The following is a 72,089-nucleotide window of genomic DNA, read 5'->3' on the forward strand; positions in this document are numbered from 1 at the left end:
ATACACAGAGGAAACACTGCAAACATGATACAAAATACCCAGTTGAATGTGAAACATCTGCTACAGCAATCGGTCTATTGTTAAAAAGTAAATGCACAATGTTTCCATGTGTATAATTCACAATAAAAATAAAATAATGACCAAATAATGAAAAAGAAAGCGAAAACATAACCACATGTCTTAGTTTAAAAATTGGCGAAGCTATGGCTCATGTAGGGTCATGTAAGATTAACTTACTTATTACCTAACCCCTGGCTAAATAAATTCACAGACAAAAATTCATGTTAAGGCTGTGTACTAGTATAACAGAGAACAATGTATCATCTATAGTGTTTTGTTTTATCACATGATGCAGGCCCTGCTAACTTTGATTGCATAAGTTTATCTGCAATAAAGTGCATATTCACAAACATAATTCAAAATCCTACCAAATACTCGTTTCCCACTACAATATAATTAATGGCTGACAAGGTAGGTGAAGTCACTTTCATTTACCCTAGGTGTGAACATGGATGTATTATAACTGGATGGGTTATGGGGCAATGGCCACCCATTGTTGTTTCCAATGAAATTTGCTCGCCCCAGTGAGAGTGATTTTAGGACATGTTTGCTGCTCTTATGAAGTAATTAAATTAAAGGTGTAACAGACTAGGTAAAGCATTTTAAATATTTAGATTGATATGTTCATGACAAGTCTCACTTGTCATACATTTAGTGCATTAATATACATCATACATCACTGATTGATTTAGATGTTTAAGACGCAGCTTTTACTATTATGTTTCACTCACTTCACTTCCACACCATTCTGATCTACTTTTAATGTAATTATTGCAATGTATCAGAACAGAACAATGCTATGGCTTTATTTGCTACAGTATGTGTGAGGAGTGGACCAATTGCTTGGTGGAAACCTTCATGTCTACTACACCAAGTGTATCTATATAGGGTATTTCCATTTAAAGGGACTTTATACATGCTCGGCCACATTTAGGGAAAATACGCAACCTTTATGAACCTAGCATTTACTTTCAAAGATTTTCACTTTTAAACTGTAAGAGGAATTAATCAAAGGTAGCACACCTAGACCAGTACCGTCCTAAATGCTTTAACTATGGTTAAATAATTTAATGCTCCGAAACATTGAAATTGTAGAGTGGGGAGTGATAAACTTCAAATACCATTTACCGTTGGTAAAGAACAATTCCAATACAGTTGTATTTAAATATGTTTTGGCACTAACTTGCTATGTTTTCATTGGGAATAGGATGTGTTTCTTTACCTAAATTGTATTTCTAGTTTCTACATTGTATGAGCAGGGCCTGGCTGTAAACAAGTTCTTGAGTTTATAGTCCAGTTACCCTGGGTAAATATAGTAACTTTGCTTTGCTTTGCTTTGCTTACCATGCACCTGCTAGATACACTCGTATTGATGGGATGTGCATCATGTTTTGAAAACTTGACTGGACTAACAATATATAAAATAGCAAACCCTCACAAAGAACCAGCTACAACTTAAAGGGAAACTTCAGTGATTTTTAACCTAAATTCCATTGTTCTGATGTGAGTTGCAGTGGAGACCATATACTGTATGTAGCGAGGGGACAATACCCTGTCGTCAGTGTATTTCTGCCACAAAATGCGGAGATGTACCCGCTGAGGTCGTTTCACATCATCGGTCATATGGAATGTACGCCTAATGATGCGAATCGGTCATGGCCGGGCGTACGCCTCGAATTATAACAATGGGATTGAAGTTAAAGGACCACTTCACCACTTTTCAACCTATCTTCATATAATAGGTCCTCACTAATAATCATGAAAAAAATGACGGTGGGGTGTGAAGTACAGTTTAGCACAGTGTACGGCTGAGTTGAGGTGAATGTGTGAGGTGGCTGGTCTCTTCCTGGGGTGTGAAGTACAGTTTAGCACAGTGTACGGCTGAGTTGAGGTGAATGTGTTAGGTGGCTGGTCTCTTAAGTGCTGTGAGAGGGTGGTTTATCTGTGACAACACATAAGCCATTCTTCATCTGTCTGTCACAATAGGATATATTGACATTTAAAACAGAACAGACCTCTGACATTGCTTACAGTAATCATGAATCCAATAACTCATACTACTGTATGTCTCTTTGTTAATTGTCTCCACCAGGCCGAGGCATTGGGAGAGTGTGTTTTGCACTCCGTCCGTGTGCGAGTCCGTCCATCCGTCCGTGTGTGTGTGTGTGTGTGTGTGTCCGTCGTTGCCAAATCTTGCACGCACACTCCCTGGATGCCAACGATGAATCTCTGCCCCAAATTTTCCAGATCTTTTTTTATATATTACTCCTCCAAATTCTGTCCAAAAATCCCGCAAATCATTACACACTATCTCTATAGTCATGTGTTCAAGATGGATCCGTCCAATATTTCATATTTCATCCTAATTGGCTAACATTGGCTTTCAAAGTTTGCAGGATTGGTCCATTTTGAACAAAAAGCCTCAAATCATGAACGCAGCATGCAATTTATGTGAAATCTTTCACAGACTTTCCTACTAGGCTGCGGAATATATCCCACCCTTTTCACATTGGCCTATTATAGCACCACCAACAGGTGGATTTTTGCAAAACAAATTTTTTGAACACGTTTCAGTTTACATGTTTCAGTTTACATAAGAATACATAAGAATTTACATAAGAATATCTTAAAGATAAAGATAAAGATGATTGTAACATTAAACTCTATTTCAGATTGTGTTACGCTTTTACCAAGTTTTACCTTCTCTTTTGTCCTTCCCATCATATGGGCCAAATGACAAAGAAAAGAGTCAGTGTAGAAAACAAGGTCACGGTCACTGAACAGGTGGTGGAGGGTGAAGGGACAAGAGCAGAAACCCACAGGGACTGTTGTGGTCCATAGAAATGGCTCTGGTCTGGGCAATGGCAATGATTGGACAGGCAAAAAAGTGCTGGTGGGCGGAATCCCTATAAGTAATTACAGGGTAAAAATAAAACAAAACAAAATGTTTAAAAATAATGAAAATGATGAGCCCGAAATGAGAGAGATCATATTTGTATGTGTACATGTGTACACATGTAGAGCCCTGTGTACTTGTATTATGTCATATGAATATATATATATATATATATATATGAATCACCAAATTCCTCTCAAGTTTATTTTGCCTGTTAATACTCCAAAAGTATTACATATAGCCTACTGTATGACAATATATGCCCAGGCAGCCATGAGGGTATCATGGCTTACCTTCATAGTCTCACTTCAGATGTGTGTCTCCACGTCAGTGTAGCCAGGCAGCATGTCTCCGTTAGAGCAGCTCTTGGGCTCCTCTGCTGGCTGGGCAGAGGGCAGCATGTGGGTGGTCGGCGCTGGATCCTCTTGTGACACTCCGGCCTGAGCCTGGCGCCGCTGGAGCCTGCGGTGCACGAGGGGCACAAAGAACAGAACCACTCCCCCAACCATGGGAGGCACTCCGGCCAGGGAGAAGGCTACCGTGTAGTTCCCACAGATGTCACGAAGAAGACCTACATGTTTGGCAGAGAAGAGGAGATATTGGTGTGTGTGACACACTAGTCCATTCCCATGTCAGCCTCAAATCCTGAGGCACAAGTATCAAGTCAAGTCCCGAGTCCAAGTCAAAGTCGAGTCTCAAAAACACACAAAAACAGGTGAGGCTGAAATGGTATGGACATGGAGGGATTAGGATGGTATGGACATGGAGGGATTAGGGGTACATGGTATGGACATGAAGGGATTAGGATGGTACATGGTATGGACATGGAGGGATTAGGATGGTATGGACATGGAGGGATTAGGATGGTATGGACATGAAGGGATTAGGATGGTACATGGTATGGACATGGAGGGATTAGGATGGTATGGACATGGAGGGATTAGGGGTACATGGTGTGGACATGGAGGGATTAGGGGTACATGGTGTGGACATGGAGGGATTAGGACGGTATGGACATGGAGGGATTAGGACGGTATGGACATGGAGGGATTAGGACGGTATGGACATGGAGGGATTAGGACGGTATGGACATGGAGGGATTAGGATGGTATGGACATGGAGGGATTAGGATGGTATGGACATGGAGGGATTAGGATGGTATGGACATGAAGGGATTAGGATGGTACATGGTATGGACATGGAGGGATTAGGATGGTATGGACATGGAGGGATTAGGGGTACATGGTGTGGACATGGAGGGATTAGGGGTACATGGTGTGGACATGGAGGGATTAGGACGGTATGGACATGGAGGGATTAGGACGGTATGGACATGGAGGGATTAGGATGGTATGGACATGAAGGGATTAGGATGGTACATGGTATGGACATGGAGGGATTAGGATGGTATGGACATGGAGGGATTAGGATGGTATGGACATGAAGGGATTAGGATGGTACATGGTATGGACATGGAGGGATTAGGACGGTATGGACATGGAGGGATTAGGGGTACATGGTGTGGACATGGAGGGATTAGGACGGTATGGACATGGAGGGATTAGGATGGTATGGACATGGAGGGATTAGGATGGTATGGACATGGAGGGATTAGGATGGTACATGGTGTGGACATGGAGGGATTAGGATGGTATGGACATGGAGGGATTAGGATGGTATGGACATGGAAGGATTAGGATGGTATGGACATGGAGGGATTAGGATGGTATGGACATGGAAGGATTAGGGGTACATGGTGTGGACATGGAGGGATTAGGACGGTATGGACATGGAGGGATTAGGGGTACATGGTGTGGACATGGAGGGATTAGGACGGTATGGACATGGAGGGATTAGGGGTACATGGTGTGGACATGGAGGGATTAGGACGGTATGGACATGGAGGGATTAGGGGTACATGGTGTGGACATGGAGGGATTAGGACGGTATGGACATGGAGGGATTAGGGGTACATGGTGTGGACATGGAGGGATTAGGACGGTATGGACATGGAGGGATTAGGACGGTATGGACATGGAGGGATTAGGATGGTATGGACATGAAGGGATTAGGATGGTACATGGTACGGACATGGAGGGATTAGGACGGTATGGACATGGAGGGATTAGGAATGGATGGTACATGGTGTGGACATGGAGGGATTAGGACGGTATGGACATGGAGGGATTAGGGGTACATGGTGTGGACATGGAGGGATTAGGACGGTATGGACATGGAGGGATTAGGAATGGATGGTACATGGTACGGACATGGAGGCATTAGGGGTACATCGAGAGAAGGAAGCTGAATCTGCCAGGCAAGACGTTTCTGGATGCGGTGAGAGAAGACCAATGAAGACGCAGAGAACAGAACCAGATGGAAACAGATGATCCGCTGTGGAAATCCCGATTGGAATTAACCGAGAGAAGAGGTGTTTGATTAACACAAGATCTGAGGGAGACTCTGGGGTAAATGAGATAGACTGGCATCCTGTCTTTATGGTTGGTATTGTTAGTTAACAAACATAAATAACATCAGGCAATAAAACGTTTGTCCCGATCAGCATTGCACCGTCCAGGGCAATCCATACGCTTAGCCAAGCTATTCGGTCCACTGGCAGCAGCATGTTATACTGTAGAGTGTAGACCTTAGCTCTGGGCACTGCAGGTCATCTGTCATTCATTACAGACAGAGCAGTATCAATTCCATGGAGATGTAAAGGTATATGTCTTGTTGGTCCTGATTCAATATGGCCCACAGCATGACATAGGGAGGACCTCCAACTTACCTAGTACAACAGGGAAGGACATAAGGTACTTAAACTAAATGTGTGCGGGTGCGTGTGTGCGTGGGCGCGCGTGTTGGGGAGAGAGGACATAGGGTTTTATAAGAAATGCCCAGCAGGTATACTTGTCCGAGAGGATTTGGTCAGAAAGCCCTTGGAGATCAAGTTAACATTCAGCTCCCGGTGCCTGGGCTCTGCTCCTGCTGCTGGGGAGGGATTGCAGTGCAGGAGATGAAAAAGGGAGACGAGGAGAGGGACAGGTGGAGGAGGGCAGGGGAACTTTAAACTGCATGTAAGTAGACATAAAGGAGTTAAGAAATGTCATCTGGGAGAGCAGTGGGACACCATGTACGACCGTTCCTGCATCCAGTATCAACAGGTTCATGCTAAACTTTGTACTTGGCCTGAGTATGCTGCCTGTGTTTGTGTCTGCGTGTGTGTGTGTGTGTGTGTGTGTGTGTGTGTGTGTGTGTGTGTGTGTGTGTGTGTGTGTGTACTCCTGTAGATAAATTGGCAGAGACAGTCTGTCCCTGGCCATGGTCCCAGAGCCTAAATTCTAAACAAGTGTACAGCTTATCCCACCTCACATGTCTTCGCCATGTTCCTACTATTCTATCTTTGGTCAACCATAGCATTTATACTCATTTATACTCTGAGTTTCGTTACCTGAAAGAGTACTAGTTAGAGGTGCAAAAAACACTGCTCATTCTGCTGAAAAAACTTAAGTAAAGTGCTGGAGTCAGTGAAGGTCAGCATAGACCGAAAGCTTGCAAAAAAATACATATATTGATTGTGCACAGATCTGAGTGTGCGGAGCTTCCCTTCATTCTTTTGTTCAAATAAGAGTTAATCAATGGCTCTATATTCTGATAGCAATACTTGCTATAGACGAGTGTTTGTTCAGTTAGGGGCCTCCCAGCTCTTTAGTAAGTCGGGATACTAATTTTATCCAATCAGAAGATAGAATTTACAGGATACAGGATAATAAACAAGTGAAATTGCGAGTGACACAAAGAAGTGGGCAGACAAAATTGGAAGTGGAACCATCAAATTGAAGGGCTTTAATGATCATTTGTGGGGTTCTTCTCTCTCCCGATTGGCTGAAATTGGCAACCCACCTCAACGTTTCTGTTTTTTAAAGAGCTGGACAGATTGGGAGACCGTTGTTATTGAACATACTCTCAAATACACTACAGCAGGGGTGCCCAGAAGGTAGATCACGATCTACCAGTAGATCACAAAGGCTGTGCAGGTAGATCACATGACATGCCCCTAAAGAATATTTAATTTAAATATATATATATATATTGGCATCTGCCACTTGAATTAAGTTGACTTGATTGATTGACAGACATAAAAAAGGGCCTGTCAGCTCAAACCCATAATGCAATACTTTGTTTCCAAGAGTGTTGCTGTGCACAAAATCCACAAATGTCAGTAGATTACAAATGAAATACAACAAAAAAAACTCTAGGCCTACATAGCCTATTCCATTTCTCCCCTTTCCCATTCCTAAGTGCATTTGTATTAAATGTAATGCCAGCGCCGCTATTCCAAAGCCATTTTTAGCAATGATATTATAACGTTTCCGGTGGGTATAGATCTTGTTGAGCTGGTCATTTTGAAAGTAGCTCTCAAGTCAAAAAGTGTGGGCACCCCTCACTACCTTTAAAAATGGAAAAAGGAACAAGCTTCTTACCAGCAATGGGTGGCCCAGCAGTCATAGGAACAGCCATGAGGCCGAGAAGGTAGCCTATAGCCTGTGAAGCTTGCAGGGGCCCGACCAGCTCAAAGGCGATGGGAGCCATGATGGTAAGGAAGCATCCGTCACACAGCCCCAGGATCACACACACCACGATGAGGGCCTCAAACACAGTGCACTGCGGAATCAACATGGACATCAAGCCCAGTACTATGAAGGACACCACCTGGAATTGAAGGGGAGGATCGCATTATGACATAAGTGAGCTTTTATCAACATATTGCACATCACATTGTGCCAAGGAAATGCATAATTATGTCTATATCTCTCCATCTATCTAATATACTGTACATTGTTGAAAATTCAAATTAGTGTGGTTAAGAGTCGCGCAGTTAATTATCTAATTAGCTGTTTTCAAACACCAAAATTATCAAGCAATACTATTGCATTGCACTGAGCCCAGAATTCATGAACTGTGACCAAGGATTTTGTGCTTAAACCATGAGCTAAAGGGGACTGCTTTCAATCCCATTAACAATCAAACCATTGTATAAATGAATAAATTCAAGGATTAGCCAACTCTGGGTTAAATATTGAATTTCAGTATCAAAGCCTTCAATAAACAAGGCCGTGCATCACAGATCTCTTTCCAACCGGTATGTTTCTTTATTGAAACAGCAGGGTGTGGTTACATAATTGTAGTCTATTTTACAATCAGGCCTTACAGTCTTTCCCTCCATAATGCTCTCACTGAATGTACAACTCCAGCAAAGGCCAGCACAAGGATAATCACATTTACAGGAGCTACTTAAACCTAGGTACTCAATTCAAAGGCTTACAACACATGTTTACAACACAGGATTTTACTCTGTAACAATGTCACTCATGTCTACCTGTCTAGAATACTCTAGAACAGGGGTCAGTTACTGAACCCTGGCTGAGAGGCAGGTGAAGCAGGGACCCCCACTACATAAACTGTTTCATATATTATTTAGTTCTAGACTTGTTTGACTGTTGGATTCATGTTAAAGTGTATTTTCAGACATTTAACCACTTAAAACTGTCAATACTGAGTAAACCTTTAACGTTTCACACAGTACTTGGTCTGCCCTTTTTTCCTTTTACACCAAACCTCTTTGCCGAAAATAGCCAATCTACAAGCTCACGCCTTGTGCTGAGCTTGTAGATCGTCTATTTTTGGCTACGGTTCTCCTCAGAATAGGGATGCTAATAGGGTTCAAGTGGTTAAATCACACAGCCCTCTTGTAGTAACTCCCTGTTGAAGACCATCATAAAACAAGTATTCAGGTATTCCCTCACCTGCATGTAGATCTTGTTTAGCCCTGGGATGAGGTCCCCAATCTTGCCAAAGGTGAGTCGGCCCACACCTGATGAAAAACCTATACACACCAGCAGCACCCATTCCCTCTGTGTGTCTTCAAACTGTTCCTTGACAAAGTTGATCTAAGAAACAGACAGAAAGAGAAAAACAGCTGAATGGACCTTGGCTGCTGTGGACGTTGCTGTAGCTGTGCTTGGAGAAACTCACTCAAAAGGTGGAACCAATATACTATAAGGATCAGCTGACACGTTTTGTCAAAACAATGTGTGTGTGTGTGTGTGTGTGTGTGTGTGTGTGTGTGTGTGTGTGTGTGTGTGTGTGTGTGTGTGCGCATGCGTGCATTCTTTGAGAAAGTGCAAAGAATTTCACTCAATCCACAGCCACAAACTGGGGTAAGACCACAGTTTTTGGATAATTTAAACTTGAATCAAGCATTTTCTTTTCCCACCCTACTTGTTTATACATTATTATGTAGATACCAAGGGCAGAGAGATGAGACTTGTGCGATTCTAAATCAGGTCCTTGTGGCTAACAAGGATCACAAAGCCTGTGCACTAACTGGCTGAGCTACGACACACCCCGAAGTCTTTATACTATATTATAATTATACTATACTAACAGCGGGACAGGAAGACCCAATACATAGGCTATAGAATAGATCGTACATTCTCACCGCCCAACACCTGAATTAGATCCAAAACATGAAACCACCTTCTGAAGCTTTTCCTGACCAGAAAATGCTGGTTCGTGTGAACTATTTGCACAGCTTTGAAGGGCGCTACATGCCAGGGTCTGACATCAAGGCCCATAGGATAGGCATGTTTAGGAACACAGAGAGGCCATACAGGAGAGGTTTCCTGAAGTGGTTGAGCCAATACAAAGGCCGGGGTGTTGTTTACATCTGGGCCTGGGCCTGAAACAACAGGCCTGACAGGAGGAGGCCAGAGAAGAAACATCCGACATCTGGATGGAGAGCGAGAGACCCAAATCCATAGTTTTGCACTGCATTTAGTATTCCATCCTTCTCCTTCTCATTAATTTGCTCAATAACTCTCCCTTTCCATCGCCCTTCCTTAACACCGAAATTAGAGCAGAGTGGAGAGGGGTCCTCTGCACCTGAGTCTACATTTGGGTGCTGATCGTTATATCGGGATATGATAATGCCGTTATTGGAAAAAGTACACTGAGCTCTGCAGTTACAGCTCTACTCAGTGATTGACATTCACGTCAGTAGAGCTTGCAAAATCCTGTTACTTATTTTGTAACAGGTTGTCGTCACCAGCTCATTTTCCCTGCCATGGAGCATCCCGTTGCTCTCTGCATGTCCCCCACATTACATGAATGTCATGGTGTTATAGCAAGGGTCCTGACATACGCCTACTCTCTCATCAGCTTCTCTCTTGCAGCCACTGTCCCTTTTAATTCTTTCAGCCAGACTCCCACCTCCTGCTCTCCCATTCGACTGGAAATGTCCCTATTTTAACAGTGTGGCTCCTCAGAGGCAAGCTGTCTAGAGGGTCTGTTTATATGTCTGCATGTGTGTCACTCTGGGCCTAGAGTCGCAAACCGTTGGACGGATGACAGACCGCACCCATCTTCGAACTCAGCCTTCAGTGAGATCTCAACTATACATGTTGCATCTTGCATGGTTGTGATTGACAAAATCTGTCCACAAAATCTGACACATAAAGACCTGGTAATGTACTAAAAACTACATTTTGCTATGATAAAAAACATACACACACACACACACACACACACACACACACACACACACACACACACACACACACACACACACACACGGTGAAAACAATACATGTACCAGTGACGCTGTCATGGTTGGTATTATGTGCAACATGTAAACAAAACAACATCAGACAATAGGTGCACATTCAGCTCACACAGGAGCTGAATGTGAGTCAGAAATAGCTTATTCTGACTGAAAAAGGAAAAGAAATGTCTGCAACTTTAACATACAGTGCCATTTCACTCAACGTTACAACCACACATTCAACATGAATACGGGCTCTTACTAGATGGATATACGGCACAAAGTAGCCGAGCACGGCTGTGGCGACTCCAAACGCCCACAATCTGTAAGTGACGATGTGAAACACTCGCAGGTTGAAGTACCTCCTGACCCGAGCCAGGGCCTTGCTCCAGCGACTCGACCCCTGAGCAGTGGCCCCTGACTGAGTGTGAGTGTCCGCGGCAGGGCCCGGAGCCATACCCGGGGGTCCCATCCCACCTCCGGCTGGGAGCAGAGGTTTGAAAGTCAGCGCCAGCAGGGCCTGGACGAGCATGAAGAGACTGAGGATCTGGAAGGTGGTGCTGAGGCCCAGAGGTTCCACCACCTTCTTCAGGAGCACGGGGATGCCCATGGAGAAGACACTGGCGCCCGCCGTCACCACCCCGTTGGCCCAGCCCAGCCGCCGGCGAAAGTAGTGGCCCAGGATGACCAGCGAGGGCTGGAATGCGAAGGACGAGCCAACGCCGAATAATATTCCGTAGGTAAAATAGCGAAGGCTCAGTGTCCTGGGAAACAACAAGGAAAGATGTTGATAATATGGGGATCGGGAAGAAAAAGAGGAGGAATGTTGGAAACGGAGCATGAAATCAACATGGTGGTGTATATATAGGATTTGAAAAACAATTTGCATAGTTCTTTTCTACTGCATAGTTGCAGTGGGTTACTGAGTATAGAGATGCAGAATAGCTTATACACAAGTTATACCTAATGATTACTTCGTTAGGTATAACGTGTTGTAATCAGAAGATACTGTACATACAGTATATCATCGCTGTCAGACAGAAACAGTAAAACACTTTTCACAAAATGGAAAATAACCTGTGTCCAATGGATCCAATGTAGTTATTTAGTGAAGTTACACAAGTTCTCCGTAATACTTTTCAGTTACTTGTCTGTCATATGACTAAGAATAAAATAAAACATGCATTTATGAAAACATAAAAAGAGATACACGTTTACATACATTTATTGTTAAATGTTAAACATTCTCTTACTTTGCAAAGGCTGTACTGAGCAGCCCTATGAAGGCCAAGGTAGCTCCACCGACAGCTGTCTTTCTACAGCCAAAGTGGTCTGTGAACATGCTGACCACCGGTGAGCAGAAAAAGATCATCCCCATAGCCAGGGCTCCCACCCAAGCTGGAGGAGAGGAGAGGAGAGGAGAGGAGAGGAGAGGAGAGGAGAGGAGAGGAGAGGAGAGGAGAGGAGAGGAGAGGAGAGGAGAGGAGAGGAGAGGAGAGGAGAGGAGAGGAGAGGAGAGGAGAGGAGAGGAGAGGAGAGGAGAGGAGAGGAGAGGAGAGGAGAGGAGAGGAGAGGAGAGGAGAGGAGAGGAGAGGAGAGGAGAGGGTGAGTGAGGTGATGAGAAAAAAGAAGAGGGGAAATAATTAAGAAAAACATATGGAGAAATAAGAAACAATTCAACAATGTCAGAAATGGAAATGGATTCCTTAGCCCTTAGCCTTGCATAATTTACACCATCTGTTACATATGTTTAGTGCTGTCGGTATACAGTACACACATTAAACTCAATGCCCCCAACCGACATATGCAGCTACAAAAGTTTTAAACCTATTAAACTATTATATATTATGGAAACTGCTAAATACTGACATTTAGTCAGATTTACTCTATAGGATTTCTTGAGGTGATTAAGAACCGAAGTTGATTAAGGACACAGGCCCCTTTTCCACCGGTTGGGAACCGGTTCAGTTCTTTTTAGTTCTCAGTCCATGAGCCAGAGCTCCAAAATTGGAACGTTAATTTTATGAATTGAGTGTGCAAAACCATACCTATATTAAATTGTTATCACCTTGAAACTTCTCCAGTTGATTACTTACATAAAGACAATGATTTATTGTTTTACAAATCTTAAATATGCGAATTAGGCATTATATAGGAGCATGTGCAAAAAAACTATTTAAACTATATATTAAACAATTTAATATAGGTATGGTTTTGCCCACTCAATTCATAATTAACGTTCCAATTTTGGAGGTCTGGCTCAAAAACTGGTTCTGAACTGAACCGGTTTCCAACCAGTGGAAAGGGGGTCACAGTGCATGAAAAAGGTCACACTGGAGGTGTAAAAAAATGAATTCCAACTTGCAGCACTTCATTGCAACTTTTCTTTATCGTAAATGACCACCAGTGGCTTTCACCAGTACAGGGTTATCAAAAAAACTTACCCATGATTTAAATAGAAAGAAATGCAATGGAAAAATCAAAGGTGCCAGACAAAAATATTTCAAAATGTTTGGAACTTGTGAACTAAAACGTGAAAAAACAGGAGGAAAAAAGAAAGGAAGAAAAAGAAATATGAGGTTAACTGGACCATTCAGGTCTGTAGAGTAATACATAACAAAGAGTAATATCCACCACAATTAAAATAAAATGAGTTTAAATAAGTCATCTTGCTGGGACAAGCTGTACCCTGGGGTGTAAACAACCACATGTCTGGATCTAGTTCCCCAGAGACCAAAGGTAGCTTTAATGTCTGCCTTGGTGTCTGGACTCAGGGTCATCCCATCCCAAACGCTCCATGAAATAAAGACCAAAGCCAGGTACTGTAGCTTCTGGCAGACAGACAGCCGGATAGACAAGATGCACAGAAGCGTGCACGCGTGCATACGCACATGCATGCATGTTGCATGTACACATAAAAGCACCGTCACCTAAGATTTCACACTAAAAATCTCAAAATCGTCAGGTGAGTCCTACCAAATGTAGACAGGGAATGAGTAACTGAGGGTGAATGAATGAGTGAGTGAGTGTGTGTGAGACGGGGTGGAGTGGCAATAAGGCAAATTCACCCATGGTCTGACACTGAATGCCATAAACACAACTGTGTACTCACATAGACGCACACATGCACTCACAAAATCAAGATCAGTTTGTGATGTGTGTGTGAGTGGGATTTAATGTAGCTTTTGGCAGTTGAGTCAGTGCATCACACACACCTCTCACCCCATCCTACCCCTGAGCACAGCAGGATGCAAACATAATCAATGGTTGCTCCCCTTGTTGTGCGAGCGGGAAAAAAAAGAAACAGGTTGTACTGTAATTAATCTAGATGTTCTGGTACATAGTGAACTGTACGATAACAACAGGTCCAGCACTACAAAGTCCTTTTCTATAGGGATTGAGGGAGGAACTGGCTCCAGCTGTTTGTGTGGTTTATTTATCCAAATGTGAGGGAAAAAAGGATTTTCCCTTTAAATATCTACGTCGTACACCATGCCGATGTCCCCTAGCACTATGTTTGTTTTGCTTAACCCATTAATACAGGAAAGCATCCGTGTCATTTTAGATTTGAGCTATAATAGCAACATATGTTGTCTTATTTTTTTGAAAACTCGGATTTAGGAACTAGGATTTAGAACACTAGTGGTTAGTAGCTCACATGCGAGCTTGTACATCTACTATTTTTTATATATTTATTTATTTATCTTGAAAGCCTTTTTTAATAACTTAGCACTTTGCAATAGCATCACATCGCAATGTGAGCTTGTAGATTGGCTATTTTCAGCACGCAGCACTGTTAAATGGTGCATTTATATAGTGCTTTTATCCAAAGCTCTTTACATAGATTGTGCATTACATTCACCCATTCACACACACATTCATACACCAATGGCAGATAAACCATGCAAGGCACCAGCCGGCACGTAGGGAGCAAAATGGGTTCAGTCTTGCTCAAGGACACTTCGACACTAACTCTGGGGGAGCCCGGGATCGAACTGTGAACCTCGCGGTTCCCATCTGGCTGCTCTACCGCCAACTCTACCACTGATGTACGAATTGGGAGTATATTCAAGCATTACCTGTCTGACATGACAGTTGTTGATTGATGATTTTATGAGCGTGTTCACATTATAATTATATATATATATATTCAGCACATGTGTATGTACTGTATGTTCTCAACCAGTCTGTCTGACTACAGTGGTTGCAAATAGAGTCCAATGAGAAGCACGCACATCCCAATAAAACATGTACAGTAGCTGAACCGCAGGTCTGCAACCTGTGTCTTAGCTCCCAGCAGTGGTGGAAAACGTACTCAAAGTAAAAGTATCAGTAGATTCCCGACGCAGCTGGGTTGTTCAGTATATTTATTATTAGGAGCCATGTGTGGATGCACTACCCTTTTGGAAGGGTGACCAATGACCATACCATGTTGTCTTGTCTTGTCGTACGTTTGTCTTGTTTTTGTTTCAAAACTTGATTCAGGTTATGTGGTTTGTATCAGTGTCGCTTCCATGTTAGCATAGGACTATGCAACTTTTTATTTTATTTTCTTATTTTTATTTTATGCTACCACAATATTTTGTGTATGGACTCACAACATTTTGTTATCTTTGATGTGTTTAATATGGGTGTGTCATATATACTGTCATTTGATTTACTGTATACCCTGAATCTTGAATAAACAAAACAGTGAAAAAAAGGGGGGGGGGGGAAGTAAAAGTATCAATACTGCAAAATTGTACTTAAGTACAGTACTTGAGTAAATGTACTTGCCTGTCAACCTAAATAAATTTTCTACTGGGAGATAAGACACAGTATTAGTGTGCAGACTTTTCCCTTCTTTACAGTGGTTGCAACCATGACATGATATTAACAGAATACAGACTTGCAGAAGAAGCACAAATGTTAACTTAACTATTTTAATTTGATCAACCCCAATTTGTAGATATGTATCTATATATTAGCTTCTAATAATCATTTAATCTATTCTTTCCTGCTGTAAATGAAACAGAACCAGAAACTTTTTTTTTTTGTTTAGTTCTTAACACCAAATTACTAAAATATACCACAAATATGTTTTGTTCAAAAAGTCTATACAGTATGTCATGTGTATGTCAACGCTGTGGTCCATTTAGGTGCTGTAACATTTTCTCTGTTGGGTCAGTGAGTTTCGTGACGTAACGTATCATGTTTCCGCATGTAAACAAATAGCTGGAGAGTTCTGCAATGTAAATCACATGAGCTTCAGTTCTTTCTGCCCTCCAGTACATGCCTGTATCAGTCAACAATTCTGGGTCAAGCCTTTAGCTCATGGCTAGTCCAGAGTGACATTCAAATCACTCGTGAGGGGCGCCCACTGTATTTATAGTGGCCACACGAAGTCTCACATCGTCAATGTTTGTTTAACTTGCCGAGTGCTGCCCTAAACAAATATTTAAAGTCCATAGACTTGGCTGCCATTCGATTTACATCATAAGTGCTCTAAACAAGCCCATAGACTTGAATGCCATATGACGTAATGCCATACATTGGAGGGGCTAGCCTAGCGCTCCTCAAACATATATCTATGAGTCACATATTCACTATCTAATGGCAGGCCACTAAAAACAAAACCCTAATTTAGCACAAGATTTAGGTAACCAAGGTTTTATTTCCAATATAAAACCCACAGAGTTAATTACAAAACCTACTATGTAAAGGTGAAGAAGGTTGTCATGGTCAACTGTACAGGCCAGGAGCACATACCATTAAGGCTCAGTCCTTGCAGAGCTAGCCCAGGTTCAAATCAAATCTGAGGGAGGGGTGGTGGGGGGCTCGACTAGTGTCTGAATAGTCTGAACTGGCCAAGTTTTAACTTTCAACGCTTCTTCTTTTGTCTGTGGAGTATAGAGCATGCGATGAATAGAGGGAGAAAACATTCTGCATGAGCAGAAATGTGTAACCATCTGTAGGGAAGCAAAAGGGGACAGGCAGCACATTGAGGTCGTGGAACCCTTGACACTCTCAGCCTGAGGCGTTCATTCATGCCAGAGTCCCTTGGCTCTTCTTTTTTTTGTTATCAAATGTTTTTTATTTAAGACAAAAAATGTCCCTTGGCTCTTCTAACCTAACCTCCACACAAAAAACACAAAAATAAAAACAAAGAGCTTTCCTGGAAGGTTGGCCAAGGCCAAACTTCCAGGAAAGCCCTTTGTTTTCGCTGAGGAATTCTACAACTAGAGGCAGCGCAAATCAATGTTTAGACTTCTACAGTAGAATGAGAATCCTAATGCTAAAGTGGTAAAAGCACTATTGCCTCAAGACGGATGAATCACAAGAGGTGACATAATATATATTAAGATATATGAGCCATTGTGCATTGCCCACTGAAACCAGCAGCCGTAGCTGAGTGGGTAGAAAGAGGCCATCAGAAGGTTGTCAATTCAATCCTCTTGCTTGCTCATTGATTCTATATGTCGAAGTATCCCTAAGCAAGACACTGCTCCAGGGGCACAATATTATGATTAACTTGCTCCATTGGTTGGAAAATGGACGTCAATAGAACACACATCTGTGGTCCAACCGAAGAGGGAAAAACAGACAGTGTCTCATTCCTCCATCCTCCGCTCCACTTCTCTTTGTATTTTGCCTCTTTCTTTCCTCTCTCAAGCCAAGCATTTTAATGGAGTGCACTCATTACAGAGGATTAGGTCTCAACACTTCAGAACAAAAGACAAAGAGCGTTTGGGAAACAGACAGCAGACAAACAGCAAAGAGATGTGTAGCAAGCTTCGCTTTCTTTCTGGGATGTAAGGCTGGTGAGAGAGGCATTCAGAGTTTCTGACAGTGAGGGAAAGGAGGGAGAGACAGAGAGCGATAGCAAGAGAGACACAGACAGACAGACAGACAGACAGACAGACAGACAGACAGATAGATTTAGGTCAAAAGAGAATAATTCTCTCATCAAGACTTGACGGTATAGGGAAAGGAACATCCTATGCCAGTGAGAGCACCATCAATCTCTACTCCGCTATTTGAGGCGTGTTTCTGGTCTGTTTGGTACATGCAGCACCTGCCTGCACATATATGGACATTGTGGAATGAGTCCATGTCTACTTGTATAAATATGATGTATTGGTGTGTGTAGATACGTTTGTGTGCAAAGTTGAAGTCGTTGAGCGGCCTGCGTCTCCGAGCAAAAGTAAACCTGCCCCTGGCTCCATTCAGAGGTTGAATCCACCTCTTTCGGGCTGACTGAATCACAATCACCATGTAATGATTGCTATTATCACACATGGAAAATGACAGCTGGAAAACACACACAAAAACAAGAAGCATACGTTGCTAGGGATTTGAAATCATTCAACATGCCTGTGTTTAACTCTGCCATGTGCAGCTACTCTTCTTGGCTTGCACTTACAAGCATCTCATTTGGAAATAGTACATGTTCTCCCATTAGACTAATTAGACAAACATTGATGTGTGAACTGTGAATACATTTTGATGTTTTTGACTGCATCGATCAAAAATGACATCCCAACAATTGTATTATAATTACTGTATTTTGTTCAATACGTTATTGTATTTTGTTCAATATGTTATTGTTTTTAAGCAGTTTGAAAGGCATTGACTATGTTTTGGCCACTTCTTGAGCACTGAAACCAAATGACAAAACTGGAGACTTGAGTGTCTTAAATGCTTTAATTTCAAATTGCGAACATTTCAACTAAGTGTCTTCAAAGTGAGATCTGAAAGGGTCCTACAGTAGCATGCATGTACCAACTGTGTTTGTGTGTGTGTGTGTGTGTGTGTGTGTGTGTGTGTGTGTGTGTGTGTGTGTGTGTGTGTGTGTGTGTGTGTGTGTGTACAGTATCTACTGTCTATCTGTGATTGTACCTGCTTACTTAAATGTAGAGGTGTAGAAACTCAAGGTAGACAAAGACCCCCTGATCTAACACAGACCCATTTCGCTGCCCTCAGGAATGCCAAATATGCCACAATTCTCAATGATCTGTCAACCGCAGATTTATAGCTGCCCTTGAAGTCTGTTGAAATGTGGGAAAGCGCATGGCTACACTATCCAGCAACAGAAGGTATTGGTTTACAAACAGAAAATACATGCTTATAATGTATGCTATATTAAGTGGCACGTAGGCCTATCTATTTTGGGCATAGATGAAATGTAAGAATGTAGCTTAGTGTCTGTGTTGCATTGCTTTCAGTGGTTTTTCACTCAGCACTTTGCATCTAGCCTATACATTTTCTGCCCCTAGATGAACATTACATTGCAGTCTCTCTCTCTCTCGCGAACACACACACACACAGGGTGAAAAGGGTGCCATTTCTTCTGACGCCTTGGATGGCAATTGGATGATTTGAGGCATTTTGTTCCAAAAATGTGTTTTGCAAAAATCCAAAAGGCCAATGTGAAAAGGGTGGGATATATTCCTCAGCCTCAAAAAAAATGTTTTACAAAAGTCGGCCTCCTGGTGGCGCTATAACAGGCCATTCTGGAAAATGGGGCTGGTAACAGACGGACGGACGGACACACACAGACAGACTCACACACACACGGACAGAGTGCAAAACATACTCTCTCCCTATGCCTTCGGCCTGGTGGAGACAACAATGTGTCCACTGTCCAATATAGGAATCATTCAGTTTGAAGCCTCTTATGTAACTACAATGTCTGCCATTGTAAATACTAGATGTTTGTCACGTATCACAGTGTGTATTATGGTTGGCTGAAATTATGGTTCATGAAAAATTTATTTATATTTTCTATCCACAGGATGGACCAGATCATCATATTGGAAAGACTAGTCTGAAGCCTCACAGCTCAAACTAATATTAGAGTGTCAACTGACAGTTAACCAGCCACTACCGATTACCGAACATGCTGTGTGGTGTTTCTGTTTTGGATACCAGACTGTTATCTGAAAGCTTTTGAGCACTGCACATATCTTATACAATATACAGGCTACATTTTTCTACCGGTGTGCCCAGAGCCACAGACGTTGGGAGCTATAAGTCAACTAGTCACATGCCATTTGTCTTTCTCATGCTGCTGGTGGACAGCCTATTTCAGGTTACAAATTAAATTCAGCATTTAATTTGCCAATCCCTTTCTTCCACCTCTCTCACAAGACTCACATAACTACTTTTGGGAATTATTCTCTGTGCCACAGTCAACGGCACAGTGTGCTCAATCACAGATCAATACTCGTAGGGATGTCTCTGCACACAAAGCACTGATTATTCAAGATGTTACATTTCAAACTGTTACTTGACTAGTCACGGTTGGAGATGACTTTCATCTAGTCACTGTTTTTAGAATACCCATGCATCAGCTATCATACACCAGATACGAGCACTGAGCCGCAGCAACTGTGTGCGCCGCCATCCTGCCAAAATCTGCCATTCTTTAGGGCTTTTATAAATTATAACCCATTAAAACCCGGGAAAGCGTCTGTGTCATTTTAGATTTTAACCACTTTAACCATTACGTTATATGTTGGATATTCAAAAACAGCAGATACAAAAACTCATGTATATCTGCTATTTTTGAAAAATCATGAAAATGTGTTGGGTTCATTCGATCACAAAAAACTGAAAAACACTTGTGTTAAACTGTAGCCTTACTGTATATCAACAGGATCGACCTCCTCTGTGAATGTGCAAACTGAAATCTAAGGCTCAGTGACTGACAATGCTTTAAGTAGCATGTGACATGTCAAACTAGGGGGTTTCCATGATTCTGAATCCATTGCAAGCATTAGTTTTGCATGAAAAACACTCATTGGGCTAAAAACCGCCAGGTCATCACATTTGGGCACACAAGCCACAAGTGGCTATGGCCTAATTTAGCTCAAGGAGTGTTTTTCGTGCATAACTAATGCCTGGAATGGGTTCAGAATCATGAAAAACCATTAGTTGCACACGTCACATGCTGCTTAAAGCATAATGAAAATTTTGAAAATGTTCCTTATATAGGTTGAACACAATCAGTGCCGGAAGTGCATCAAAATAGAAGCTCCGGGGTGCCAGAGTTGTCTGATCGCTTTTACTCTGAAAGCCATGAACCGGAAACACTTTCCTAAAAAAGTTGACTTTACAAAGTGACCTCACATCCCCGATCATCTTAATCTATTTTTTTACGCTCCAAAAAGCGTTCATATTTTGCGGGATAGACGGATGAGGAGCAGAAATGAAGCGCCAGCATATCGATCCATTCATCACCACGGAGAGCGCCTTGGATTAGGAGATACGAGTCATTCTTTCCGCCGCACTAGCATGGGAGTCAATGACAAGCTAATAGTTGCACAGAGCGTTAGCGTACGGAAAGCGAAAAGCGAAATGCAAAAAAAAAAAAAAGGAAAGATTCTGAATATTCTTATCTCGCCCCGTGTCACTAGGACGTCGCTAGGACGTCCACAGACGTCGTAGGCACTAATTTTTCGGGATCCTTATGACGGCCTCATGCGTCGTATGAACTGAAACGGTTAACACACTGAAATTAACTAAAAAAGCTAGCATATATTGATAAATTGTGACATTCACGCCAGCATTTTTCCCTGTTCAGCTCTAATTTTGAAGAGCCAAATTTCCAGAGAAGTGATGAACTTATGATAGGGTGTGTGACGATGCAAGATCTCTTCCTTGTTTACCATCTGGTCTAATGGAGTCTAATGGAACGCAATACAGAGTCTGCTCTGGGCTGTGGAATTAACCTTGTTTTTGACCAAAAATGCCATCTGGGACAAGGAATAGGAGATACAGGCGATTGAAAGAAACAGATAAAGTGGATGTTTATAGGCACTATGATAATGATCGTGCGATCCTGTGTTATTGACAGCACCAGCTAGCAACCAGACGCTAACATGAGTAGCATTATAACTTGATCAATCAAAAGCACTATAAAAGCCCAATTGCCGTAGGGCTACACCAATGGCGTTAAGCGTAACATTGATTAATTGCCTTTAATTGACGTAGATTAATGGCAATGGCGGTCTTTGTGTTAATGGTACCTCAACTTTCAACCCCTGAATTTACCATGATCTACTAATTATTTTATTGAAATGTTGTAATGTTATTTGGATGGATGTCATTTGGATGTTATTTGGAGGATTATAAGCAACTTTGAACCCACAACCTTCCACATGAAAGGCATATGCTCCACCACTACACTAGGGCATTGTTTTAGACTACTAAAATACTGGCAGCAATTAAAAGACATTACACATACAGTACATGTTTTTTTCTGCATTGCTTTCTTTGTTCTGTGGCTGAGAGGGGCAAGGAAGGGCTCAAGTAGTTTAATCCTTTCAGAGTATGAAAGCTGTGATTGTCCTTTTCCAAGAATGTGAATCAAGGACCACCTGGATGTAAACTCTTTAACAAGCTTGAAAAAGGCTAGAGAAGAAACAGGGCAGACAGGTAATTGATGTAGACTAAATTGCCCTCAGATAACCAAAGTTCTTCCTGCTCTGTCTATATCCAGAGGGACACAAGATAAAGCGTAATGAACAAATGTTTATAGATATATGTCTTTTACAAGCTAAGAGAATGATAGCATTGACCTGGAAGAGGCCAGACAAACCAAGTATTACACAGTGGTTCAGGGAATTGTCTATATGTTTATCTTTGGAAAAGATTGCATACATTCTTAAGGACAAACAAGAAGTGTTTCAGGAGGTGTGGGGCCGTTTTATAAGATACATAAAAAACTATAATTTGTTTTGTTTTTTGGTTATTGTTGTTTTGCTTTCTTTATATTAGTTTGTCTTGTAATGTTCATTGTTGTTTTCTGTATGTTTGTATTGTCATTTGTGTGTAAAAAAGGAAAATAAATACATTGTTGAAAAAATAAATTGCCCTCAGATGCTTACAAGATACAAGACATGTCTTTTAGAGCACTCTTTCTCAACCAGTGGTCCATGGCATGATTAGTGCCATGGACCACTAGTGGTCACATGGTCAAGAAAAACCCTGAACAAATGCAGTTTGCAGATCTGTAATGTTCAGAGCCATTACAATTATGGAACACATTACCCACTATAATCACGGAAGCACCCAGTAAGTCTAGTTTTAAGAGGCTCCTTAAAAGACACCTGATTACCCCAATTTTCATTTTAATTAATTGACGTAATTTAAGGGTTGTCTTGTTGTCTTGTTTAATGTTTTTATTTTTCTGTACTTTTAATGTCTTGAATGTATTTGTATTATGAATGTAAGATTGTAGATTGTACATGTTTTTATTGTGTTGTGTTCTTTTTATTGTGTTGTGTTATATGTTTTGTTTGTCATGGACCCCAGGAAGAGTAGCTGCTACTTCGGTGGCAGCTAATGGGGAGTCATATGAATAAAGAATAATAAAGATTGCAGGTGGTCCATGGGGAAATGTTTTAAAATGTTATATTATGTTACAGTACGACTGAAAAAACAGTTGTAAAGGAGTGCTTGTTTTCTTCGAGTTCACCTACCACGCTCTCCAGCTGCCGGGCTCAAGGTCCTCATACTAGGACCGTTACTGTTTCTACTATACATTAACGACATGAGTGCCGCCGGAATGCATTCTTTTCGGGTCCAACCGTTCCCTTAGTAGGATAAATGTACAAGGTCCAGGTTGACAACATAGTAATCTCTAGAAAAGAAGAGGTTACATAGGTAATAAGCTGACAGGTGAAAGCATGGCAACAAGGGCGATCAAAACAGTAAATCAAAGGACAAGATTCCTGGGCAGAACCTCTTTTGTTAACAAAAGGGCTCTCAGGACTTTAGCTGGAGCCCTCATACTGCCCATTTCTGACTATGCTTGCACATCCTGGTTCTCTAACCTCTCAATGGCACAGAAGAATAAGCTCCAAATCTCCCAAAACAAACTAATTCGACTTCTATAGGCCTGCTGGGACCAATGACCCACAGAGCTTGAGCTTGTAGATCTGCTATTTTTCAATAGCTAAAGTATATAATGCTTAAAACACCAAGAGGGGTTCCCGCCCAGAATGGGTTAAAACAAGCAAATCTTTAGGAGACATCGCCTCCACGTATAATCTACAAAATCTTAGATTTTTTAGAGTTTTTCAATTACGCAACTTTGCATCCACTCATTTTATACCCTTCCCCAGGTTACCTGAAAAAACTATATTGGAATCTATAATGTCACCCTCAGACTCCTTGAATAACATCTCCTCCATCTACCACGCTCTTATCTCTTCTAAATTAACCACACTCTCTGGGGTGAGGGAGAGGGAACTTGGGACGGAGCTACCCGAGGATTTTTGGAAGGTAGTGCTATCTAAAATAAACTCGTCTTGTCTATGCGCCCGTATGTGTCTTATCCAATTCAAAGTGGTTCATAGGACACACTACACTAAAGCCAGGTTGAGCAGAATGTTTCCAAACACCAATGACTCCTGTACCAGGTGTCTTCACTCACCTGCAGACCATACACACACTTTTTTGATACTCTCTCCGCAATCTTTGGCTTTCCTGTTCCTCCGTGTCCTCTAGTTGCTATCTCCTGTGGAGGGCAGATTCAGTAGGTTTCAGGCAGATTCAGTTGCCTTCGCCTCCCTTATAGCGAGGCGCTGCATTCTGCTTCACTGGAAAAATCCTAACCCCCCTGCCACGACATCCTGGCTAAAAGACCTGGCATCCTTTATTCACCTAGAAAAAATTTAATTCTCAACTAGAGGCTCATTGAATAACTTCTCTAGAACCTGGGACCCTTTTCTTTTACATATTAATTATTTAACTGCAATTGATTAATTTCCCTCTCTTCCTTAGATTTTTTTTATATGGTCATCTCTTGCCTACAAGTTTCTTTCCCAATCATTTTTTTTTTGTAAGTATTGTTTATTATCGTACATTTTTCTATAAGTCTATTCTCCCCTCAGGGCTAGCGGGTGGGTGGGTGGGTATGTGTTATTGTCAGTTTTGTTTTGTCTTGGATGGTGTTGTTTTTGTTGTTTTTGTTGTTTTATTTTGTTCTGTTTTGTTTTTTGTATGTTCCTTGTATGTCTTATATTTAAAAAAATGGAAAAAACCCAATAAAACATTATATAAAAAAATTAAATAAACAAGCAAATCACTGGCCTCCTTTAAAACAGGCCTAAAGTTTCACCTGTCAGCAGGTCAGAGGGAGAGAACTCAGAGGAGGTGACCAATTTCTGTTTTAGATTCTTGGTCATGACTACATGTGAGTGCATGGGACCCGAATGGAAACAAGACCGCAAGGTCTTTCTTCGGAAATCCTTTTGGACCAAAATGCCTGACTGTACCTTGTGCTGTTTGCTTTTTTTCTTTTGTCTAATAAAATATATTCAGTCACCCACGACTCCATATATGGTCATGCCCTGTGACATCACGCCTCCATATATGGGCACGCTTCATGACATCACACCCTCGTGACATCACGCCTCCATATATGGTCACGCCTCGTGACACGTCATGCCACCATATATGGCCATCTCCATATGAAGATCATGACACTGACCTGATCTAACCCTGGATAACCATACATGGAGAAGACAGGATCATCACCTAGATCTCCATATACGGAGCCGGCCAGCAACTTTACATCTGACCTCAAAACTCGAATCCTTAGATCTCCATATATGGAGCTGACCTGTTCTTCTGACATTCCATGTTGATCCCTCCCCACCCCTCCTCCTGTTCTGACCTTTTGATCTGACCTCATCAAACCATGTACACTCAAGACACGCTCCATATGGCCAGTACAGAATTCTTTCTCCATGCCAAAGCACATGCACTCGCCCAGCAGTCAGCCGGGCGGATGCGTGCATGCGGCGAGGTCGCTTCTCGCCCTCAGGGTGTCTTACTGTTATTCCAAACAAGATGCTTGGTTAAATACCCACTTGTTTTGTATTCTTTTTTTTTGTTTTTCAATTATAGTTGATGTCATTAATGTACAATTTGTGGGTTTTTTACATTGTATTTCAGACTTTTATATTTTATACATGAATGTTGAGTACTGGTGTTGTTGTTGTTGTTGGTTTGTCCTGTATCTGTTGTTTGTCCTGTCTTATGTACAAAAAACTTAAATAAAAATACTTGAATAATAATAAGATGCTTGGTTAAATCAGAAATTAGGACAGAACATTGCCGTTCTGATCAAAAAGAACAGAAAGACGTCTCCACTCTCCACATCTTTAGCACCCCGCGGTTTTTATTGAGAGGACGTGTGGACACGTCTTTAGCACCAAAGCTGTTATCTGGTACAATGCCAGGGTGTAATTGGTTTTCGATGGTGACGTAATGACGATATGTTTTAGGTAATGCCCCTATGTATACATGTATGTAATCTGACACCTCTGCCATATCAAGCACAAGTAGTCATTACTCATACGTGACGGCTTTCAATGGTGACGTATATGTCGATCAGTGTCGGGTGGATTAAAGGAAATGCCTCTATGAATATGTATATGTAATTTGTAAGTTGATTAGCGGTATACTGTGGTTACTTTGCGCCCCGTTTGATGCGTATGTGTCGTAGCAGCATATGACGTCAGGGTATAACTGGTATATAGAGCTCTCAATGATGACGTAATAAAGAAGATGTGGATTAAAGGACCCAATGCCATGGTGTAATTGGTTTTCGATGGTGACGTAATGATGATATGTTTTAGTGTCGGGAGGATTAAAGGTAATGCCCCTATGTATACATGTATGTAATCTGACACCACTGCCATATCAAGCACAAGTAGTCATTACGTCATACACTGGCACGGCGCATATGCATCAAACATCGCCCTGGACAAATTACTTGCGCGCTCTGCTTGCGCAAGTAACAAGCAATTAAGGAGCCATGTGTCCGAGTGGATTTTTCCACCATTTTTTCCTTTTTATTATAGCCGGACACATCAGTTGATTAACATCTGATGCACTCAGTGAAGTAATAAAGAGTAAACAGATGTGAACATTTGCTACTGCAGTAAAAGCAGACTGGCTCAGAAGACTGAAAGCAAAATGGAACAATCTGAGGTGCAGTAATTTGTTCATGGTAGACCTACATGTAAGCAACAGTCTGTGGCTGCTAATCAATTTTAATGTGTTTATTGTTAGTTTTAATGTGGCACATGGAAAATCAATTACTGAAATGAAATCACTCAAATTAAATCACAGAGATCAAATCGAGGCATGTTTATGACTGTTATTATACAGAGCTTATTTTAAGATGCAAGTCATATTTTAAGATATATTTTAAGCAAGTATAGGCAGGAGCCCAATAATAATCCTTAGCCATTTCTAATTGATATATTTAAGGAGTAATAGTCGAATAGATACCAACAACTTTTATTCATATGGCTTAGGCTAGATTAAAAACACAAATGTTTTGAACCATAATGAATCACAAATGTTTTTCTGTACGGAGGAAGAGCAGATTGCAGATATGATATTTAATTAAAGTTCTTCATGGGAAAACGAATTTATCAGTGGCTGTTCAGAGGTGTTTATTCACATAACTTGTGAAGCATCATATTTTTATTTAATTTATTTGAAATAGATACATTTTTAAACTATATACATATACACTTATTTGGAAATTGGACGTCAGCCTAGAACTTGCTCAAGAGGTCATCAAATGGTCATTGTTTACGAAGATATTTTTGGCGACTGGGGCTTTTAGTGGCAAACTAACTGATTTGCAACAGATGGTGTAAATGAATATAGCAAGCAGCCTCATGTAGGATACTTGTTCCAAAGTCACATGAGTGCCTGTTGATCATTTACATCTATGGTGTATATACAGGCCTGAATGGAGGTCTGTTCTATACATAGTAGCCTACTCAAAATGAACCTGTAGGCTATTATACTTAAAGAGTTTTAAATCATAAAACTAGGTACTACAAGTAAACCCTATAACACTCTATGAATGAGTGACTGGTGATCAGATCACCTGTGGCTGTGGGTATATATACTCACCCACTTTAAACTGTGAGGTCTTTGTATCGTCGAGGGGATCTGCATGCTCCTTCGCCAGCATCATATGGAGGATGCCGAAAGAGTTTTGAATCCCGAAGATCGATCCATTGCACCAAGTCGCTGCGAAAACCACCAGCCAGCCAAACCCCCCGTCGGGCGGGACGAACCCCGCGCCCGTACCCTGAGAGTCGTCGGACCCTGAGGGGGTCTGTGGCTTACACCCCGCGTCATCTACTATCAGCTGCACGGTGCTGTCCTCGTGCGAGATCTTGCCGTGCGTATTGAGGGTCTCGTCGCCCTTATCTGACACCACCGGCGGGTCCGGGGATGGTGCACCTCCTTTGTGCTCCTCCATCTCCGCATCTGCCGCCAGTGTCTGCTGCTGCTCCGCCCGGGGAGTCTGATGGTGTCCGCTGGATGTCTCTTCTCCTGCACCGTCGTCCATGCTGTGTGTGCTCCTGTAGATAGATTATTGCTGTGGGCTCTGGGCGCTCTTGCATCAGATATAGATAAACCGACGCAACCGACTCCAATGTGTTTTTTGTTTAGGAAATGTCAGTTAAAAATATTTTTGCTGCACGGCAGGTTCCCCCTCCCCTCCCCACGGCCACTAGTGTCCAGTCTGTCCACAATCCCAAAGTCTGCTCAACTTCATCAAGATCCCAACTAGGTCATTGTGGCACAGAAGATCTTTCAACAACAACAAAAGTAAGCGGCAGCCTCTTTATCATAACGTGGTTATTACCGCATGTAGTTATACTTTCCTGTTCTTCTGTGTTAAATGTGGACCACCCGTCAAACTGCGAAAACATCCGCTTTATAGCCTCGAACCAATGTCATTGTGTGACAGATAGTCCAAACATCTCCCGGTCAGGTGCTCCTCCTCCTCCTCTCCCTCTTTCGTATGTTGTGTTTATACAGGATGATAAGCATGAAATAGGTACAGTAGGCCCGTGTATGTCCGGGACTGAGATGGTGGTGGGTGGGTGTCGTTCTAGTATCAACAACATACGTACGGCCCTTCATTCAATAGGTTGAAACCCGCCTCCCGCCCCCCAAACGAGCCGTGGATCCAATAGCAGCGCTCAATACAGCTGTGGGACGGATTTTACAGCTTCGCACGTTATCGGATTTACGCCGGAGAAACACGAGTTGCTCTCGTAAACGCATGTCTTCTTCTCACAGACAGTCTTCTTCAGGCGGACAAGTCATGCTAATTTGCATATTTGCTGACTCAAGATCCGATTGCTCCCCGACTCCCCCTCAACAAGTCACTAGTCCAGACTGGACTCAGTCTTTCGGAGAAACTTTACAGATCATCCTTATCTTATGGATAGAAGCTCTGGAATGGATATATACTGCGTAGGCGTTGTTTTCCCTTGATCACCATCTCTCTTCCTCTAAAGCGCATGCATTATTATTGTTGCTGCCCAGTGCCCAGTGCTGCTGTGAATCTAACATGGAGAACAATTATGCAAGAGTGCATAATAGCCTGCATGACAGGTCGCCTTTACGCCTTCAGCGTAAACTCCCGCGAGAGATGACACATATCGCGCGCAAGTAGAAAATCCCACAGTAGGAATCACACCAACAAAGTAGGGTAGGCGAGTGCAAGTGGGCATGAAAACACACACACACACACACACACACACACACACACACACACACACACACACACACACACACACACACACACACACACACACACACACACACACACAGAGAGAGAGAGATTTAAACTGATAAACTCATTTCACCTTGAATTGAACTGCAGAACACTGTCTTTTCAGTCTGAGTCATGAAATGAACATTTTTATTTTCTATTTTTTTAATCAAGCTGTCAGTCATATATGTATGTAGTATGTGAAATTTGTTTATCAATTTCAACTTTCCGGCTGGTCAGCCATGACACTTTTTAAAGTCAGGTGCATACTAGCCTCGATACCCAGGCTTTCATTTGCATACAATTGAAATGATCAACCTCAAATAATCAGCTGATCTTATCTGACTCGATCCTTTGATGAATTGAACATGGTGGACCCTCTTGTAAACAAGTGTAATGCTTAATTGGGTCGTCCACTCACAGTTAACAGTCTTTGTATTGAGTTTGTGCTTTAAATGTATTGTAATTCTGCAAACTGTTAATAAATATTTAAATCAATCAATCAATCCCCCTGTGATTGCCTAAATTAGGGATAGGGTCTGGGATATTTGTGTCTTGATCAAAATATCCAGAAGTGTACACTGGCAAATAGTCACCACTGAGTGGGGCCAAAACTCAACAATTGGACTGTATGAATATTAGAACAAATATGGAGGGAAACTGCATTATGCCAAGCCCTTTTCAACATTAAGATTTTTAGAAGTTTATCATTATGTTTAGCATTTTCCAGGAGACTTATGGAATTGCAGATTTGCATTGCATCTATAACACAGTTTAATCTCCAGTATAACTCTCCAAAATAGATCTTATTTAAAAAAAAAATCAATTCATAAAACATTGTTTACAGTATTAAAAACTCAATGTAACGCAGACATCAACAGTGGTCAAGTGGGACTGAAACATCTGTCAATTTAAATAAAAGCTGTGGCTGCTGAGCAAGAGCAATGTGTGTGATGTTTCTGGTCATGAATTTCTTTTTCATGTTGGCTTCAGTTTTCACTGTACAACGCACCAGGAAAATGCTAGGCCTCTAGCTAGTTGTCTCTTAAAAGGTTCCCTGGCTAATCTAACTATAAATGCACCAAGTCTCTGTGTGTGTGTGTGTGTGTGTGTGTGTGTGTGTGTGTGTGTGTGTGTGTGTGTGTGTGTGTGTGTGTGTGTGTGTGTGTGTGTGTGTGTGTGTGTGTGTGTGCGTACTGTACGTCTGTAATCCACATAACTCGAGAACCGTTTGCCCCACCGACTTCAAATTCGACACACACGTTCCAACCCACCACAGGGGGGTGCAGTGCCCGGTGTCGAGTCGGTCGGACCCACTGTTGTCCAGAACCGCCCCAAAAGGGCCTCTGCCCGGGCTCTGGACAGGGCCCCTGCCCAGTGTTCATATATGGAGCTGGCCTGTTCTGACATCATTCTGACGTCTGCATAGACTCCATATTTGGGCATGCCTGACAAAGAACTCCATATATGGGCATAAAAGGGATAATATATGGGTGGGTCATTCATTTCCAACTTGCATCGTACCATGTAGGCCAGTGCCCAACGGGCACCGCTGTAGAGGCTCCAATGGGCACCGCTCTAGTAATAGAGCGGTGCCGCTGGGGGGTATCTATAATCACATTTCCCAGAGTCAAAATTGCATTCTCAGAATTTCTCACTAGTCATAATGGTAATTAAAGATATTAGTAATAACATTCTTACTAGTAAAAGATTGTGTCGGTGTGTGTATGTGTGACTGACTGTGTGGGCGCGCGTGTGTCTCTGTCTGTGTGTGTACTGTGTACTGTGTATATGGCAAGACATTTCAACATTGAACCACACTACTATCTGAAATGATGTGACCTTTAAGAAAGGATCCACAAATACACAAATTGAATTCCTCTTCCAACAGCAGAACCACCAGTGGTCAGTGGTGTGTTCTACCGTTATATGCTATATAGGCCTACATAGTAAATTAAGTAATGCAGATGTTTAACAATAATTTAACTCTTTAGAGTGTAAAATGGAACCAAATGGACCCTTACCCACTTTACACTCTCAAGACAAGAGTTAAAGATCCATAAGGGTCCATTTGTTTACCAACTCTCCATCATTTAGCTGGGGACCACCTGGAACCCATTCAAGAACCACTGGTGGTCCCCAGACCACTGATTGAGAACCACTGCAATAGACTCAGACACACATGGGAATGGACCCAAGTCTTCACTGCTCTGTCTGTTTACAATTAACATGATCATGTTTCACGTTCTGTCTATTCTGCTAGATCTAAAAATATAGCAACTCTGACGAGTCTGATTACAAGGCATCCCCAGGATTCCTGTTGAATGAATTCAGTGAGTGTCAGAGGTCATGGGGTGAAGTCAATATTACTTCCTGCTGGAAGAGGAATTTTTCAATTCCTCAGAGAGAGGTGTGGGAAGGCGAGGGAAGGAGGTGGAGCAATTGCATAATTTATATGGTCAATATCCGGGGGCCCACACATGTTTTAAATGCTGACACAGACGCCCACTGCTCACAGAGTAAGCGTGAATACCACATAAGGCTATAGTCCTTCCCACAGCTGGCCTGGGTTCGACGAATACGACATAAGACCTTTTGTCGCATATAACCTTAACGCCCCCATCTCTCCTGCCTTTTATCTCTTTCTGAAATAAAAATAAATACCAAAAATAAACCTTAAAGTGTGAGACAGTCATGAGATCTCGTTCAGATATAACGTGAAGCATTAACATATTTGGTTTTACCTTATTTGGTACATTAAAAAATCCACCTGTTGAAAAGGGTGGGATATATTCCTCAGCCTAGTAGGAAAGTGCATGAAAGATTTCACGTACATTGCACGCTGCATTCATGATTTGAGGCTTTCCCCCCCCAAAACGGACCAATCCTGCAAACTTTGAAAGCCAATGTTAGCCAATTAGGATAGAATATGAAATATCGGACAGATCGGTCTTGAGCACATGACTATAGAGATGCTGTGTAACGATTTGCAGGATTTTTGGACAAAATCTGGAGGATGTGTTATCTTGTGCCACAGACTAAGTCCCTGTTTTGTGTCCAGTAGCTCCAACACAGCCTCACTCGTGCAAATCTAACTTCTTTGACAATTAAACACAATAAGCACAAGGAATTGACACTGCTGATTATAGTAAAATTCCAATCACTGAGATTTGTGGAGAATTAAGACAGAACGAGGCCTCTGAGCTGTGAATGTTGTGCAACATGACTCAAGCCGAGGCAGCTCCAACTCAGGTCTCACCGTCTCAGAGTCAGGAGCGCATTCTTTTATCAAACAGAATTTGCCTCCACCCGCAAATATAGGAGTCGGCAAAATGAATATAGTGGGTTGTGTGGCCACAAGATAACGTTTACGCATAGTGGAAGCTCCTAAATGCGTAATTCATGGAAAATGTTTATTACTTGAGGATAAAGCATGGCATAAGATGGAGCCCACCATGTAAGATATCAAATATTATTAATGACAATACTAGAGGCACCCAGCGCACACTCCACTCCAAGGCGGCAACACCCAACCACCTCCCAGGCGCCGGGCGGCAGGGCAACCATCTTTTCTCATTTCTCATTTCATGCTCTCAGAGTACCAATATGAACATGGATCTGCACATAATCTGTGTAAGAGCCATATGATGTCTATTGATTTTGTAGTAATTGATTACATCACAATGTAGGGCATGGTCAAGGCCAAGTTGCCAAGGTATTTAATGGGTCCCTAATCAACAGCACGTGTTGATGATAGGCAGAGGCACCGTTTTTCAACTGTGCAACAAGAGCAGTGGTCTACTCTGTATGCTGAGCGTTTGATTGTTTATTTAAGTATTTATTGTATATGCTGAGGTGACAGATTGGCTATGATAATAAATATCATTTATTTCTGAACTCAATGAACAGTTTGTACTTCAGTTTATCAAGCACACGTCTGAACATCCTCCTTGCGTAGTGCCTTTAGCATAGGACTTTCTTTGGGCATTACAGTACAATCTGAATCATGTCCAGCATGCTCTAACAAGCCATGATGCTGGGAGTGGAGGTTTGCCGTGGGCTGGCATCTGCTATGACTCATATCTTTATATGCCCCCCCCCCCCCCCCCCCCCCCCCCCCACACACACACACACACACACACACACACACACACACACACACACACACACACACACACACACACACTCTCTCTCTCTCTCTCTCTCTCTCTCTCTCTCTATCTCTCTTACTCCCTTAATTAAAACCACAGTTTGTTTCAGAAATCAACAGTATACCCCACATACAAAAGTGGACGGAGAGCAGCTAAATGTTTCATCATCATGTTGTTGTTGTCCATGACCTATTTTGTGACAAAAATGTTGAAAGGTTGATTTATTCACCTTTATTCACCTGTATATGAGATCAGATCACGCTGGAAAACCATTGGAGACAAAACAATGATAGTAATCTGAGCTCAGGTATGTTTCCTGTCTCCTGTCCCTTGCATGGTTTCACCTGAGAGTACGGTATGTGTGTCTAGACCAGACGACCATTCATCAATGATTAACAGGGCAGGTATTCATTGTATATTCTTTGGATTGGGGTTTTCACAATAAAGGTACAACCAGACATACTTGAAAAAGGCAATAAAGAAATATCAGGGAGCTAATTTGAGCCAAATGTGTGTATGTACCTCATCATTACATACCTAATACGTATCACTGTGAACAAGTACCGTATGTATGTAATCGTCACTCGCAGATAGGCTAGTTATATGACAGACTGAATGGATCTGAACGTTTTGACTGTTCTCCGTACTTGACAAGAGAACATTCCATGAGTCATTAGGGGTGTGTGTGTGTGTGTGTGTGTGTGTGTGTGTGTGTGTGTGTGTGTGTGTGTGTGTGTGTGTGTGTGTGTGTGTGTGTGTGTGTGTGTGTGTGTGTGTGTGTGTGTGTGTGTGTGTGTGTGCGTGCGCGTGTGCGTGCGCGTGTGAATCCTCTTGTCATACACAAAAGTATGAACTCACTAATAATACAAACAGCATATGACAATGTATCGACTCCACAGTTTCAATGAGGCCAGATTATTCACTTAACACTCCCAGGCTCATACCACACTGATTCACCACACTAAATATCATTGTCATCACAAAACTCCAATGTATGAGTGTATGTTCTTTCCATTCAGGGACAGAGGTCAGATGCATCCGATTCATCACTGCCACGCCCACATGATTAGAATCATGAATTATCTATCTATCTAACAATGTTACATACTTACTGTTACATAAACTCAACAGTGAGAAACCGAGGTAGTCCTCATTGGTTCCAAATCCACACTCACCAAGCAACCCAGTTTTACCCTCACCATAGACAACTCCTCAGTTTCCCCCACCCCTCAGGTTAAGAGTCTGGTGTCGTCCTTGACAGCACCCTATCTTTCCGTACCTATATCAACAACACCATCCGGTCCGCCTACTTCCACCTCAGAAATATCAACCGCCTCTGCCCCTCACTCACTCCCAACAGTGTCGCAATCCTGGACTGGTTCACTCTCTCGTCACCTCCTGCTTGGATTATTGTAATTCCCTCCTTTTTGGTTTCCCCCACAAACTCCTCCATAAGTTTCAACTGGTCCAGAACGCTGCTGCCAGCATAATCACCAGAACCCCTGTCATCAGTCACATCACCCCTGTTTTACACCAACTCCACTGGCTTGCCATCAAATACTGCATTGACTACAAGATCCTCCTCCATACATTCAAGGCTATTCATAACCTCGGCCCCCCCATACCGGTCTGACCTTGTCCACGTCAACATTCCCACCCGGCCTCCTGACTCTATCACCATTTTTTCAAACCCACCTCAAAACCCACTTGTTTAGGCAGGTATAAAATGTATTATTATAATTTATTGTTTTGATTGGTTTACTGCCTGTTTTTATTTTTATTTGATCTATGCTTTACTTTCATCATTCTGGATGTTTCAGGTGTTTGGATTGTTGTTTTGTTTCACACTGTATTCTGCACTTTGTTTAAGAAAGATGTTATGTAACTAAAGTGTATTATTATTGTCTCCACCAGGCCGAAGGCATGGGGGGAGAGTATGTTTTGCACTCCGTCCGTCCGTGTGTCCGTGTGTGTGTCCATCCGTGTGTGTCCGTGAGCAGCTTAATCTCGGCCACCGTTAACCCGGTCGATGCCAAATTTTGCAAACACACTCCCTGGATGCCAACGATGAACCTCTGCCCCAAACTTTACAGAACGGCCTGTTATAGCGCCACCAGGAGGCCGCTTTGTGCAAAACAAGTTTTTGCACAGTACACCTACAGATTTTGTCCAAACATCACGCAAATTGGTACACAGTCTCTCTAGAGCCATTCAATGAAACCGGTCTTTCAGATTTCTCAGACTCCATCCTGATTGGTTGAGATTGGCTTCCAAAGTTCACAGGAGTGCTCAGTTTCAAACAAAATGCTGCAAATCATGAACACATCGCATGATTTCCGTGAAATTGTGCACCCACATTCCCACTAGGCCGAGGACGAAATGCCACATGAACAATTTCAACTCAGCCTCAAGGTGGCGCTATAACTGGCCGAAAAGTGTTTTTACCTCTAACTGCACGGATCTGTGGATAACTTTGTATGCCAACTCCCTAGAGGCCAAGGAAAAACCTTTGCCTGGAATTTTTCACATCTGCTCTTTATAGCGCCACCAGGAGGCCGACATATGTAAAACACATTTTCTATTATTACTCCTTCAGATTTTATCCAAATTTCACGCAAATCGGTACACATGATCTCCATAGTCATGTGATCAAGACAGGTTTGTTTGATTTCTCATATTCCATCCTGATTGGCCACGATTGGCTCCTACAGTTTTCAGGAGTAGCCCGCTTTGTACAAATCGCCACAACTCCTCAACGCAGCGTCCGATTGCGATGAAACTGTGCACGCATATTCCCACTAGGCTGAGGAAGAAATCCTGGTGGAGACCTGTGCCCAGAAGGGCACTTTTTCTAGTTATTATTGTGTAGTAAGATATGTTATTGAGATGTTTTAACCAATTACACATGCATCGGGCAGTGTTTATGTACAGGATTGCATTGTACACACAACACAAAAATATGGTAATGGTGTACTATTATGAATTTAAATGCATAAAAACTAATAAGGAACATCATGGGCGGAGCATGAACTAAAACTCAGACAGCTTATATCACAGAAACTATCTTAAATGACTTAGTCACTTTCTGTTAACTTAACCTGATTGATTTCATCTTAAGCACACCCAACTTGTGTGTAGAATTGGTTAACAAACAAAAAGGGGGGAACAAGTCTGTGTTGAAATAAGAACGGACAGAAGTCATGCAGATCTGGTTACACAATCATGACACCTGATCTTAAAAGGTACGATGAGCTTCAGGTTTCAGTGGCAGGAAGTTGCTTAAATCTGTTGAGATGTGAAGTTTGTTTTGATGAATGGAATACAGAACAGGAGGTGACTCTCATCATGATCCTCCTGTTCTCCTTGCTGCAGTGTGGGTATAGCGGTGGCATGCAATGACTTGTCCACTTTGCCAGGTTTGTCCCTTATAAGGGATTAAGAGGTTCAGAAAATGTTTCCCCCCCTTTCCCCTTCACGGTGGGGTTCAAAGTGGATGGAAGACGATAATAAACATGCCGCATGCATTCCTAGGACACAAACACACAAGCTTAGAGAGCTTACATATGCGCGTGAGTCAAGTGAATAAAATGCTGTTACATGAGCCTCTTATTCTTTATACACCACGTACATACCACAAACAACCACTGAATGCAGTGGAGAATTTTAACAGGTCTTAAAATCTAAACCAGACACCATCATTGTCAACAACTTATGAGAAACATACTTAAGCCTGTAGGCACAAGCCTGTCTTGTTTATAAAGAAGTTAACTTGCCAGCCAGCGCACAAAAAGTCCCTATTCTCTCTCTCTCTCTCTCTCTCTCTCTCTCTCTCTCACACAGACACACACACACACACACACACACACACACACACACACACACACACACACACACACACACACACACACACACACACACACACACACACTCACACACACACGCACACACACTAAAGAAGCAATGAGCAATGAGCAATCATGGGAGGGTGGGTGTAGGGGACTGTGACAGAGACAAAAGAGAACTGGAGACTGGAGAGAGAGGTGGAGACTGGAGAGAGAGAGAGAGAGAGAGCGAGAGAGAGAGAGAGAGAGGCACAGAGGGGAGAAATGAAGGGGTGTTGAGGAGGAGGGGAAAGTTTTGATGGGAACAAAAACAGTGAGACGAGGAGAGCGAGCAAGCAACAGTGCATGGGGACAGAGACAGAGTGCGAGCAGTGCACAGAAGGAGACACAGAAACCATATACCCATTCATCAGGTACAGTAAGACATTTTGCTGATTTGTTTGCTTTACTTCATAAAATCAATGTATGCTATGGTTAGATCCATGGTTAGATATAGATACCTTGTCAAATCCTTAATTTGACTCCTAACTCCTCAAATGGTCTGTGACTCTGTGATCTTTGATCACAACCAAAAAACTGTGGCAACAAATCTTTAACTCTAAATGGAGAGAAAGAAAATATTTTGATCAGTTTAGGAAATAGAACCAGACAGTTTATATTCTCATCAAATCTGTCTGGTTTGCCAACAATGATCAACAATTCTCACAATAATAATTTCCCTGACTTTGTACTTCAGCTACGTATAGTAACAAAAACATTAGCTGCATTAACATAATTGTCACTGCAAATTTTACAGATATGTATAGATAATCTAAGATTTTCTTTCTTTTCTAAAGCCTACACGTTGTGTAGAGTAGTACACAATGTCTGTGTTTAGTGTGTTATAGTCAGAATCACTACTGTTGCCACACCAACCAAATGGTCCCAAGTGTCCATATTTATACATTGATATGGTCTCAGCACTGGGGATTTTATTGTGTGCTGCTTTTGTTTCTTCTTATCTTTATGCTTCACTGATTTCTTCATAACACAAAGAAGTTGGGTTCTTTTGGCATTCACATATGACACGTGACGCAACGCAAACACTGAAGTAACAAACAATGAGTATCATTCTGTTATTTTCTTCACTTTGAGATTTGCTTTAACGGGTGTAGTGGCTGTTCGGGGATTTGCCATCATTTGGAACGCATGTTCTGGAGAGAACCAACAATCAACTTCACACTTCACTTCGTTCATCATTTAAACGAACGGTTCTCGACATATGAGAAGGAAAGGCATACATACATACAGACAGACAGACATACGTTACAGATGAAAAGTGCATTATAAATAAAATATTGCAGCCACAGTTTACCCATTTTTGGTCATTATATCTTGATACTGATGCACTATCTATCTTCTTACAAATATCTAAGAATCAACTTTTGTCATTTATTTTCACAGAGATCATGTCACTTCACTGGAATCTGGCTGTGCTTATACTGCTGCTGACCCCTACCTCCTTCCTCCATCCTTCTTCATCCCTTCTCTGTGCCCATGCCATACCCACTTCCCCCCCTGTCACCCGTCCACGGATTTTGATCATTAACGAGGGCCCAGACGATGACTACAAAGACTATGACGACGATGACCACAGCTCCCCTACAAGTGTGCCTTCCATTACAAAATCTACATTCTTCCTCCACCAAGAACCCCCCAAGCCCTGCAAATACAACCCTTGCATGGAAGATCAGCAGCCTTGTACGCAGCTCTCAGAGCAAACTGGGTGCCTCTGTCCTGGCGTCAGCCGAGCTGACCAGCGGCCTCACGCTCCACTGCTCAAGGGGCTAGTCCTCGTCAGAGGCAAGGTAGAGGTCCAGTGGTGTGCCCCGTCCTCGGTGGTAACCAAGTACAGAGTGGTGGTTGAGGGGAGGGCAGCCCTGGATTTCGGGGAGGCATTGCGGAGGGGCCTGGTAGAGCCCCTGGACGTTGGGGACAATGTGTGCGTAGAGGCAGTGAACAAGGCAGGACACAGTGTTCCTTCAGAGTCCTCTTGCATGCAGTATGAGCCTGCAGAATCATCCAGCCATGGAGTGATGGCTTGGGTCATAGGAGGAGGGGTGGCCTTCATCATACTCCTCTCCCTAGCCGCTGTCATCCTCTGGAAGCGTAAGGCATGTAGAAAAACAACATCAGACACTCCCAATGGACTGGGGAACCCTTCTTACAGCACAGAAGGACCTCTGTGAGCTGTAATGGAGAAGCCACTTATTAATTGCACTGTCAAGCCCAGAGAGGATGCGGGAAACGACTGCAGGCTAATGTGAGACAAAGCTAAATGGCTATAAAAAAGAAACTGTGGTGTAGAAGTGCTGACATTGGGATTCAAATCATGCCTACTGTACAAGACATCAGACCCGATATAGGCCCTATTAACATCTATTGACGGGTCACTAACTACCGGTTGTGTAACAATATTGTATTAGGATTGTGTTGTGTCCAGCGGCACAATGCGAAAGTTGTTTACATTATTTTTGTACATCGAATAATATACAATTATTGTATAGTTGACATAAGAACATTTGATTTTTGTTAATGCTAAAATAATGTGCTATATGAACTATTTTGAACTAAATGAAACTACAGGTTTATTTGCTGGCAAATTAACATCTGTAGATTTATGATTATGATAAGGATACTAATGCTATGACAGATGGATGTAAATATTAATCTGCCCAAACTTTTGTAATAAACTAAAAGTTACAAAAATAAGTGCATTTTGTTTTGAATGTAGTTTTCAATAATAACAATAATAATAATAAATTAACTTTTATTTTGAAGCCCTAGGTGGAAAACTGGAAATAGGAAGTAGCTGGCGAGCAAACAATGAAGGGTTGTTTTATAAATTACCGCCGGTAGGCCTACTGGGTAGTGGGTACTGTCAAGTGTCAATGATTACCTTCATACTACACAATAGTCACAATGGCAAACGCAGGTGAGCTTTTCATATTATATTGTATAGTCAGTATACTGTATGGATCGGTTTCGTTGTATTGTACCACGTCCACGTTCGTCTAGTTTTATGTCTGAGATACCCAACCAGTCCATCCTCAACGGTATATTGTTGTTTGTTTGTTGGTACCTGTGTAAAATGTTAACAAGACGATATTTGTTCAACAGTCGCTAAAGGAGTTAGGCTATTACAGTAGCATTCTCATTACCGTGTGCCTGCAGGCTATAGCTCCGCATTGACAATTATTGTGTATTCCAGTTCAACCAGTTGTAAACTACACTATCTCTGTAATGTCCACAAATTATACAAATAACATGATAGTTTATCTGAATGTGTTCCTCCTCGAAATGGTCTTCAGTTGGTCTGGCAAGGTTTAGTACTGTTGTAATACAGCAATGAATGACTTCGCACAAAATGAATAGTCTCTGACTCTCTTGACTGCTGTGCCTGACATCTTGGACTAGATCGGGTTAGTTGGGAGATGGGGGGATTGTCAAATTTGTCACTACCTTTATCTTTCATCCCCCGTGAAGAACATAGCTATAGACTCAGAGGCAGGATGACACATCAGGAGAGCATTACAAATGTCACCTGCCAATTGTGTCTAATGTCAACTTGATTTTTCTTTTGTTTACATATAGTCATATACATGTATATACGTGCTAAGTTAAGTAGCAGGGTCGGTTAAAATGGTTTATTTAGTCTTTGTACAGCATTACACTACCATGCAAGTGGTGTATTATGTAGGAAATTAAAACCTGGCCAATCATAATTGGACTGTCTGCATGCCACACTATATCAAAGGTAATTATGGGAATTGCACACACTTGCAATGTTTGCCCTAAAAGGGAATGTGAGTACTCACATGGCAAAGCAATCTTCTGGAATGGAATGTTATGTGCCCCATGAGAGATGGTTGCCATGTGAGCATTTTCTTTTTCTTCTTGTGTTCAGCACATTTGACTCAAGGTAGGCACCTCGTGAGTAGCCCTGAAACATGAGTCTGTCATGATTATGAAGTACGAGCGTCATGTGAACCATGGCTATTCTTTCATAATAAATCGTTACAATATTATACAGGTTTGCAAATTTCACATGACTATCCCTTATCAAAATAAATAAAACATGTTTTTCTAAATACCGGTATGTTTGTTTACAATGAAACCTTATGACAGAGATAATCACAGCCTAGCCGGGTGCCTACAGTAAAACCACAGCTGAATCTCCTTCAAATGTCATTCTCAAGCAAAAAATCCAAAAGCCTTTCTTTTCTTCAGATGATATGAATATCCTCATCTCTAACTATATAATATACCTGCAATACGCTCTCCCTCAGTCAGCCCACATGCACAAAGAACATAGTCTAACACTCAGTGGCTCAGCCTGAATTTTAATTAACCTTTTATTAATGAAAAAATAAGAATTGTACATTTGTAGTAAAACAAAGAGACAAAACAAAATGGGTATGACAGCAGGGACAGGGAGTAAGAATATCAGTGGAAGGGTGTAAGATTTGGTGTATACAGTAGCCTATGTGTGTGTGATTATACTAATGTGGGTGCTTGTGTTGGTGGGGCTCACATTGGACATCAATGGACATTGATGAAGGGTGCCTAACTGCCCACCCAGTGCCCACAGTGTGAGGGTTGGAACTCAAGTGTAATTTGTTCCATTGATGGTTTTTCCAGGAGGTTTATTGTGTGCAATGTTTATTGGGATTTCAGTTTTTCTTTTAGTTTAGTCTTATTGTTTTTTTTCTTTTTCTAGCAGATATTTCCTATGCAGATCTTAAGGCACTCCTGAACAAGAGCCAGAGTCTTCTGTTGGTTGATGTTCGCTCTAAAGAAGAAGTGGATAAAGGATGCATCCCAGGTTCTATCCACATCCCTGGTGAGTTTAGCTTATCTACACTCAAATAAATTGCTGTGAGAATTTTCAAATTTTCTGATATCTTCTAGTTTCTCTCTTTTGTTGTTGAAAAGTCACAGGTCTCATACACATACAGAGAAAAGGTGGAAAACATTGGAACATATTCTTTTTTGTTTTTGTTTTTGTATTATATATATATCTTTATTTTGATGATTCAGATGTATGTAATATACCATACATGATTCATGTATGGTATATTACATATTAACTATATTGTATAATCTGTAGTGTACTTTACATCAGTAGTGTATCTCTAGTGCAAGGTTCGGCAACTTTTTGACATGAAGTGCCATGTTTTAATTTTCTTGATAGTCAAAATTATAATGTCCAACTGAATTTGATTGTCCATAGGATATACATAATGACCTTTGTTTTATTCTTCTTCTTTAGAAATATTTTCTTTCACATCAGGATCATTAGACTAGAGAGCCATAAACCCAACTATGATCTCCCAGATCAGAGTTTGGAGTTTGAATGAATGTAGAATTATGTGCAGAATGTAATTTGTATATTGATGTAAGAGGACTTTATGTAACTGACTAAACCTTCTTTTGAATATTTAATTTTAAAAGAAAAAAACTCTCACACTTATGCCAGTATGCCAGTGATCACCCTCAGCTGCACCAATGTTTGCAGCACCTGTGTGCCTAAGGTTGCTTACCCTGGCCCTGTTCTAGTGTATTGTGGCTTTATGGCAAATGGCAATGAAAGCATACATATTTGTAAAGCCCAACTAGGAACAAGAGTTGAACATTAGCAATAGCTATAAACTGTGCAGCATCAGTGTCATGCTCTTTATTGGAACTGAAGTATGTTAATTTGCGTCATCCTGAGAGAAGCAACCTTCTTTTGTTTGCTATTCACACAATGTGAGAAAGATCTGTCCATAAACACTATCAAACGTCCTCACGCACTGTATACAGCCCTGAGTTCTACCAAAGTTCAGCATCCCTCTAAAGTTTAAACAGTAATATGTAAACAAGCATGCATGACGGGGACTAGTACACTAAAGTAAACTAAACAAGGACACTCACAAAATGTGTACGTCGTATGCACAGTGCACACCCGTATGCAGCATGACCTGATGGAAAGTGCCTTTGAGACCTTAGTGTCCCGGGCTGTCCCCAAGTGTCAACCCTTGAGAGTATGTGAATAGAACATAACTACCACATCTGCAGTGGTTGGAGATGGTCTCCTTATTCTTCCACTGTGTAATGTAGACTCAGGCTCAGGGTAGGACGCATACGGTACTGGTTGACAAGTACAGAGCCCAATAACTCTGGACAAGCAGGAATTCCGCCATGGATTTTTGCGGTAAATGTCTGACCTCCCTCACTAGAGAACCGGGTTTGAATCCTGAGTGATGCGAATGCAATCCTACGGATTCTCGCTTTAAAACTAAAGCTGCCTGGCATGTTCCTTCTAGAACACTATAAACATACACATCTGCAATGTATTACATGAATGAAAGCCCTTAAAAGTAGTGTAGGTCAAATCATGAATACTTTACTCTAATGTTAATTGTGTTTCCTATCTTCCCTAGTTGATACAGTGGAAAGTGCTCTTGCACTGGACCCTGCAGAATTCAAGACAAAATATGGGGTGACCAAGCCACAGCTGGATGCACCAGAACTAATCTTCCATTGCCAGATGGGCAAACGAGGGGGGATGGCCACAGACAAGGCACATGCACAGGGATTCCAGAAGTAAATACAGTATATGAATTAATTACTTTACATAATAATAGTAGAAGTTTCACACAACGCACCATGTACACCAAGATGTTGTTTTTACTATGCAAAGCGTATGTTTTTAATTGTTTCCAATGGGTGTGTTTTTGGAAACTCCAGCAGCGTTATGAGGTGCTGACTGCAATGCTGAGCGTCTGTTTTTTATCTGCTTGCTGAGAGCAGTAATATTTTCAACTCAGGCGTTTGGAAGTGTGTTTAAGTGGTGTGCCTGGCATATTCAGCTGGGAATAAACACTTTGGTGGACAGACACAGCATAAAGGATGACTTGTTGTGGATATGTAATCATTACTACTGATGGTCACAGTAGTCAGTTGAAGCAATACAATTTCTGCTGCTTCTCTCAGAGCCTCGCTGACATGTACCAGACAGTATACATTGTGGGCATGGTTCTCGTCACCAAATAGTATTTACAATTCATTATATAACTACAGAATGAATGTCAAGAAGAACCTCTAAGGTTTGTGAATTGGTCAGGTTACTTCCTTTGCATTCGTTCCTGTGGTTCAGTCACATAGGGTTACAACAATTGATTATTTTCTAAGCAGTTATAATATCGATAACTGACATTTTTTTAAATACAAATCGATTTTTTTAAAGACTTGTCACATACGGTACATAAAACCGTGGCACACACAAAAGTAGTGAAAATAACCAATCGATTCACAACATGTCACATGGTGTCAGGGCATCAGAGTATTTGAAAGACAATTTTCCCAAGTTTGTTCTATAGACAAATCCACAGAACGCTGCACCGTAGTTGCAGTGCCAAACTGTGCAGCTTGACACCGCAGTTATTATTGCCGCTCTGTGGATCCATCTATAGGTGGGTGGCATCAGATTGTTGTTGTTGCTTCCTCTACTATTGTGGGAGTGACTCACTTTTTTAAGTAGTTCGTCAGGGCATTGAGAGCAAAGCCCCACTATCTTGTATTGCTTAACCCTGTTTTCTACCCTGAGCCATCCCAGACTAGCATGTGTTGGAAATAGGTGGGGTCATGTAGCCTGGCACGGCCAGACTCATAGCGAGGATTCACTGATGTTTCCTCTGGGAAGTATCTTCAGTGAATCCCCGCTATGAGGCTGGCCAAGCCAGGCTAGGGGTCATGGGCCCCAGGCCAAGAAGTAGTCGAATCAGTTTGATTTGGGAGGTCTGAAGCTTATAGCCTTTAGGGACATTAGGATGTTGGAGAACCAAGAGGTACAAGCGTAGTCAAAGTGGCATTTTGTTGTCAAGACTACCCAAATAGGTAAACTCTTCTGTTCTTGATATCGTCAACTCTGACCTTGACATACTGTAATTTGCATTACATTACTGAGGGAATGTTTGGACTGAAAAAAAAACGATTCTGTTTTACCAAGATGTTATCGGGAAGCCAAGTATGGATTTTACAACTCAGAGCTTCCTCAACCTGCATTTGATCCTCGCTCAAGAGCAGGAGTGCTGAGTCATAAGTGAACAAGAACAATTTGCAGTTACAGGCTGCTTTCATGTCGTTAATGTATAGAAGGAACAGTAACAGTAAACAGTTCTATGCAATGCCATAATGTACATACATGTAATACATAAGGCAATGTACATTCATCTTTATGACAAAATGGAAAAAGAAAGACAATTTAAGGGTCTATTTCCTCACAGAAGTACAATTGCCTATTGCATTTTTTTATATGTACTTACTACTTACTATCATGATGCTCTTGTTTTGATTCCTACATTCGGTGCCTTTGTCTTTTGTTTCAGCGCTCGTAACTACGCTGGTGGATACAAGGAGTGGTCTGAGAAAGAAGGGAAATGATTTAATTTAAGAAGTTGGAGAGCATGATGACTAATGTGGCAGCCTTCTGCAATAAACTATTTTTTTAATTATTTTGGTCTCTTTTGAAAAATGTTGAATGGTTTTTTTTTTTCAACAAATGAATAACTGCTATCGTAACATTAATAAATAGTCATATTTTAACCTATCCTTATTGAAAAATGTCAAAATTTGTGGTTCACTCAAGACATTGCACCACTGAACATCAACAACTACAAGCAAGAATACTGTACAACAATCAAGCTGAACTGGACCGACAACACAGAGCAAGCTGTACTGCCATGTCAAACGAATTTCCAATGTCTATCTATTGTGTATCTTCTATGTGATACAGATCTAACTAGAAAAAGTGCCCTTCTGGGCACAGGTCTCCACCAGGATAGGAATGTAGGACATTGCAGCTTGCCTTCATCTGGTGGTTGGATAAAAGGGCAACAAAAGTAAACTAGGGAGTTGGCATACAAATCCACAGATCCGTGCAGTTAGAGGTAAAAACACTTTTCGGCCAGTTATAGCGCCACCTTGAGGCTGAGTTGAAATTGTTCATGTGGCATTTCTTCCTCGGCCTAGTGGGAATGTGCGTGCAGAATTTCACGGAAATCACGCGATGTGTTCATGATTTGCGGCATTTTGTTTGAAACTGAGCACTCCTGTGAACTTTGGAAGCCAATCTTAACCAATCAGGATGGAGTCTGAGAAATCTGAAAGACCCGTTTCGTTGAATGGCTCTAGAGAGACTGTGTACCAATTTGCGCGATGTTTGGACAAAATCTGTAGGTGTACTGTGCAAAAACTTGTTTTGCACAAAGCGGCCTCCTGGTGGCGCTATAAAGAGCAGATGTGAAAAATTCCAGGCAAAGGTTTTTCCTTGGCCTCTAGGGAGTTGGCATACAAAGTTATCCACAGATCCGTGCAGTTAGAGGTAAAAACACTTTTCGGCCAGTTATAGCGCCACCTTGAGGCTGAGTTGAAATTGTTCATGTGGCATTTCGTCCTCGGCCTAGTGGGAATGTGGGTGCACAATTTCACGGAAATCACGCGATGTGTTCATGATTTGCAGCATTTTGTTTGAAACTGAGCACTCCTGTGAACTTTGGAAGCCAATCTTAACCAATCAGGATGGAGTCTGAGAAATCTGAAAGACTGGTTTCGTTGAATGGCTCTAGAGAGACTGTGTACCAATTTGCGTGATGTTTGGACAAAATCTGTAGGTGTACTGTGCAAAAACTTGTTTTGCACAAAGCGGCCTCCTGGTGGCGCTATAAAGAGCAGATGTGAAAAATTCCAGGCAAAGGTTTTTCCTTGGCCTCTAGGGAGTTGGCATACAAAGTTATCCACAGATCCGTGCAGTTAGAGGTAAAAACCCTTTTCGGCCAGTTATAGCGCCACCTTGAGGCTGAGTTGAAATTGTTCATGTGGCATTTCGTCCTCGGCCTAGTGGGAATGTGGGTGCACAATTTCACGGAAATCACGCGATGTGTTCATGATTTGCAGCATTTTGTTTGAAACTGAGCACTCCTGTGAACTTTGGAAGCCAATCTTAACCAATCAGGATGGAGTCTGAGAAATCTGAAAGACTGGTTTTGTTGAATGGCTCTAGAGAGACTGTGTACCAATTTGCGTGATGTTTGGACAAAATCTGTAGGTGTACTGTGCAAAAACTTGTTTTGCACAAAGCGGCCTCCTGGTGGCGCTATAACAGGCCGTTCTGGAAAGTTTGGGGCAGAGGTTCATCGTTGGCATCCAGGGAGTGTGTGTGCAAAATTTGGCATCGACTGGGTTAACGGACGGACACACACACACACACACACGGACGGACACACACACGGACGGACGGACGGACGGATGGAGTGCAAAACATACTCTCCCCCCATGCCTTCGGCCTGGTGGAGACAAAAACTTTGAGCTGGGTCCCTTAATCATCATTGTGATTCTGCACGATTTCTGCACAATTTGGACACTTTGTCCCACTCTTCGGAAGTGTGTGTAGATTAGTGAGGTATTATGTCAGACAGTTAGCTGTACCAGGTTTAAACTATCTACTAGTAAGATGCCCTGGCCTGAGGGCGGACTCGCGTACAAGCATCTGCCTGGGTGGCGGGAGACTGCTGGGCGAGCGCGGTCGCTTTGGCATGGGGGTTCAGATCAACATATAGATTGAATTCTGTACTGGCCATATATGGAGCGTGTCTGAGTGTACAGGGTTTGATTAGGTCAGATCAACATGGAATGTCAGAACAGATCAGCTTCATATGGAGATCTAAGGGTTTGAGGTCAGATGTAGAGTTGCTGGCCGGCATCATGCAGATCTAGATGTCTCTGGTGATCCAGTCTTCTCCATATATGTCTATCCAGGGTTTGATGAGGTCAGTGTCGTGATCTTCATATATGGAGACGGCCATATATGGTGGCGTGATGTGTCACGAGGTGTGACCATATATGGAGATAGAGGCGTGACACGACACACTGATGGGAACACGAACACATATTGAAAGCCTGCATTTGAAATTGTTATTAAAGTCACATCTTATAATGTGTGTATTAGAATTTTGACTTTTTCCAGCTAAACAATACATTTTCAGGTGGATTGTTGCACATTTTCAATCAACCAGAAGAGGGCATCCATCCATGCAGGTTCAATTTTGTCCATGGCTCATTTTGTCTGCCCATTTCTTGTGATCATCCGCGTCATCACTTCCAATTTCAATAGTTTATCCGACCTGTAGCTCTCTCCTGATTGGATAAAATTGGTACCCCCTGAAAATGCATTTTTGTTTATTAAAGAGCTGGAGAGACAGGAGGAAGACCGCTGTTGGTGAACAAACATCTGAGCCTGATTCCAAATAAAAGCACCAGCCAGCTCTAGGCCTAGGGTCCTGCAATGGTCAATGAAATATGAAATGATACGTGTGGCTGTCAATCCCTGAGACGAATTACTTTATGTGATAGTTTTTTTATTACGTGGGGTAGGCCTGCTATGCCTGGCCTAATTAAACCCACGCTATACGTTGATTATATGTTGTTACTTGTTTGGAATTTAGATAACCATCAAATTCCAAAAAAGGAAAATAATCCAATTTGGTGTGGTCACTGTGGTGAGTGAATGTATGATTCCATAAAAACTATTTTATGATTCATAAAATGATTGATTGGCTGCACTCTGGAAGGAACAGCAAGCGACACACCGTCGTACTACGGAACATACATTTGGCTTTTGGGGGAAGAAGGGGAAAAATAATCTGGCGCAAAGCAGGAACCAACCGCTGTTCAACAGCAACTCATCAACAGAACGACATTGAAGATGCTGAGAGAAATACATAAGGCAAGTTTTACGACTTCCTTTATACCGTTGTACACTATAGCTAGCAATTATTATTAGTCTAACCAAATGTCTGAAAGAGAACTGAACATATAAGCAGTAGTATAGCCCGTGCGGCCCGTGCCTAAATGCAATTAGTTGCAGGCAGGAAACAATTTATAATTAGGAGGCCGCAGGCATTTTCAAGGAAATCAGTTCAAGTCAGTTCACAAGGAATTACGGTAATCAAATCGTAGTAGCATTCCAATGTTGCAAGTAACGAAAATAACCCACCATTATCAGAGGGACAGAGTCATCTTTATTGTCATTTTATTTTTTATTTTGTATAGATTGTACAATGGCTGATGCTGTTAAGGAAGCAGAGAGAGGTGCCAGCTGGTCAGGGTTCCTCAGCAGCAGGAGGGTTGTTGGTGCTCTTGTGGTCTAGAGCTGAAAATCACCACTGTACTGGTAAACAATTACTGTCTGTATATGATATCACACTTACAGTAACAATGACAACCACAGAGTGTATAGTCTGACATAATTCCAACTGTGTCTTAATTCTTAAAACAGCACAGCTCCTGCTTGTTAATTCCACGGTTTGAAACAAAAACAAAACTGCTTCAAAGTTGTAGATTATCGGTAGGACTAACTGGCAACAAAAATGTTGTGCTATTTTGGCCATAATTAGTCAAATTTAATTTATCTCAAGTTCTTTTCCATGGCCTGTGTGTGTGTGTCGTGTGTTAGTGTAACAGTGACACTTGGTGGTGAACAAACGCTATAACGCTATTTTCGTGCTCAGACACGGGGACAGACCCGTGGATTCTGCCCTTGCTGGTACCCAGGGACCCAGCCACACACATAGCTATCTATAGGAGTGGTTGCACCACTCGAAATCAAGATACAACCTGCCTTTCCAAAGCTCAAAATGTGTATACTGCCTGTGGTGTCATCTCTGACTGTGTTTACAGTTGCAGCTGCAGGTCCATGGTGCGCAGATATACTATTGGATGAAGTCCAACCAGGTACACAAACACATGCACGCACACACAGCCTATACTGTACATATTTTCGTCCACTCACTCTGCCCTCTGCCTGTGTTGGTCCAAACAGACTTGTATCAAAGCCTGTTTCCTTCTACTGTCCTGTGCTCTGCCCCAGAGCCTGGCATTCAGGAACTGCGTGGCTTCACTGACATGTATGGTCCCCCCCACTTCCTGCTCTCCCTTCAGGTGACCACTTGGCAGAAGTATTTTTGCATGATTTAATAATATAAGTTCCCTTGTTTATGCCTTGTGAACAATTAAGAGAATTTCCCTCTTCAATAATCATTTAAATCAAATCATTAATGATTTGACATGTTGGAACTACTGTAATTTGAGTGAAATCAATTGAAAATATTTTATATAATGATGGAGGGTGTGATCAACCTGTGTCTGTATTCTGTAATTTACTTTTTTCCTTTTCTGTATCCCTAGTCCAGAGTGGGTACACCGTTCAGTCCAGGGTGGCGTTTGTTTGCAGAGGATTTTTTACATGGGCTTAGTCTGGTAAACGCAGGGGTGAGGAAGGACAAATTTTAGTTGGTCATCCATCATTAGTCAAAATATTATAACCAAGAGATTGTCATCTGAAAGTTGCCTCTTCTCATCTTTTCACAGGTGAATATCCACCTCAAAATGGACACGGATGAGGAGAAATGTGAACGAATATTTAGGTATGCCTTTCTCGTCCCCAATTTGGATTTACAACAAGAAACGAAACGTAATATAGGTTCAAAATATAGAAACATGTAATGTAGGACTCATTTACTAAATGGAAAATATGTGTCATAGATGTAAAATACTCAACCCACCGCCGCAGCGACCCGGGTTCGATACGTGGCTGTGGTAGGGTTCTTAAAGGACCACTTTTCAACTTCTCTTCCTATAATTGGTCCTAACTAATGTTCATGATAAAATACCACCATTATTTCCTACTCAGTCTGTGTCTCATAGGAAGGCTGTGGGCAGTTCAGAAACCCGTCCACTAGTGACATCATCGATGGTGAATCCAAGCTAATAGAAACGGCAGGCTTTCTTTTCCTGAAAAGTTGCAATGCAAAAGTTGAAGCCATCGTTCTCACGATAATAAAAATCTAAATATATTTTAAAACTAATCTTGTTTAAAAAGAATAAGCCTAATGATGATGTCAATGGTGGACGGTTGTCCGAACTGCCCAAAGCCCTCCTATGAGACACAGACTGAGTAGGAAAGAATTAGCAGACAAGAGAGATTAGACAACGCTTTGGCAGGCACACTGCTTTCCTCCGGCTGCCTCCGGGTCTTCCCGACTTACAGCAGTATTGTATTGTATTATAAATATTTTGCCATGTTATTGTTTTCCATGTGTGCTTGCAGTGGGAAAATACAGAGCAAAGTTATGTTGAATGACCAGTCAGCAATGATCTTGGATGTCACCTGCAGTGCACAGTGAGTTGTGTGTGTGTGTGTGTGTGTGTGTGTGTGTGTGTGTGTGTGTGTGTGTGTGTGTGTGTGTGTGTGTGTGTGTGTGTGTGTGTGTGTGTGTGTGTGTGTGTGTGCGTGCGTGCGTGCGCACTTTGTTCCTTTTTATTTATTCAAGGATGTGAAATACCAAAACAGGATGTTGTTTAGCCATCCCTGCGTTATTAGACAACACAGTGGAGGGAGACAGGAGCGAATGACGTGGCACAGGTCTTGCTTCAAATGCAGACCTACAATGTTTTCAGTATGCACAATAAGTGGTTGAGCCCTCAAGATGCCCCTTGAACTTATTCCTTCCTTCCGGTTGTTTGCAGGCTGCCAGCGTGCATAGGAGAAAGAGTCTGCTGTCAGGGAGGGCACCCTGACCTTGGAGCCAAGTTGCCAATCACTATCCCCACTGAAGCCATGGACAGAGGCCTCTTTGGAGAGCTCAGCCTCCAGCCACTCACCATATTCAGCCCCTGTGTGCTGCCATACCCCAACCTGGCAACTCGGCTTACACACATAAAAATATCCTTTACCTTTTGTATTACGATATGAGATGGACGTATCATATATCATAATAGTGTGTATAATTTGACATATGCAAAAATACTGTAGATATATATTATCTTCCTTGATTGTATATGTGACCAGGTGTTGGTTTACAGCCCCAGTAACTTGCCACTCCTGGGTCCCTCAGCTTTCCTCAATGACCTGCCCACTAGTCTTGACTGCCAGGACCTGGGATTGAGTGGCCTCCACTGCTCCACCTTCACAGGTAACCCTCCACCTTCACATGCATGCACATACGAGTGTATATTTTCTAAAGTCTTACTTGTTTTATGTTTATTGGTTATATGTTTATTCTTCTCACATCTAGATTGTGTTTTTAGTTTAGTTTTTGTTAACTCCTTTTTGATGATTTCCTGTTTTTTTGTTATATAAGTGTATGTATTTGTATGTCTAAATGTTCAGATGAATTGAAAATGGTGGACCCTATTGTAAACGAGTGTAATGCTTTATGGTGTCGTCCAGAAGACAATCAATGAGTGACATTCAGTGAAATCAAATGTCACATAAAAATGCTTGTTTGTTATACAGCTCAATGCCTTTCCAAAAGAAAGACTGCTGGTAATTACAACATGTCAAAGACTTTCAATAACAAAGTATTGCACAAATGCAGTATTTACCAAAATGCCTCCAAAGTTTACTTACTCTCGAAACCAGATGCCATCATACTGGACACTTATTTTCTTCTGTTTCTCATCTTCTTCTCTACTTTGAAAATGTAATATGTAATGTGTGCTGTAGATCTTGTGCACAGCAGTGGCACTGTATACAGTGTGGAGCATGAAAACAGAGAAGAGTTGGAGCCAGAATGGAGCATTGCCGCTATAAAGCAGAGTCTCACGCTATTTCTCTTCCTGCAACACAGTGACCCTTTCACCATTCAGCTCTCTGATGTTATGGGTGAGTCACAGCTGGATACAGCTGGAACCCATTGCCTCTGTGCACTCTCTCTCTACGTCGTCCTCAGTGGGCCATGATTTCATAATTCATACTTTGAGATGTTTTTAGGAACCATATATAGGCTCTATAGGCTATGTTTGTGTATGGGTTTCCAAGAACAAATTATAAGCCATTATGTATATAATGGTTCATTGGTTTTCACATAATTATCAAAACTCAAAACAACAGAAGAGGAGGACAATTGACTATGAACTTGAGATGAAAAAGTAGAGCCCTCAACTACATATACATAGTCAATACCCTGATAGTACATAGCACCACAGCCTTTTTGTACCATTAAATCATTAACATAACTAACAGATTTTCAATGTTGCAATGATCTCAGCAGAACACACCTGCCAGTCAGTAGTACCCATCAGGAATTAATGTATTGATAACATTTGTAACCCTCCTGCAGCCACAGAGGAGTTGTTAGAGCGACACCTGGAGGACATTTTGAGTCACAACAAACAGGCAGTAACAACAGCACTGCAGACACAGCTAAAGAATACATTTCAAGTCCAGAGACGGAGACACAAGGTAAGCCACATCAGAGACACAATAAAGCCAAAAATGTTACATGTTAAATATTGCCTTGTTATAGTACCGTATATAATGCACTTTAGACTTATTTGTGTTTTTACGATATGATGTGTCAGGCCCAAGAGAAGCTGTGCTCAGCTCGTGAGGTGATTGTGAGTTCTGTCATCTCTATTGTGAGCAGCAGCAGTAATGTGGACTTCAGGAGTGCCTGTCTGGACAGTATGAGGGTATGTAGGGACACAGCAGCATAATGCAGCATACATATATTCTATGCTTAAAGATTTAGATGGAATCTCTCATTTATCAACGCGGCGTACGCCAAAATATGGGCGCGCGCCGAAATCGCCACAATTTTGTTGCTTCCAAATAATTATCACGTCAGGTCGGGAGCTGTCGTAGGCTTTGTCCTCACCTGTTTTTCTGTCGTAGACAAGCGGAGCAGCATTGTCTGACCAGCTGACAGGCTGTCACAGGCATCTAAACCTATGTATTCACTTAGTTCTAAATGTATGTACATAAAACTAATACATATTATACACGTGAAAAAAATTATATTTTGTAAAGGCATGTCATATGAAATTGGTAAGATATTTCCAAGTGTACATGCAATTAAAATCGCACAATTAAAAACAATGTTAAGTTAGACGCTTTAAGCCATTTAAACAGCATTTTGCATGAACGCATACATGCGAGGATTTGCACTACCTCTGCTCAGTCTGCTGGAATATTTTCATGACATGGAGAGACGTTGGAGAGTGCAGAGTAGACTGCTGCAGCTGTCCCCGGAGGCACACTGTCGCGCGTGGTAGCGCACTGTTTCGGCTGCGCACAACAGCTGCACACAGTTTTTAGACAGCTGGTGGATGGAAAAGAAGCTCCACCTCCGCGCCCGACGGACCGAGGAGAGCGTGTCTGTGAAGCTGTCCGTGGTGTCAGTCGGGCGCGGAGGTGGAGCTTCTTTTCCATCCACCAGCTGTCTAAAAACCAGTTTTTTAAGCTGCGCGCAGCAGGGGACGTGCGCGTCCACGCGCGACAGTGTGCCTGCTCGGTGTGTGTGTGTCAGTGTGTGTGCGTGTGTGTTGTTCATGTTGCAAAAACGAGGGCGAGGCTTGATTTCATAGGGCTTGCTAGATTTATTTCAGCCGTCACATTTATCAACACTAGGGCTGAAATTAAGCAAGGATCAGCTGAAGTGCGATCACTTCATAAATGCCAAACCGACGCTCTAATTTGAGGCAGATTTTACCCTCCATTGATAAATGAGGGCCTGAGTGTGGAATTCTGTTATTCCTTTTAAATTGTCTTCACAATTATGACAAGCATTTTAGCTGTACGACCTTTCGATGCGATCCTTGTGAGCTTGTAGATGATCTGCTATTTTCACTATTTGTGAAAGATTTTGACTATTTTTGACATTAATATAGAGTCATAATCTACCGATATGTTGTTATGAATGTAAGCATATTTTGAAACTGAACAGTGAAAACAAAATGCCAAATTATGTAGTTTTACTCTTAATCAGTACTTAACCAACACAGACTGATAAATGAAATTGTTTCGGGATATGTGTGCTAAAGAGTAAACGGGTGTGACATATCTGCTCCCAGGTTCATGACACACATGAGTTGTCAACATCACTGCATGATACACTGAGGAAGGTCATATCATGTAAACTCGTTCCCAGGAAAAAGTGCTACTTGACACAGGTGAGTGGTTGGTTGCGCTCAGTCATCCAGTATCAGCCAACCCTGGAAACATATGAGCTTTATTTGTATCCATAGTATTTTACTACTTTTATTACTTCAACAGATGGACACACCTCCTGATAACAGCACTCCAACCAGGAGAGAAATCTAAGAATCCCTGTGTTTCCATATGATCAGTTCTTGAATGTGTTTTACAGTGAATGCAATGGAGGCAATTCCTTTTTGAAACTATTTTCATGCATTACAGTGAATGCCATTCTTATTAATGAATTGCCTGTTTAACAGACAAAAATTCAACAGCAATGTAAGATAAGTTGGATATAGATAGGCCTATGTGTTTAACTGAACTTTGTGGGCTATAGTTTTTTCACACAGTCTTCATTTAGAACTTCATTTAGGTTTATTTATTATTGTATTTCGTCCTGGGAAAAAGTTAATACAAAAGTTAAGAACACAGTTTATTGCAGTGTTTAAGTATATGTAACACTGGTTGACTTTTGTGTAATGTGGAAACCAGTTGGTCCAGATTGGTATTCACATGATAGCCTATGCTCAAGGCCAGTTTGGTGAGTTGGTGTACAATATATTGTAATATGCAACACAGTCGGTGTACACAGTCAAGATGTCATGAATTAGAATAGCAAAATGTACACTAGCATTTTTTCTATACTGTTAACCACCTCAAAGGTTGCAACATGAAGAGGGACACACAACACTGTGTTAGATGTAAAATAATACATTTATTTACAAAAAGGATAACATAAGAACATATCAGGTAATTTCCATTTCCAAAATGGGCAGTAGATGGCACTATCTCTACCCTACAGAGTTCAATTTAATTATGTTACATACCATTCCAAATCATCCCTTCTGCTCTATTGTTTTGTAAAAAAGAAAAAAAAAGGGGGGAAAAGGAATAGTAACTTAGAAAGACAATACTGGAATAGATGAGAGGAGGTCCTAATGCGCATTGCCTGAATATTGGTTCACAGGACTTTATCTGTAGCAAGAGTGAATTCAGCATGTCATGCATGTCATTCAAGGTTCAAGATTGTATGTTTATATTGTCACATTCACATTAGCTTCGGTGCATTCACGTATATGCTGGCAGCCCGGCACCTTGGCTAGCCATCTAATAAAATCAGTTCCATGTCGACCCTGTTCCATGTCGACTCCTGAGCAGTAGGTGGTGATAATGCACCTAACGCAGATTGGCAGTCGCCGTAAAAAACACTAAAGGAAGTGTCACGTTTTGCTTTGTGACGCAAATTCCGGCCGCCAACGACGGACGGGAGCACTTTTCCCGCGGCAAAATGAAAAGTACAGTGACAGCAAATTGATTTAGATATTATATTGTTTTGTTATTATGCAGAATTGAATGGTTTACTTGTTTTGTTTGAATGGCCTTTTCCAGGAATTGAGAATTGTAGCATTTGTAAAGGGAATCGCTTTGTTATGACGGAGAGGAAAGGCTATTAACTAGCAAGAGACCATCACAACATTGATCTCCTGCTGTCTTCCATTCAGCTGCTGTTTTGTAGCCTACGAGCACTTGGACTGACATTTAAGACATTAAACCGGCTAACTAATCGAAATATTACATAAAGCAATGGCGTCATTGGTCACATCAGAAGGTTTAAAGGCAGAACTGGACGTATTCGACATAGCATGCGACGATGATTTGGTTCTGGACAAGAGTAAGTAAATGGTAAAAGTAAATGTGGTTAGGTTAACACACACAATGTTAATTTTTAGTTTTATTACCACATTGACAAATGTATAGTTCCACTAATTCAATTTGATATGATTGATAGTTATTGTTTTGTCAGTTGTACTCTTGATAGATTATTAATATTATTATGTTCTCTCTGACTCTTTACTTTAATCATGCAGTGTTGGAGCAATGTATTTGTAACAGACTGGAGGCAGAAGACATTGTACCAGAATGGGTGGCTTTCAGCACCACAAAAAATGGACTCAAACTCAGCATAGACACCTTGGAACAATTTGAACATGAGGTAAGATAATCAGACATTGTTTCTGTTTAAGTACCATGTTCAATAATATGCTGGAAGTAGAAGTAGTCAATAGACTCAATTCACATACTTTAAAAGAATCCTCCTCTGTTGCGTTTCATGTTGGTTATGTTATTTGTTGCACTGTCTTGTTTGTGAGTGACATGTACGGTGTGGTTTCTGCACAGATTTTAACCAAGAAGCACAAAGCAAAACAAAGTGCAAAACAAAGCTCAAAGAGGGATGACATGCAAAACAGAACTAGAGACATCCACTCATTGCAGGAGTTGTATCCTTTCCACTGCACACAAACGCACTATGCAGCAAATCTTAAAGTTGTATCTGCCTATCTGGTGATGTCGCTATAGTATGTTATGCCTTGACGTAATTTATCCAGAATTAAAGCAGAGGAGGAGGAAGAGAACCTGCTAGACTCCTACTCCTACTCCACTCCTGCTAAGGTGAGCTCTCATTTTACAACATTACATCTGAAATAATTCATTATATCATGGACATGTATTTTGAAATAATAGCCAGAAATTGTTCAGAAACAGCAAATTTGATGTCAAGTCAATGAAACTTGTAGTTCCATGCTACGGACAAGCTCATTTTCTATTTAATGTTGTATTCATTCCCAGTTTCTTTGGTGTGTTTTTGCATCTAGAGTTCTCAGAAACGTCCTCTGACTACCCCAGAGAATCCCCACTCCAAAAGGAGTGCAGCTCTGTTATCTAGTCCAGGACTTCTGCTGTCCCCTGCCAGCTTCTCTCCCAGGTACACAGCAAGCAATACAAGCCAGCTGTCCCATTACATTCCAAGAACAGTAGGCTGGGTTTGCTGAGCTGTTGGTTCTTAAGCCTGACCTGACCTGAGGCCGATTCTACAAATGTCTTCTAAATCCTAACGGTTTTCTGAAAACCGTATGTTATTATATCAGTGTTGCTCAAACGTTTTCATGTCAACGACGCCCCAAATGATTTGGCTGCGGATCCACATCTGAAAATATGTTTGTTCCAGGGACCCCCAGAAGCAAAGATCAAAGATTATATTAATATTTAAAATGTTCACTTAAAAATATATGTATTTTAAAAGATTTGCACAAATTTTCTAGATTCTTGATTAGCCCAACAGATGCTTTCTTGATTTTAATGGGTATACAGTAAATATTACTGGGATCACTTATGTAAGCCTTGTAAGGGATTTTTATAGTGTACTCTTTCTCTCCCTCTGTAGTGCAACTCCTTCTCAGAAGTACAACCAGCGTGGGGCTAAGGGAGAGGTTGTGGTAACGTTTGGAGCTGTCCAGGGCCCTCGCTGGTCGGGGAGGAAGAGCCAGGGACAGGCGGTCCAAGTAGGGCTCCTGGAGGCCCCAGAGGACACTCTGCAAACCACCTACAAGTACATGTTCCAGAGACTCCGTGACATCAGAAATGGTGAGAGCCAAAAGTGAAGATCTGCCTGTATTGGTGTATAAAGTTATGTTATTCTACTTTTATTTATTTGGAATGAATAAAGTGTGGGTAATTTAACATTTTATAATGTATTCCAACTCGTGGGTTGTTAAGTTCCTCTTATGCTTATTCTATTTAGGTCAGACAGGCCACGTGTGCACGCGCTTGTGTAATTTCAATAAAGAAAGACACAACCATAGTACCGTATTAGATGGAGAGAAGTTGTCGAGTCTTATTTAGGTTTTTACATGTATGCCATTTCCAGTGTTGACTGAGAAGATTGAAGAGCTCGGGGAGGAGCTGAAATCTCACTTCAACATTGAGGAGTTTTCACCTGCCTCTCTACCTGCTCAGGTACTGCAGAAATCCTGGTGAAAGTGATTGACGCTTAAAAAAAAAAAAGCAGGTGGCGTTGTCCTTGTAAAGATTACTTAGCATATGTGTGCATTCGTACTTTGTATACTATCTCCATCTCTCCACTTCTAGGACAGTGTAACTGTACTGGGTCAGGTGTGCTGTGACAGCAATGGGAAACTCAATGCACAGTCTGTTCTCTTGGAAGTGGGACCAGAGCAAGGTGGTCAGCAAGTACCTGTGGACTTATCGGAGCTCGGAGAATACTCCTTATTTCCTGGTCAGGTGAGCAGAGGGAACTCATGCCTCGCTCCAAGTTAGATCATGTTACTGATGTGGCCAGTGTAGAACACCCACCACATTGTGATATGAAAAATGCAGCATTGATGCATGCTCTGACTGTTAAGGTCACTTAGATATGTGTTAACGGCACCCCACAAAAATCACAGGTGTATCAATAGTTAAGAGTTAGGAACTAGGAACCAACATTGAGGGGTGGTTTCTCCTTTGCCTATGCACTGAGGTCCGTGTGCAGCAGGTTATTGGACCACCCAGAGTAACAAGAGCATGCCATGGACCTGGGAATGAGTGTCACCCAGCGTCTGACCGAGAACTCTGACAACAGTTCATGTGAATAGGTTAATAATCGAGCACACAAAACAACTGGTGGAGTGAGACATGACACTGGTATACAGTGAGAAAGGGTAATGATTCACCACTGGCTGCATGTAGCTAGTCTCAATGCAAATTCTGCTGCCTACAGTTAGGGCTGGGGGATATGGACAAAACCTGATATTGTGAGAATCGACTATTGTTGCTTTGCTTTGAGAGTTTTAAGAAATCATCATAATGAATTCCTAACTAATGTGGGTAAAGGCAAATAAGAGAACAGATGGGTGACTTGAGAAAATGACATAACTTTAAAACAACGATTGTCATATCACAATCTTAACCGGATTCTGTGTTGCAAAAATAGAATTAAATTGAACTGAGCATTTGCCTCTCATTACAACTCTCCTACATCTGTCCTCTCTTCCCAGGTGGTCGTGATGGAAGGAATGAACACAACAGGAAAGAAGCTGGTGGCTACTAAGCTCTATGAGGTCAGTGTCACAGTGCTTGTCTGGGTCAGACTTGCTAAGTGCTCACCTCACCCATAAAATAATTCTTGAAACCCCATGATGACATGGTATTAACTTGACATCTTACGTAAATCTTTCCAGTACAAATCTTTTGATTGCATCATCTTTTGTCTTTTTAGGGAGTCCCTCTTCCTTTTTATTCCACAGAGGTGAAACAGGAGATGGATCATGGTGAGGAACACATGCCATGGGGAAGCACGTTGTTCTGGGTATTGCACTGGAACTCTGAACTGACCTGTTTCATGTATAGATATCTGTCAGTAACACTGTACTTCCCCAGAATTGGAATATGAAGCGATTATGTCAAATTTGTAAACATATAATCATAATGAATACCAAACGACTCGCCCCTGTGGAAAGTGTTAATTTAGTATCTCCCTCCCTCTCCCTGCTGAAATGATCTTGTATACAGATTTAGTTGATTGTATAGTAGTCGATCTCTGTACTGCTTTCTTTCAAAACAATCCACTTAGTTTCTTTAAACACATTTCTTCCATGTAGCCCATGTCTTGTAATTGCATCATCATGCTATTATTATGCCCATGGATATACAGGGTGAACTCAACAATTATAAATTAATATGATAATACCTTTTTATATAATCACCAACATGAATTATGTTTACTACCTGTATTGGTACCTGTGTTTCCTTACTCTTACACAGTCCCTGAATCATTGAGCGTGCTGGTGGCATGTGGACCATACACTCCTTCCAATAGCCTGACCTTTGACCCTCTCCTCGACCTGATCAATGTCATCGTCAGAGACCGCCCTGATGTTTGCCTGCTGGTGAGTTCCTGCAGTGCATTCTCTTGCACTTTCTCGCTCTCTGGTTCTCTCACGTACAGTATGCCCTTTTTCTTATAAAATGCCACCAAACATCAGTAGTGTCCCCCAGTCTGTCACAGTTCACCACCATATTACACAGTATACCCCTCATGCTACGTTCACACACTATCAGTGACAATGCAACAGGCTACAAATCATTTTCAGTGGAGGCAAACAAAATGAAGCTACAAACTGAAGCCAGAGTGCCAGACACTTGCTGTGTGACCAGTCCATAACATTACAAAAGAAAACATTGAGTCTTCAGTTGACTTGTTTCGCTCCACTGATGCAGTGAAGCGTCAATCATCTGATTTCAACTCCTCCTGCCTCCCCACAATTCCAGCTCGATTCCATGAATGGAATATCTTTTTTTTTTTTTTTTTGGGAAGGTACGTTAAGCCTGTGCCACCCGAGCTCCAACATTCTTGTCATTAACTAGTTCCTTGTGCTGTTTAAACCGACCCCACGGAAGTTGTTTTTCAGGGGTGTTCTAGCCTTTTGATTGTCCACAGATTATAGTGTAGAGTGAGAGGAAACGTGGAGAGAGAGTGACCCGATATTCACTGAAGATTTAACTATGTGCAACTACACATAGTTACTACAGACTACAGACACAAGCAACGACAAAGATGCAGTCTTCAAATGACGTTCTAATTTATGCGTTTGTTACTGAACTAATCTCTTTTTCTATCCTGTATAGCTGGGCCCCTTCGTGGATTCTAAACATGAACAGATTGAGGTACAGTTTTCATTACCACTGATGCAGCTATTAGATAAATCATATCCAGATCCCTACATTATTTCTTTATTTAAGTTACTGGCAATGTATTCTCTTGTAGCCAGACAATCGGAGATCTCCAGCAACATCTGGTGGTGACATCTAAAATTCTAAATTAAATGGAGTTGATAGAACGGTGGCAAGTACGCCTGCTAACACCCACCGCCTTCTGCTTTGGAAAAAACAAAAGATCACTGATCACCGAATATGAAGGATTGTCTGAAAGTCTCTGCATTGGTTCAGCAATGCAGTTATTTTTCAAATCTCAGAATTAATTTGTTTCCACCCAGTTCAATTGAATGTAGATGTCACCAGATCTCTGATTGTCTGGCTACGTGAGGTGCATGGCTACATATACTCAGCAGTTACTTGACTATCAACACTGTCTATTTCCTAACAGAAAGCGCAGGTGACTGAGACATTTGAGGCCATTTTCTCCAGGTGTGTGGAAAGCATCGTGGAGGGCACCAAAAGGTACATTTTCTTCTTGGGCACAGTAACATCTTTGGTGTACACTCACTGATTGTGAAGCCTGGACACTGGACACCTGAACATGAAGGAGTTGAAGCTCGACTGCTGATCTTTACAGTTTTATTTGTAATCTCAGTCTAGACATATCAAATTAAATCACATTTATGCATTGGCATTGCACATTTCCCATACATAGCCTACATTTCTAATCGACACAATGCATCCAGAATCATAAACCACCAGCCCACCATAATACACAATAGATTGAGAGAATAAAACTCTATAAGAATTATAATAAACACTAGTGAAGTGCCCAACAGTACAGAGAAAACATCGAAACAAAAATACCCATTTCCCCTTTCCAGCTAGGCACTAAATCATTGAGGGGTTTTTTTTAATTCGATTTTTAACCTTTTGGCTAATCTTCCAAGAGTCCTGTCGGGAATAAATTAAAACATTACACAATACATTACAAAATACATTGCATTTCAGAAATACATTACAACAGTCGAGTATCACAGCGTAACAAAAGTACTCATCTCGTCTACTCACTCATCTGCAAACACTCACGCACACACAGGCACAGCATATGCCTGCCCACAGGCGGATACAGTACATTCACCTATTAGTGGACTATGCCTGGCAGGGTCGTCCTCTTCCCTGAGGCAGCTGAAAACCTGACCTGACCGAGGTCTGAACCGTTCGTCTCTCTCAAGGTCCGTTCTTCTGTTCGTCTAAAAGTTACATGGCAAGTTCTCCATTGTCCATGTCCATGTGGGGATCGCACCAAACATTACTTCTGTTTGTGTGATTCCGCGTACTTAAGCTGTACTTAAATAGCCCTCTTGTGACGGCCGGAAGGAGCTGGCTTCCGATTCCGGTTATACCCTTCAAAATAAAGGTTTAGCCTTCTTGGGGTCTGTTGCACCTCGTGCAACGGCAATGCTCTGAAATAAGAGTCACTGAATGCATGTTTTTGTAGCAATGATGTTATGTAACCCAAGGCTTCTCCTCTGCTGTAGTGTTGGCTGTCGACTGCTGTTTGTGCCGTCGCAGAGGGACATTCACCACCACTTCATCTACCCACAACCACCCTTCACCCTGCCAGACCTCAGCAAAGACCAGGCTGAGGTCAGACACATATGCAACTGTTACAATCATACATCTTTGTTGTTGTTTCTTTCACATCTCTATTTTCCACTTTGTCCCCCTGACCTACAGTATGGCAAAAATCTACTCACAACATTTCCCGATGCAACACATGGGCTACAATATTAGCAGTGACTGGGGGCTACAAAATGAGCAGTGAATTTAACTAGGATGTGAACTTGTAGATCGGCTATTAAGCATTTTTGCAAATTGACAAAAGTTTATAAACCTTCACTTACTAAGGACATGGAAATAGGGATGCCAGGTTGAATGCGGTTAAAGATTTACTGTGTATTTGGTCATTTAAAGACCGTGGTAATGGCTGCGATTGTCTTTCAGATAAGATACATTTTAAATGATATAACTATAATTTATTTATTATAATTATTATTATATATAATTATATTTTCCGATTACAAACTAGACCTCAGTTCCCTGCCTCTATTTTCTTTTTAACATATTACAAAACCATTATACACATTTAAAATTAAGGAGTTTGAGATTATCCAACATAGATTTTTGGAATGTAGTCATTTTTATTATTTATTTGGGTTAGGTACTAATAGTCAAATAGTCAGATCAGTGCAAACTGTATCATAATCAGTAACAACTTATTCATTTTTGTGTTATACAGCGAGTGACCTTGGTCCCTGACCCTTGCACCCTACTCATTGAGGGCGTGACCTTTGGCCTAAGCTCCACTGACATCCTATTCCACATGGCTGGAGAAGAGATCAGCTGGTGAGGAAGTGTTTGTTTGCACATATAGAAGTTAAACTTCTTGTTTTCACAAAGGTTTATTACCTTCCCCAGTGATGGGGTGCGGTAAAGAGAAGTGAGCCACTACATTATATCACCAAAAATGTGAAGGAAGTAAAATATTCACATCCACAAACCGGTGACACTGCTACTAGAGTCTAGTAGTCTACACACTTATATTATTATGTTTTATCATCGTGAAAAGATCAACATTTCGAGCAATGCAGTATCTGGATCTCTTTCTTTTAGTAGCCGCTGCTGTTATCGTCATCAACCATTGTTTTGTATTTCAGTGCTGCCGGATCTGACAGATTTTCACGCATTCTGAAGCACATGTTGACCCAGAGGAGGTGAGAGAAACGAACATTTAAACGGAATCCACAATAAGTGTTAAATTTACAGCCTGTAAACATGTTGACAACTCCCCTGTCCCCTTTTCCCTTCACCATGTGTGGATGAACAGCTATTACCCACTCTACCCTCCCGTGGAGGACATGAACATGGACTACGAGAAGTTCCAGAGCTATGGCCAAATGCCCCTCACTCCTGACGTTCTCATCGTTCCCTCTGAGCTACGCTACTTCATCAGGGTACCCAGCTTCCTTCCTTTTGCTGTAAAACCCCTTGCTTCAGTGCTTAAGTGTGAGAACTACTGATTTAGAAGGCATTTGTAGGCCTCAGGTCTTAATTGGTTAAAGACAAAAGGCAGATTGTGAACTCCTCCTCGACATCCCCTTTCCAGTCCAAAAAGCGGAATGGAAGCCCCTCAAATCATCATCCAATTGATCACAGCCACATACAAATGATCAAAAGGATTTCACCTCTGGATTACAAGTAGTGAATTCGCACACATGAATTACCTATTAAGAACTGTTTACATTAAATAGAATGGCATGTGAAAGAGTGTGTGTTTAATGATTTCCCTGCACAAGGATCTTTGAAAGATTTTGAGAGTTTTTTTTTTCTCGAGTTGCTCAAATTGAGAAATTGAAATGGGACAATAATAGTGGCTCTTTTGTCGGTTCCAAACATTTCTACAAAAGTCAACAAAACACCCAGACTATGACTGTACGCAGGCAAAATAAATCAATGTCCACAGGTTGAATGTCAGGTTTTTGGTTTGCATTTACTTCCATTAAAATGCATGATACAAACCTTCACATGGCATTATTCTGTGTTCTCTGTGCTGCTGTTCTGTTTGTGCTGGTAAAAAACGTTTGTCCACCCAGGTGCATGCCCTTATAGTAATAATACAATGATAATGAGATTGAGACCATATAAACTGAATTCTGTTCACTCCATTATGCACACGTGCATATACTAAATATTTTTGTCCTGACTGATTATGCAGATTTCAACAATTTGTTCATGTGTCCGCAGGATGTGATTGGCTGTGTGTGCGTCAATCCAGGACGGCTGACCAAGGGGCAGGTGGGTGGAACCTATTGCAGACTGCTTATCCAGCGCAGTGCCCCGTTGGAGGATGGGAAGAGAGTCAGCCCCTGTTTAGCAGGCCAGGTGGTGAAGATTTAATGAACATTGAGAAATTGGATCATTATCACTAAGTGTGTGGATCTGAAACAGAATTAGTTCCATGTACAAAACTGGATTGAGTGGCATGTCATTCAAAACCTAGAAGATTAGATACGATTTAGCCATATTTTTGTACTATAAATAAATCAGCCTTGTTTTTCAATAAATGATCTCCCTCTGCAAATGACAACATATGCTTATAATATTGTATAATAAGGACTCCTGTGCAGGAAGACCTGACATGCTCAGCAGCATATTCCAAACAAATATATTACCCCCAGGCGTGAGAATTGTAGACCATTGATGTGGAAGATATTTCATAATAAATAAAAACCTTAAAATATCTAGTTATATCAATATCAAGTTTCTCTTGAAAGGTAATGACTGTGTTGCAATATATTATATATGAAGTCACTACTGAAATCAAAATGATCCCAGTTGCTCTCCTCTACGTTCAGTTTCTTCAAAGGGGGAAAAACAAGTCTGGACACTACTACATTATTTTGCTATTATTTTAATTATTTTATTGGGATTCATCCAACCCCAAATGACTCACCATGTAAGTTTTGTTCGTTATAATGAAGCTTTAAATGGATCTGGTTTAGTCATAGAAGTGGTCAAACTCAGAGTCTGTGTCCTGGGTTTCCTTTATCTCTGAGATTGGCTGTTCAGTGAAACTCGCCACGTCTTCACATACAACTGGAAAACAGGAGGCATCCATCAGACACCTAATATAGGCCTACCTGATATGATTTTCAACTTATTTTAAGAGTAAACATACGGTACCTTCGGGTTTGTCACTGCCTTTCTGGACATTTTCCCTTAAAGTACAGGTAAGTAAGATGAGGTTTGAGAAGGTGAACATCAATCAGACCTGTATCAGAATTGAATTAACTGTATACAGTCATACTTCTCTACCAAACAACAAAACTGTTACAATTACTTACTCCTTTTTTTGCATCTCTGCTTGTGGGGCCAAAAGATATTCAATGTCATCCTCTTCATCACTCAATTCATTAGAGTTGGCCTTCGGACTCTCTTTTCCATTGTCATCACTGACTTTTATCTCCTCTACCTCCTCTGGAATAGTATGTATGTTCCTGTTGGATCTGAAAATGAAAGAAGTGGCTTTCATGGCCATCATATGGCATATTAAGACATAATCATGCAAGACCGCAAGGGTCTTGTATGTTCTATATAGGTGTGAGGTGTATGTGTTAATGTACCTGTGGTTTTGTGGCGAGATGATACTGTCTGAATCTGAATCTCTTTCGTTCTCTGGTTCTGCTGCTGCTTGTGAGTCCTTTCCAACATCTTCACTCCACTTCTCTTCCTCTGCACCTCCCTCCCCCTCATCAGAGGCATCATCTTCCCCCTCTCTGCTTTCCTCACTTCCTACACATCTGTCCGCTTCCATCTCTCTGTCCTGAGTGGTGGCGGAGTAGTCCTCCACACTTTCTTCATCTGACTGTTCTCCATCCTCTTCTTCCCCCTCTGACCCATGTCCTTCTGTCTCATCCTCATCATACTCTCCATCCTTCTCTGGTAGACTCTTCCTCACAAACCCCTCCCCTTCATCATTCTCCCTCTCCTGGTCCTCCTCTTGCTGACTGCTCTCTTTGTTTTCGTCCTCTTCTCCTGTTTCCTCTTTGCCTTTTTCTCCCTCATCTGCCGACACACTCGTCTGTTCGGCGCTGATGCTCTTCTCGCTCACTGTGTCATCTGTATCACCATTGTCTCCTGTCCTTGTGTTGACACTTTCTGACTCCTGTATGTGACTCACTGACTCTCTGTTACTCATCGATTGGTCTTCAGGACTTGGATTCCCTGATATTTGACTCACAGGTTCTTCTGATTGACTTAAGGACTCCTCGTTACTCCTCTTACTCCTGTTCTTCTCCCTGCTCTTCTCCACCCTCAACGGGGTGACTGACTGACCCACACTCCTCCTGATCCTGCCATTGCTTATCTCCAACGATCCGTCGCTTTCTGAACTTTGGTCCACAGAAGCTGAGGCAATGGTAGCTGCACTAAGAGTCCCAGATGACCAGTGAGTGACAAAGAAAAGAGAGAAGGATGACATATGGCATTTGTTTTTCCTGGGCTTCACTGGCTCTACTGTCACTGTTATGCTTTATACATTTAGCTCGAATGAATGACATTAGTAGGAGGGATAAAGGAACAATGGTAGGTAATTGAGTATTTGTTAGGGTGGTTAGTTGTTGGGGACGATGAAATTATATTTCTATTGCTGTTAAAGAAGGGGTCAATTTTTACACTGTTAATTTAACAATGACATTTACTGTGTAGGAATGATGACAGTGACAGTTTGTGGCTGTAAGGAAAGATTGGATTAGAAATGAGAATCTGATCAGGCCGCTTATTGCTTACTGCTGACGGCTGCCTTCATCGTCTGTGGAACGTCGTCCTCCTGCTCTTCCTCTTCTCTCCCTCTGTTTTCGGTTTTGGCTGCTCTTTCTACTTGCTTGGCTGGAATCTGTGCTGGTCACACTGCTTTCATGGCCACTGGACAGACGAACTATAGGACACGGACACATGTAAACACAGGCAAGCATATAATCTGTCTGTCTGTCTGTCTGTCTAACTATCAATATACATGTACAGGTACAGACAGACAGATGCAGGCTGTTTAGCCAATGTGAATCTCTCTTCTCACCTGGCTTAATGTCCAGCTCTTGAGAATGGTGATCGCTGCTGTCTCTGCATCGCTCGTCCCCTGTGAGTTCTTCCTTTGGCTTTGGACCTGTGCACCTCTCAGTCTCAACACGCTCCCCCACACCCTGCTGCATCAGACCCCAACCTGTATGCTCAGACACAGAGGGCTGAGCCTGAGTCCAGGGAAGTCGGGGGCCAGGTGCCCCCCAGGAAAAGGGGCAGGCGGTCTGGGTATCAGCCCAAAGCGGTGGCCCCAGCAGAGGAACTGTGTGACGATAAGTGGATGCGGAAGAAAGCTGATAGGGCTGGACTGGCTGAGCTTGGTGTGGGGAGACGGGAGACGAGTGGGATGAAGGCCGAGGCCCATGGGAGGAACCCTGGAGGTAACTGGGCCTTCTGTCAGGAAAACGTGCTGACTGGAAGCCAGTGCGAGTCAGCCAGGAAGACTGAATTCTGGCATAAGCGGTGTCATCCAAATTGTAGTCCAGGTGACCATTTTGGCTGTAGTAGTCTTTTGGCACAGTACCTTTCTGGTTGTTCTTCTGACCTAAAGAGATGTAAGAAATACCAGTGAGGAGAGTGTGTGTGTGTGTGTGTGTGTGTGTGTGTGTGTGTGTGTGTGTGTGTGTGTGTGTGTGTGTGTGTGTGTGTGTGTGTGTGTGTGTGTGTGTGTGTGTGTGTGTGTGTGTGTGTGTGTGTGTGTGTGTGTGTGTGTGTGTGTGTGTGTGTGTGTGTGTGTGTGTGTGTGTGAGAGAGAGAGACAGAGAGAAAGGACCTTTTGAAGATGGTAGTTCTATGGGAGGCTGAGTTTCTTGTCTCTCTCTTCTCTCTTCCATTCTCTTAAGGCACTCCTTTAAACGTTTCTCCATCTTCTGTTGAAGAAACAAATTTTTTTAGACAAACAAACTAAATTTCACACACAAAGTGTAAATTAACTAAATTGAGGGCGTGCGTGCGTTTAAGGGGTTGTCCTGTCAGCTGTGTCATTAAAGAAACTGTAAATGGAAAAGAATATTTTTATGTTCGGGTGAGATTTCATCCAATTAAGAGAGAACCCCCCAAAAGATAATTTATCTGCTTAAATTGTATCGTGTTCCAGTTCCAATTTAGTCTTCTCATTTTGTTGTCACTAAAAGTTTGTTCAGCCTGTATCCTGCTAATTTGTATCCCAACCTGATTTATTTTTTCTATTTACTAAAGAGATGGGGAGACACTTGATGGGTGATGGTGATTGTTTTTGCTTGATGTTTGAGTGAACTGCAGGCACCTTCTGAGCAGGCTCCTGCCAGCAGGGGGTGATCTCATCTAAGTACCTCTCATAGTCCAGCTGCAGGGGTGAAAGATGCAGATACAGTGTAATCATGAGTTTCAAATAGTCCTACACCCGCCATGTTGAGGACCAAACAGATGTTGCAAACAAATGAATTAGTTTAGTTAAAGGCCAATCAGACTGTTGTTTAGACAAATTGAAACACCTGTGTTGGTCCCCAACATGGCAGGTGTAGGACTACATTTAGGACATGGTGTCCATGAAAGTAAAGTCTTGTCGAGGAGCTAGAGTTGTATGTTTCTGTCTTATAGGGATAGTCCAGCCCCAAAATGACTTTTTCTCTCGATTACTCACACCATGGAGCTTTGAATTTGTGGATGTTTTAGAGTCTCCTACTGGAGAGTCCGACACTCACCAACCATTATTAGCTTAGGAATGCAAAAAACGAAATAAATCTCCATGATTTCAAGGCTTCATGGTGTATGCAATTGATAGAAAATAAGTCATTTTTGGATGAACTAGGCCTACTCCTTTGAGTGTCGTCATTGCCATGGCTTTGTTAATTTATCTGCTAAATGTTGAGACCACCACGATTGATTGATTTATTGATTGAATACTTTATATAGGCCTACAAAACATTTAAACAGCACACGGTACAGTCAGACATTTAGGCTAAAAGGATAACACAAAAAGGTCTTGTTTAAAAATAATATGTGGGGTCAGTGGTGCACAATGCACATACAGGCCTACATGTGAAGGTCTCTGTCCTCTCTCTCTCACCCGTATCATTTTCATAGCAGCAGTGCGGGCCATCATCTCTCTCAGTGTTTCCTGGGCTCTCTCAAAGTCCTGCAGCAGCTGTCTGTTGTGCTGCTGGGCTCGACACTCTCTGTCCCTCAGCTCCTGCCAGCGCCACTGCAGACGTACAGCCTTGCTGCTGCTGCATGGAAGAACCAGTGGTGGAATAAGTACTCACATTGTTTTTACACTAAATATGACTTATGTTCTATCAATTACACAGCCCATGAAGCCTTGAATCCATGGAGGTTTTTATTGCTTTTGACGCATTCCTAAGCCAATAATTTGATGACCGCCATGGCGGAGTCTTTGAGACCCCACCGAACATTAAATCATTAGCGTAGGAATGCGACAAAAACAAAAGAATCTCCATGAATTCAAGGCTTCATGGTGTGTGTAATTGATAGAATATAAGCACTTTTTTTTTTTTTTTTAAGATTTATTTATTGATAATGCAGATATTAACAACAGAGTTACAGAATCATGAAGAATATAAGCACTTTTTTGGTACAGTAATCAACATTTACTTTGGGTAAAAGTACAACATATTGGCTCATTATGCAGAATGTCCTGTTTCACAATTAAGTTATCTTATGTCTACAATTTATTTAAAACTAATAATTTGAAAACTACAAAGCTCACAACACATCGAAACTCGCATCACATTGTGAGATTGTAGATCTGCTATTTTCAAATAGCCAAAAGTTTAAATATGGCTGGAGTGGTTAATGTACAGTATGTTTTATAATAAAATATATATTCAAGTTTTAACTGTAGTGGAGTAGAATTAAAAGTATAGAAATTTGGAAATACTCCAGTAAAATAACAGTACCTCAAAACTGTACAGTACTTGAGTACATTCTGTACTTCGTTACTTTATACCACTGGGAATAACGTACCATTGCACATAAACACATAGGCCTACTGTATTTATGCTCATAAACAGACTGCCATAGCGTTTATTTAATTTTATCATCCACATACATGCACAAGCCAGGATAAGGCCAGTTGAATTGTATAGCACATATCAATAACAAGTCAATTCAAAAGTGCTTTACACAAAATATTAAGCATGCATAACACACACACACACACACACACACACACACACACACATGCACCCAATGACACACTAACTCACGGATGCTTGTAGTTGTTTCTCTGAAATGTTGAAAGGTCACCTTGCAGCTCCATCGTCTTGTGCTATGAGACACAATTTAGAGCAGGAGACCATGGGGATATGAATGCAGTAAACTGCCTGTCAAGCCCATATTAGCTTGTTGGATATTTATTGCATATAGGCCAATAGTGGTGGACAGTAACAAAGTACATTTACTTGAGTACTACGTGTACATTCTTGAATCTTGAGAGGCATATCTGTAGGCCTACTTTCCCTGACTATTTTGGCCACTACATTTCAAAGACATCTTGTACTATTGACTCATTTCTCACTATATTTCTAGGAAGGAAAGGTATAGCCTACTAGCTACATTATGAATTAACTACTTTGAGCCCTACAAACCAGCCTTTACAAATTTGACAGAGCAAGTAGCCTAATATTTGACCTGAATCTAGTATCTCGACTCAAGTAGCCTATACCACTAGTCCACTACTGGTTAAAACAAACAACCACTGGCTAATAAATAGCCTACATAAAGACTCAAGAAATGTGACATTCTTGCTAAATA

The 72,089-nt window shown here is 41.7% G+C and overlaps 4 protein-coding genes across 6 annotated transcripts; 3 read left to right on the forward strand and 1 right to left on the reverse strand.

The window, feature by feature from the left end:
* Positions 1 to 2,665: 2,665 nt before the first annotated feature.
* Positions 2,666 to 28,497, reverse strand: slc16a2 (solute carrier family 16 member 2). The gene is made up of 6 exons (XM_083785122.1): positions 27,489 to 28,497; positions 11,813 to 11,957; positions 10,822 to 11,323; positions 8,764 to 8,907; positions 7,441 to 7,669; positions 2,666 to 3,527 (listed from the first exon to the last, which is right to left on the reverse strand). The coding sequence occupies exons 1-6, from the start codon at positions 27,931 to 27,933 to the stop codon at positions 3,265 to 3,267; spliced, it is 1,728 nt and encodes a 575-aa protein (XP_083641248.1). The 5' UTR covers positions 27,934 to 28,497; the 3' UTR covers positions 2,666 to 3,264.
* Positions 28,498 to 37,408: 8,911 nt separating this feature from the next.
* Positions 37,409 to 45,777, forward strand: LOC310873897 (thiosulfate:glutathione sulfurtransferase). Of its 3 annotated transcripts, XM_083786469.1 has the most exons (5): positions 37,411 to 37,557; positions 38,590 to 40,118; positions 41,904 to 42,026; positions 43,609 to 43,771; positions 45,556 to 45,777. In XM_083786469.1, the coding sequence occupies exons 2-5, from the start codon at positions 40,106 to 40,108 to the stop codon at positions 45,608 to 45,610; spliced, it is 354 nt and encodes a 117-aa protein (XP_083642595.1). In that variant the 5' UTR covers positions 37,411 to 37,557; positions 38,590 to 40,105; the 3' UTR covers positions 45,611 to 45,777. The 3 variants fall into 3 exon arrangements, with proteins under 3 accessions (XP_083642594.1, XP_083642595.1, XP_083642596.1); XM_083786470.1 differs by lacking the exon at positions 37,411 to 37,557 and having other exon boundaries at positions 40,027 to 40,118; positions 41,907 to 42,026; XM_083786468.1 differs by lacking the exons at positions 41,904 to 42,026; positions 43,609 to 43,771; positions 45,556 to 45,777 and having other exon boundaries at positions 37,409 to 37,557; positions 38,588 to 40,029.
* Positions 45,778 to 49,284: 3,507 nt separating this feature from the next.
* top6bl (TOP6B like initiator of meiotic double strand breaks) lies at positions 49,285 to 55,390 on the forward strand (the record flags this gene model as incomplete). The annotated part of the gene is made up of 11 exons (XM_083786318.1): positions 49,285 to 49,350; positions 49,904 to 49,957; positions 50,594 to 50,649; positions 51,333 to 51,404; positions 51,752 to 51,923; positions 52,074 to 52,197; positions 52,731 to 52,889; positions 53,347 to 53,468; positions 53,588 to 53,698; positions 55,079 to 55,177; positions 55,281 to 55,390. The coding sequence occupies 11 exons, from the start codon at positions 49,285 to 49,287 to the stop codon at positions 55,326 to 55,328; spliced, it is 1,083 nt and encodes a 360-aa protein (XP_083642444.1). The 3' UTR covers positions 55,329 to 55,390.
* A 1,072-nt stretch (positions 55,391 to 56,462) lies between these two features.
* On the forward strand, positions 56,463 to 65,800 carry pola2 (polymerase (DNA directed), alpha 2). The gene is made up of 18 exons (XM_083785312.1): positions 56,463 to 56,874; positions 57,071 to 57,195; positions 57,381 to 57,481; positions 57,590 to 57,653; positions 57,857 to 57,966; positions 58,426 to 58,625; positions 58,909 to 58,997; positions 59,130 to 59,282; positions 60,038 to 60,100; positions 60,259 to 60,310; positions 60,804 to 60,928; positions 61,668 to 61,706; positions 62,146 to 62,219; positions 63,239 to 63,347; positions 64,000 to 64,106; positions 64,418 to 64,474; positions 64,588 to 64,714; positions 65,505 to 65,800. The coding sequence occupies exons 1-18, from the start codon at positions 56,787 to 56,789 to the stop codon at positions 65,655 to 65,657; spliced, it is 1,836 nt and encodes a 611-aa protein (XP_083641438.1). The 5' UTR covers positions 56,463 to 56,786; the 3' UTR covers positions 65,658 to 65,800.
* Positions 65,801 to 72,089: the final 6,289 nt, after the last annotated feature.

This window comes from Protomyctophum parallelum (assembly GCF_964188405.1).
Source record: "Protomyctophum parallelum genome assembly, chromosome: 16".
Taxonomy (NCBI): Eukaryota; Metazoa; Chordata; class Actinopteri; order Myctophiformes; family Myctophidae; genus Protomyctophum; species Protomyctophum parallelum.

Excerpts from the sequence above, each read along its gene's own strand:
- LOC310873897 (XM_083786468.1), top strand. The coding sequence starts at position 37,443 with ATGGGAACAAAAACAGTGAGACGAGGAGAGCGAGCAAGCAACAGTGCA. Across the intron at positions 37,558-38,587 it reads ACCATATACCCATTCATCAG|AGATCATGTCACTTCACTGG; the intron begins GTACAGTAAGAC and ends TTATTTTCACAG.
- slc16a2 (XM_083785122.1), bottom strand. The coding sequence starts at position 27,933 with ATGGACGACGGTGCAGGAGAAGAGACATCCAGCGGACACCATCAGACT. Across the intron at positions 11,324-11,812 it reads CTCAGTACAGCCTTTGCAAA|GACACTGAGCCTTCGCTATT; the intron begins GTAAGAGAATGT and ends GTTGTTTCCCAG. Across the intron at positions 7,670-8,763 it reads TAAACAAGATCTACATGCAG|GTGGTGTCCTTCATAGTACT; the intron begins GTGAGGGAATAC and ends CTTCAATTCCAG.
- pola2 (XM_083785312.1), top strand. The coding sequence starts at position 56,787 with ATGGCGTCATTGGTCACATCAGAAGGTTTAAAGGCAGAACTGGACGTA. Across the intron at positions 57,654-57,856 it reads CCTACTCCACTCCTGCTAAG|AGTTCTCAGAAACGTCCTCT; the intron begins GTGAGCTCTCAT and ends TTTTGCATCTAG. Across the intron at positions 58,998-59,129 it reads CTGCCTCTCTACCTGCTCAG|GACAGTGTAACTGTACTGGG; the intron begins GTACTGCAGAAA and ends CTCCACTTCTAG.